The 72089-nt window shown below is 40.9% G+C and overlaps 2 protein-coding genes, 1 long non-coding RNA gene and 1 pseudogene across 4 annotated transcripts; 2 read left to right on the forward strand and 2 right to left on the reverse strand.

The window, feature by feature from the left end:
* Positions 1-8445: 8445 nt before the first annotated feature.
* Positions 8446-11001, reverse strand: LOC147629884 (uncharacterized; annotated as a pseudogene). The gene is made up of 2 exons (XR_015267717.1): positions 10922-11001; positions 8446-10795 (listed from the first exon to the last, which is right to left on the reverse strand). The product of XR_015267717.1 is annotated as an uncharacterized LOC147629884 (transcript).
* Positions 11002-17864: 6863 nt separating this feature from the next.
* Positions 17865-28765, forward strand: LOC147629885 (uncharacterized). Its single transcript, XR_015267718.1, has 3 exons — positions 17865-17909; positions 27061-28421; positions 28505-28765. It is a non-coding gene; the product is annotated as an uncharacterized LOC147629885 (long non-coding RNA).
* Positions 28766-29704: 939 nt separating this feature from the next.
* Positions 29705-32153, forward strand: LOC147629886 (putative L-type lectin-domain containing receptor kinase S.7). Its single transcript, XM_086811399.1, has one exon. The coding sequence runs from the start codon at positions 29823-29825 to the stop codon at positions 32076-32078; it is 2256 nt and encodes a 751-aa protein (XP_086667525.1). The 5' UTR covers positions 29705-29822; the 3' UTR covers positions 32079-32153.
* Positions 32154-61478: 29325 nt separating this feature from the next.
* On the reverse strand, positions 61479-64090 carry LOC147629887 (putative L-type lectin-domain containing receptor kinase S.7). The gene has a single exon (XM_086811400.1). It carries the CDS (start codon positions 63808-63810, stop codon positions 61555-61557), a length of 2256 nt encoding a protein of 751 aa, XP_086667526.1. The 5' UTR covers positions 63811-64090; the 3' UTR covers positions 61479-61554.
* Between the last annotated feature and the right edge of the window lie 7999 nt (positions 64091-72089).

A 72089-nucleotide genomic window follows, 5' to 3' on the forward strand; every position in this document is an offset into this window, starting at 1 on the left:
TCTCTCTTCTCAACCCCTCTCAAGCTTGAGAAGCTTAATTGGTATGGTTTTTTTGAATGCTATTGAAGTGAATTGATGAATGTTAGTGAAGAGTTACATAATTTAATAAATGCTATTGAAATTAATTTCCATTTATATTTAAATTCTAATGGTTTTTATGTAATTTCTCTCTCTCACTCAAGAAATGGTCATGCTCATGACCCATTCTCAATCCAAATCAAGCTTTTCATAAAGCTTTTCCTTAACCCAAGATTAAGCTATGCTTGAGGCCAAATTAATGGTTTTTTTATGCTTTTAGTTTATGTATATTGATGATTCAATCCATTATGGATTAATGATCCAATTAGAGATCATTTTAATTATTTCCTTAATGATAAGCTTTATCCCTTAGAAAAATTGAGATTTATCAGTCATAGCAGCGGAGCTATGGCAAAATTTTTATAAAAATTATGCATAAAATAATTTCATTCAAAGCATAAAAAGAGGACTTCCTACCATATTCTAGGAATTATCATCCTAGATTAATTGAAAGAATTTCATTATAATCATGGAGAAATTGAATTTTAATATCGTGCATAAAGGATAAGTTTTTATATCAAAAGTGTTATTTTTACCATTTTTATTTCATGCATAGAAGTATGCATACTGGATAAATTTTTATATCAAAAGTGTTATTTTTACCATTTTTATTTTCATGCATAGAAGTATGCATAATGAATAAATTTTTATATCAAAAGTGTTACTTTTATCATTTTTATTTTCATGCATAGAAGTATGCATAATGAATAAATTTTTATATCAAAAGTGTTACTTTTATTATTTTTATTTTCATGCATAGAAGTATGCATAATGGATAAATTTTTATATCAAAAGTGTTACTTTTATCATTTTTATTTTCATGCATAGAAGTATGCATAATGAATAAATTTTTATATCAAAAGTGTTACTTTTATTATTTTTATTTTCATGCATAGAAGTATGCATAATGGATAAATTTTTATATCAAAAGTGTTACTTTTATTATTTTATTTTTATGCATAGAAGTATGCATAATGGATAAATTTTTATATCAAAAGTGTTATTTTTATCAATTTTTATTTTCATGCATAGAAGTATGCATAATGGATAAATTTTTATATAAAAAGTGTTACTTTTATCATTTTTATTTTCATGCATAGAGGTATACATAAAAGATTATTATTTTAACATAAAAGTATTACTTTTATCACAATTGAATTTCATGCATAGAGGTATGCATAAAAGTTGATCATGTTATTATAAAAGTGTTACTTATATCACAATTAAATTTCATGCATAGAAGTATGCATAAGAGTTGATTATTTTATTATAAAAGTGTTAGTTTTATCATATTTGGATTTCATGCATAGAAGTATGCATAAAAGATATTCTTTTTATACTAAAAGTGTGATTTTCATCATAAAGGGATTTTATGCATAACTTAGATGCATAAGAGAAATTCTTTTATTCTAAAAGTGTAATTCCTACCAAATTGAATTTATGCATAGGAAGATGCATAAAAGATTGATTCAAAATTGTCATTTTCATCTAAATTGAATTCATGCATAGGAAGATGCATAAAAGATTGAATTTTAATTCAAAAGTGTCATTTTCATTTAAAATGCATTTATGCATAGGAAGATGCATAAAAGATTGATTTTTACTTCAAAAGTATTAATCTCCTTAAATGGAATTTATGCATAAATAAATGTGTAAAGAAATCTTATATCAAATATAAGAATTCTCTTGTATTCTATAAATAGAAATGAGATGTGATAGGATGTGATAAGATGTGATAGGATGTGATAAGAGGTGTATAAGATGTGATAAGAGGTGATAAGATGCTTATGAAATAAGTTAGGAGGTGATAAGATGAATTAAGATGTGCATGGGATGAGGTAAGAAGTGTATGTGATAGGATAAGATGTATATGGGTTGTGATAGGGCGAGAATATTGTGATAGGGCGAGAATGGATGTGATGTAAAAGATTAGAAGTGAAGGCATATGGGGTTATATGAATGGGAATGTGGAAATGGATGTATGTATGTGGATGTGTGGATGTGGAGATGGGAGTGTGGATTTATGAATGTGAAAATGGATGTATGCATGAAGATGTATATGCATAGATGTGAATGTGGATGTGGATGTATGCATGAAGATGTATATGCATAGATGTGAATGTGGATGTAGATGTGGATGTAGATGTGGATGTATAGATGTGAATGTGAATGTAGATATATGCATGAAGATGTATATGCATAGATGTGAATGTGGATGTAGATGTGGATGTATAGATGTGAATGTGAATGTAGATGTATGCATGAGGATGTATATGCATAGATGTGAATGTGGATGTAGATGTGGATGTATAGATGTGAATGGGAATGTGGATGTAGATGTATGTGAATGTGGATGTAGATGTGGATGTATAGATGTGAATGTGGAATGTGGATGTGGATGTGGATGTATGTATGTATGTGGATGTAGATGTGGATGTATAGATGTGAATGGAAATGTGGATGTGGATGTATGTGAATGTGGATGTAGATGTGGATGTATAGATGTGAATGTGGAATGTGGATGTGGATGTATGTATGTATGTGGATGTATAGATGTGAATGGGAATGTGGATGTGGATGTATGTATGAATGAGGACGTGATAGTGGATGTATGCATGTGGGTGTGGATGTATGGATGTGGTTATGGATGTGTATGTATGAATGTGGATACGAGATGTGGATGTATAAATGAGGATGTGAAAATGGAGGTAAGCATGTAGATGTGGATGTATGGATGTGAATGTGGATGTGGATGTGGATGTATGGATGTGAATATATGATATGTGATGTGAAGGAATCTGAAGTGAAGAGATGGAAAATGATGTGATTGGATGAGTACATATATAAATGGAATGTGGAATAAGTAATGTGGATTAATGAGGGATAATGTGGAAAAATGAGAGTTAATATAGAAACTGTGTTTGTAAACTGTTGTAAATGCTGTTTGTAAATGGCTGTTTTATGTCAAGAATGCTGGGAAAGCATTTTGACCGTCTTGTGATTAAGGTCGTGGAGACCTAACTATTAAAGTTGCAACTGCTGACGAAGAGTCAATGGAGGACGTCTCGCGTAGCAAGGTCGGCCGAGGTCTTGACCATCGATTAAAATGGTGAGCTTCCGGTACGGTGGATGAGGGACCAAGGAAGCGGCATATGAGTGAAGCGCTAGGTCACCTGCAAAGGATCCTAGAGGGTGCTGACCATACAGTGCTCGGGCTCTGGGTCGCCTAGGATACCCACGCGTGCGTCGAGGAAGATATTGGAACAAGGAGTAAGAGTTGTTTTGTGAAACCGGGCATGGATCTGGTTGATTGACCTTGCTGGTCTTCAATGGATGAGTCCATGGCTCTTTATATGGATCTGTTGGTTGATCTTGCTGATCTTCAACGAGAGTCCATCTTGATTTTTATAAGTGATTATATTGCCGAGTATTATGGGCTAGGAACTATTGAAAAGGCCCCTGTGTGGACAGGTGGTGAGCGTTCTAGTTGCCAATGATGCCATAGATACTCTGATGAAGGAATGATGGGAAATTATGAATCAACCGGATAAATTGGAAGATTGTGATCAGTGGTACTATGGTTTCATTAAAGGATTGTTTTAAAGTTAGCTGATGCTAAGAAAAACGCAATTTCATATTGGGTGTGTAAGTGGTGTGGCTAGTTTTATGTTTGCATGAACTTCCGGCTAGGGGGCCTTGGAACTCTTTTCCTTGGTACCCGGGACAAAACCTAACCAAATTCCAAATTGGATCCCATCACTACAGTGGTTGGGCGGTTGGCTAACCCATGGGATCGGATGGGGTTAGGCTGGACTGATGGATCCGTAAATCGAGACTCAATTTCTGTTATTACGATAGATAAAGTAAATCCCGGATAGTAATTGTTCTATGGATAGGAATCAACGGCTGTGCCTCTTGATGGGAAAAAAAGCGTTGATCCCAATGATCCAAGTGCAAGTTTCTTCCTTGATCCGACTGAGTATCTTTATAGGTGCAGTCGGATCAGCGTGATCAGTAATGATCTTGACTACGTTAGAGTAAAAAGTTATCTTGGTGGAATCGCCCGTGCTTTCCGGGTAAGGGAAGTTTTTTCGGGTTCGGTTTTGGAAAAACCGACGGATTAGTCTCTTGTCTGGATATCCGTGGACGAGGCCCCGAGTGTGAGTCTCTGTCCCGCACATGAAGTGCTACTTCCATTGCTAGTACTCGAATCCGTCGCTCGGTGGGGACAGGGATCTCACAGTTGGTATCAGAGCATTTGGCTAATAAAGATCAACTGAGAAACCAAATATGTCAAAAATTTATCAAGAAGCACAAAAAGGTTATAATTGTGTGATATAATTCATACAATTTGATATTCAAACTGCAATTCGTAATTTGGTAATTGGGTCTTCAGATTGAAATACCGTAATTATATAGAATCCCTGACTTGCTTGAGGCCTAGATATGATGGTATTTACCTTAAAATTCCAAGGGCCGTGACTACCCGTATATACCGAGAGTATACTGCAGCTCTTTACTGACAGTATATACGAGTAAATCTAAGACTTGAAATTACAAGCGTTAATGCTATCCAGATGATGAATTCGAATGTGGTTGATATGATTTTTAATTCTGTTTGGGAACTGATGAAATTGATTTGGATTCTGATTGAAAAATGATGATTTCTGAAATTTAGTTAAAATGTAATAAACTGAGCGAAACCACAATGAGGTTGAATGGGACGAGTCCCAGTGATAATATTCATAACTGGAATGATAATAATGATTTCAGCAAATCACTATGAGATTAGTGGATTGTGCTGTCAGATTGCTATTGTTAACACTTGACCCGTAGATCAAGTTAAGGGATGACAAATTGAGAACTTGCTTAACTAAATTTTCCCGGGGAGGAATGTTCAGAAGGTATTCTGTTGGGTTGACCAGAATATAAGGAACCCCAGAATAAAATTGATCTTAAAAAAAAGAGTTGTTCTCTTCCTACGAGATGAGGACATCTCGCGCTTTTTTTTAAAGTGGGGTAGAATGTAAGAATTCTCCCCAGTTTTTGAGGTATTCAAAAATAAGAATCTCCTCTCTAATCTTATAACTATTCTCCTCTCTAATCTTATAACTATTCTCTCTCTAATATATAAATTTTTGACAGAATCATGAGACGAGGAAACCGTAGCCGTCAGCAGCCAGACCCTGTCACACTGAAGATAACGAACTTGATCCTCATGTTCGCAAGGCTCTTCATAGGACTCAGCCAGGACCCTTCAAAGGAAAAAGGGAGAACCTGGGTGAGACTGTGGAGAAATGGGTGGAAGCCATGGAAGAGTATTTTGACGTCACAGGTTATAATGAGCTGAGCAAAATAGCTCTTGGCCGGTTGAAAATAGTGGAAACAGCCAGGGTAGCATGGAGGAACCACTGTGACACCAACCGTCTAAATAGAAATACTCAATCTTGGAATGACCTAAAAACCTATTTGAGAAAGAGATTTTGTCCCCCTGGATTTTTGGAAACCAAAATGAACGAATTTTTAGAACTAAAGCAGGAGAACAAAACCATTGAAGAATATCACTAGGTCTTTGCTCTTCTACTCAAATACTCACCGCCGCCGCCTTGTTGCCGCCTTTCCATGGCTTCAATACCTAGCTTATGATGCCCAAAAATATTTGCTAAGCCTTGGCTAGATGATTGGTAACATGTATCTAAAGTGTAAGCAATTTGATGAAACCCATGATAATAAAATATATAAAATTTTAAAGCATATTCAATTTACCTAAATAAAAAGATTCAAAATAATAAACTTATAAATGATAAATTTCTCTAATATAATATCACTTACTTGTAAAGGTTCACATGATGCCTCTATATTTGATTTTCCAATGTGTTCTAAATCCTATTTGAAATAACAATATCAAACCCATCATGTTAAAAATAGAAAAATCAAATCCATTACGTTAAAAATAGGAGAATCATAACATTATACATCTATCTATAACAATACCTTTAAAATGGTTGTTGGTATAATATTTTCACCCTTTTGGTGACTTATTTCTTACAAGTGAGTTTTCATCTTCTCACTTACCTTTGGAACAAGGCAAAAACTAGCATTGATAATCACAAAAGTAAAAAGAGAGAGAAAAAAATTAGGAGTATAAAGAGATAATAGAAAACTTTTGTAAGTTTTGCATTACCTTTCTCTTTCTTTGAATTTTTCTTGAAACCTCATTCGTATACTTAGCCAAATTCAACATTGGATCCTACAAGTACAACAAAATATTCGAATAAATATTGACAACTTATCACATATACAAAGAAAAACTCAACCAAACCTTGTCTTCACTTATCATATATACTCTCGGTTCTTGATTTCTTATGGCTCTCACTCTTTTTGATGTGTCATGATGTAGTAGCTCAATAAAGGAATAATTATTCTCCTCCATTGTTGTATTATAAGAATCCTAGTTTATAAGATGTTATCAAAATCACATAGAATTCAAAAAATAGTAGTCTTAAAATTAAATCAATATGTGGACTAAGAGAAATACACCTCATCGGATATATAATCCTGCAACCCTTCAAACCTCTTTGTCCCGAATATAAAGTTATCCATCTATATAGAAGAGCATACGTTTAATACAAAACCAAAAGAAATCCTACTTAGAATAAAATCAATTATATAATACACTTACATTCTCTATAGGTTGATCATTTTTTATCGCATCAATGTAAGGAGAGCTAGCTTGAAGCTCAAAGTTTGTCTATAAAGTTCACATTAGTAACAAAATCTTTTAAACAAAACGTTCAAAACATGTAACATTGCATAAGTTACTATGCATGATTCAAAGAAAAAACCATTATACATTCTCATTACGATACATCTTTCTAGCTCGTACCTCTTCATAAGAATGATTATATGCTTGAAGATTGAGTGTTGGCTTTAAGACCATGACATGTAAAATAACATAAAGTTAAAACTAGAACCACATAAATATATAATATAAACATACCCATGTAAAAAAGATGCTTACGTAGGAAAAGAAAATATCAAGTTTAGTTCTTATACCATCTCTTGTGCTTTTAATGTATCCTTCTATCAAACACAAAATGTCAAATGCATTAGATTAGTTTTAAAATTATCAATCCAATTATTAGTTTCTAAAAGAACATTCATAAGCATAAACATTAACACTTACATTGTCCTTGATACTCTTTTTCTTATTGTACTTTCTATTTGCTTGTCTACCTGAGACCCACCATCTATAGATATCTTCCTCTAACCAAACATATTCAGCTCCAATGAACTTTAGAGTTACAATCTCATGATGATGCTCACAAATAAATTCTCTTGATCTTTTCTTGTGCCTCTTTGTTATGGCGAAGATCTTTAGGAGTCTCAACTCCATTAAACCACCTTCGTACAAGGCAGTAGTTGCCAAGCAAAATGGCATGTTGATCCTTGAAGCATTTCTCTAATAATTCTTTCCCATAGAGCTTGCTTTGGTCTTTACTCACCTCTAGTGATTACGCCTTCGGGAACCTAGACGGGCTTCGAGTCACTTTCGATTACGTACACAATTCTCGATTCTAAATTTGAGCTATCAGAAAAACAATATGTAAAGAGAACTACTCGGTAGATTTGTTTATGAGCCCACCAAAATGAGAAGAAGCATCGAATTTGTTTATGAGCAGAAGCATCGAATTTGAAAGTTTTGTGCCTTTAAACCCATGATGAACTTAGCCACCATTTTCCAGTAATACAAATTTCATCTCGCACCTGTTCAGAGATGAAACAAGGAATTTAGCACGAGCCTGTAACAACCTCGAGCAAGGAGAGATGCATCCAGGAAGACGATAAGGTAGTCGGGCAGCTGAGCTGCACCAGCCAGCAGAGAAGCAGTTGTAAGGCCATTAGTTGAGAAGGTCAATTACCACCAAACAAGACAGCCATTTTCACACACCTTTCTAATAGCAGCTGCTGTGTTTCCTGCAGCATCTAGGGCATCAGTTCGCTCACGATTTCCGTGGCTCATTCCTGCCATATCCGCGATGCCATCGACATTATCACTAATAGGTCCATAGGGCCAAAAAACACCAGCACAACAGCTCTCAAACCTGCAAAAACAAACCAGTACAACAGCTCGCAAAACAATTAATAATCTTGCCAAGAGGCAAAAGCATAAACATGCTGACAATAAAAGAAACAACAACAAATGTGTCGAAATCCAGCAAATTAGTGAAAATCTTGCCAAGCTTTTCATTATGAAAATATTGAGTCTGAGCCAAGAAGTATAGAACAACAGATTGGTTGAAGCAATTACTTTTTCCAAGATGTTTTCAATGCTGTCCAACAAATCATCAAACCATCAACAACTAAAATATGAATTGCAAAGACCAGCATACTTATGCAAAATGATCATAATCCATCACATACTCTCCTTGCTTTCATATCTTTCCACATGTCATGAACACATGCCCAATCCACATCATTGACATCTGGTCCAAGAAGTGAAATTCTCATCAATGCCTCAAGAGTCTTTACATCTAAACATTGGCGTTGATATGTCTTAATGACATTTTGCTTAGAGAATCCTCGCTCACATGAAACTGATGAGGCTGGTATCACCAACATGATTTGCCAGAGCTTCATCATGTTTGGATACGTGTTTTGCCATTCCATATTGGTAGAAAAGACACGCCAAGCATCCATCATATTCATACCCTCACAACCATAATACAACACATCTGTAAATGACAATAACTCATTCTTGCAAGCCTGCTTATCCACAAGAAACCCTCCAAATCTGTTCAACAATTCATCAAGCCATTTGGTTACCTTCTCCTCCCTTTCTGAAGTATCACGCGGCCTTTTTGCATCACGAGGATAATATTGTGGGCTAAACAACTTCACAGCATTGAACAAAAATACATCTGGAAATCTTTCATTTATGCAATCAATGACCTTTTGCACAAAACTCTTCGCAAGATCAACACAAGTCATTACATCACCTGCAAAGGGATCTAAGGGAATCCCTTTTTTATCCTTGCCTGGAATTCTCGCATAAGAAAGCGCATGTGCATATATTTTTCCCTCCTCATTTACATGTTGCAAAATTCCACTTTCGGTGTCAGACATGAACTTCTTGAGGTACAGACTACCTTTTCCAAACTCTTGCAGCAAAAACTTTCTCCTCAACGAAGCTATACATACATCAATGCATGCACTAATGGAAGACATGTCAACAATATCTGCCTGGAATTGCTGGCTCAACATGTTCATGTCATGCAAAACATCGGCAAGCATGTGAATGCAAAAAAGAACCTTATATGTTTTCAGCTTTGCATACCAATCAGGTGCACCTTCTTGCCAAACGCTAAGAATTGCAGGCATCAGCTGTGTCAATCTAATCATGACATTACCTCTTGCTAACCATCTTACATCATGTATTTGAAGCACCTCAAGAGCTTGCAGATTCATCTCCTTAAGCAGATCTTGAAACTCTGAATGTCGTATGCTAGAAGCAGCTATCCAAGAATAAACCTTGTTAGCAACCTTATCAATATATGAAAGATAACGAAAATGTTTTGCTGCATCTGCGACAGCAAGAGCTTCCCTATGTGCAATACAATGAATGCTTGTAAGATGGGAAATATCACGCTTCAACTTTGCTACCAAACCTTCATTACAACCAAGCATGGAGCTATCGCCATCAGTAGCAATGCCCACCATGCGATGCTTCTCAAGTCCAAATTCAGCCAACACTTTACTCAATTCATCATACTTGGTTTGTGCACAACCATCAGATACATGAAGCAGACGTGCAAACTCTATTTTGATCAATCCCTTTCCATTCAATGGTATAAAGCAAAAATATACAATCAAATGTTTCTCCATACCTCTGTCTGTTGATTCATCTAGTGTAACACCATAAAAAGGACTCTGTAGCAGTTCAGCAAGATGACGATTTTTTATGTATTCAGAAATGCAAAACATGAAGTCTTTTCCGGCTACTCTATTTGTGTAAGAAGAGTAATCGTTTCGTTTAGGCATGCTTTCCAAACCCAAGGCATAAGCAAGGTCGCATAGTTTCTCATACTTCCTCAAGGCCAAGTCTTCTCTCGCATTGAAGTATGCAAGTTTCATAACTTGTTATTACTCTAGAGGTATTTCTACATGTCATCACTTCCATGTGTGCAGGCAATTGTACGCCACTCTCACTATGAAATCGTGATGCAGCCCATGCATGTTCTTTAGACTTTCTATGCTTTCTAATTGCACTCAACATAATCGTCTTGCAGCCATTACCTCTACCCCAAGGACCTTTTAGTTTGTACTGCTCACACCAAAGGCATTTCATAAACTCCTGTCTACCACGGACTATGTGCTTAAGAAAAGCATACTTAGGTGTCCACTCTTGCCGAAACTTACGTATTGAACCTTTCTTCTCTGTTTGTGTTGCTTTGCTCTCTTCCGTGCCTATCAAAGTCGCATTGAGAGCTTCCTCTTGAGTGCTTTCTCCCAAAATCTCCAAATCTATACCAAGCTCAACCTCAAACTCCTCTACTTCTGGATCATCATACTCGTCATCATCCTCAGAGTCTCCACTGGAACCAAATAGCTCCTCCATGACTTCTTCGGTTACCGTTTTCTTTTTCGGTCTCTCTACATTCATAATGTTATTCACTCTCTTGTTGCCAAAGAATTGCACAAGAGTAGGTTGAAACACCTGCAATTATTTTAACATTGTACATTAATGACCAACCTAAAACCCAAATACTAATGATTAGCACAAAAGCATATCAAAATCAATCAACACAACTTGTCAACTAAAACTAATAGCATGTCAACTTACCTTTTCACATTTGCTGCTATTAGCCATGCCCTTGGATGTTGAGGGTGCACCAAAAGTAGTAGACACAAACATATTGGGAACTGCAAACAAGTAAGATAAGCCATCAATTTGCTTCCAATGTCTTTATCTCTCTATCTCTCCACGCATACACATACACAGTGTAAAATATAAACAGCAAATGTAAATTTTCACACCTCAAATGCCAAATAGGCCAATGTGAAAATCTGCAGGCTGCAATCTCTGGAGCCTGGAGGGGAGCCTGAAACGGATAAGAGGAGGATAGCTAACCTGCAATAATACCGGCAGATCTTGGCATCCATATACAGACCATGGTATTTTTAAAAAGGACCCCCATTTAAGCTTTTCATGCATTCACATTTGGCTACCAACAATCAGCAGCAGCAGCTTGTAACAGTGCCAGTCATAAATTATATCTTATACAGCTAGACTTTGTGTACGTGTGGTGGTTAGTAGTTTTCGCTCTATTATATCAGTCACCACATGCAACAACAACGAAGACAAGCCCAAATGGCTTGTAAAAACACTCAAGAAACGCAAATGAGCATCCAAATCAAGGCTAGCATGGGCAACCACTAAGCACTCCATTCATGCTGTGGATTAGGCATTATTGAGTACTTTGGAACATTAGATACAATAAAACCATGTTTATAATGAGAGAGAAGAAAATATTATGAGGTTGTGGAGTACCTTACACACAAAATATGCTGTGCATATCTCATACACGAGCCTGCAAGCATTGAATTTATTTCAATAACATGTCCATTGTCATCTGTAAAGGAAATAAAGTTTCATGCAACTGCCAACCACACAGCTATATTATGGTTTACCTGCAGGCTGCTGTACAAATTCGGGCTGGCGGCACTGGGCGTCGGGGCGGTCGGAAGCGCGAGGAGGGCGGCAGCGTCGTGACTCGTACCGTAGACCTACACAATGTGATCAGTTCAATGACAAAAACACTGTGCTTCGCAAAAAATGAGGTAAACTGTACTGGTTTTCCCCCACCGTTTCCCGCCACGTCTACCTGTGAAGGTTACTACGTCTACCTGCGTAGTAGCAGTACTCTAGTAGTAATAGTAGTAGTACACGGTACACACCCTGCAGGCTGCCATGCCACCAAAGAGATGGCGCCCTTCACAGTAAGTACACCACCCCGCAACCCCCGATTTCTTCCAACCACTAAAAATTGCACACCGCCATACCTTCTCTGTTGCCCGCATGAAGGAGGAGAGGGGGGGAGAGTCGTGAGTCGTATGAGAGCGACGAAGCGCCCGCTGGGAATCTGGATGTATGCTTTACACGAGGTCGGAGGCAATGTCGAGCGGATAAGCAGGCTGCAGTGGGCTTTAGCCTGTGGGCAGCGTCGAGAGTCGAGAGTATATATTTTGGGATTCTAGAATCAGAGGACTCCAGCCGCGAGCGTCGAGCGTTCGAGCGGATAAGCAACGACCGTCTCTGATACGCGCTCGCAAAGAGGGAAAAAATAAGACTGGAGGAAAATATAAAGAATATCCGATCGGCGATTACAGTAGCTAAACTTTTTATATATTATTTAAGGAAAATCGAAAAAAAACTAATAAATTCGTTATCCGATCGGCGATTACAGTAGCTAAACTTTTTATATATTATTTAAGGAAAATCGAAAAAAAACTAATAAATTCGTTATACATATAGGTTTTAAAAAAATTACATCGCGGAAGACTTTTACATTATATTTTTCTGTATGCAGCCGAAAAAATAACAGTAGCGAAGAGTTTTACAGGAAAATCGAAGACATAGGGTAAAACTTAAAAAAAAACTGTTTGGGCTGTGCGGCCGCCGTCCAATGGGCATGAAGTTTGAAAATCTTAGGATGTATTATAAACATATTTATGTGATTATTATATATATGTATATGTTATATACGCTTGACCCCTAAGGGTCAAAAATAAGGTGTCATTTGACACCTTAGCTTCTATTTAAAGATTTCACTTTGACACCTTTTCATTAATCTAAAGGCGTATTTTGACACCCAAATTGGCTCTTGAAGCCCAAATTGGGAGTCAAATTTTCGGCCTGGCTGAAATGGAGATGCGCCTAGCTAACGTGCAGGTGGGGCTGTAGGTGAGCGGGCCTGCAGGATAATTAGGGCAGAGGAAGCTACAGCAGATGAAATGCGTCAAAACTGGGCGCCAAGGACACGCTCGATGTATTAAAGAGCGAGCGGCAAATGTAACGGGTACGTGTAACGGGCGGGAACAACTGGCGTTTCCAAAATCACAAAATATATATATATATATATATATATATATATATAATACATATATCTATTATATATATATTTATAATATATATATATATAATATTATAAATATATATACATATATATACATATATATTATAATATATATGTAAACGTATATATATACTAACATATGTATAATATATATATATATATATATATATATATATATATGTATATGTATACATATGTTTATATATACATATGTATACATATATATATCTATATGTATACATATGTAAACATATAGATATATATATATATACATATGTATACATATATATATCTATATGTATATGTATACATATGTATATATATACACATACATATATATACATATGTATACATATGTATATATATATGTACATATGTATACATATATATACATTGTGTACATATGTATACATATATATATATATATATATATACATATACATATGTATATAATATATATATATATATATATATATATATATACATATGTATACATATGTATATATATATATATATATATATATATTATATTATATACATATGTATATAATACATATATGTGTGTGTGTGTGTGTGTGTGTGTGTGTGTGTGTGTATAATATGTGTATATATATATTGATTATGAGATCTTACGAAAGATTGTGAGCTCATGTATGGTCTTATGAGTTCTTGAGAGCTTCCACCATACACTATGTGGTCATAAAAGGTAATCTTTTGAAAAGATGCAGGGGAGAAGAGAGCTTGAGCTCTTGCAAGCACACACACACACTCACAAAACCCGAAAAGAGAACACCAATATGAAAAGGTACTCAACCAAATACATACTAGGGTTCTCTATAGTGTGAACCCAACTAAATGAGCTGGCGCTATAACTATGCCAGTCTCTAGAATGGCTGTCACACAGCCTGTCATCCCACTTGCCGCATATCACCCATGATCTCACCAACCATGCCTGTGGTGTAAGTGTGGGGCCTATCCCCCAGGCAGGTCATCGGTATCCACCGCCTCACTAGATGAGCTCGATATCTCAATACTCCCCCTCGAGCTCAACTCCATCTCATGTACACCAAGCGAAGCACTGAATCTACGGAGCTTCTCTGTACCCAATGGTTTGGTGAAGATGCCAGCTACCTGATCCTGTGTGCTGACATAAACAAGGTCAACGTCTCCTTTCAAAACCTTCTCTCTGACAAAATGGTAGTGGACCTCTATATGCTGCGTGCGAGCATAAAAAACTAGGTTCCTGCTGCCCAACTGTATACTGCTAATGCTATCACAAAAATTGACAACTTGTCTATCCAGTAATAGACCAAAATCTGCAAGTAGCTTTCTCAACTAAGCTACCTCACATGCTGCCATAGTAGCACCTCTGTACTCGGCCTCTGTATAGAGCAACTGTAGGCTGTTTCTTGCTGCTCCAAGTCACAGCAGCACTTCCCAAAGAAAACATGAAGCCACTAGTAGATCTCCTATCTGAGATACTACCAGCCCAATCAGCATCTGTGTACCCATGTACACATATCTCTGTCCCAGTTTCATAAAATAGTCCACAATGCAAAGTAGACCTCACATACCTCAGTATGCATCTCAATGCATCCAAATGCGGCTTCCGAGGAACCCGCATAAACTGACTCACCAACCCAACAGCATAGCTCAAATCTGGCTTGGTGATTGTCATGTACATCAAGCTTCCTACTATGCGCCTATACATAGTAGGATCCTCCAAAATCTCTCCTGAATCTGCACTCAACTTGCCATTCTGATCCAATGGCACTGAGATAGGCATACAGCCTGTCATACCATACTTGGACAGCATGTCCAAGCCATACTGTCTCTGCAGTAATCTAATACCATGTGGTGACCTAATCACCTCAATGCCCAAGAAATATCTAAACTCCTCCAGATCCTTCATCTCAAACTTCTGTCTAAGCAAGATCTTTATATCAAAGATCTCTGCATCATGGTCCCCCGTAATGATCAAGTCATCTACATAGATGACAACAAGCACAACCCCTCTATCACTGTGTCTCACATACAGCGAGAAATCTGCATTGGCTACATGAAAGCCAATAGTGACAAGATATTCAAAAATCTTGTCAGACCATGCTCTTGGTCCTTGTTTTAAGCCATACAAGGCTTTCTTTAACCTGCAAACATGCTCGAGATGACTCACATCCTCATAACTAGGTGGCTACAACATATACACCTCTTCTTGCAAATCCCCATGCAAGAATGCATTCTTTACATCCATCTGATGTAATGACCATTGCTTTGACGCAGCCACTGCTATCACAACTCTCACTGTTGACATCTTGGCAACTGGGCTGAAAGTTTCCTCATAATTAATGCCATATGTCTGTGCATATCCTTTGGCTACCAATCTAGCCTTGTACCTGCTTATGCTTCCATCACTGTTATGTTTTACTTTGTACACCCACTTGCATCCAATGGCTTTCTTGCCTTGAGACAATTGCACTAAATTCCAAGTCTGTCTCATTTCCATATAGTGCATCCATCTCCTCATCCATAGCTTTCTCCCAACAGCCTCATCAATGCATGTGGGCTTTACAACCTGCACAACCTTTGCCATGTATGCATAACCATCATAGGTAAACCTCTGCACAGGATTCTTCACTCTCCTCGTGGGCTTCTGCACGGACTGCTTCCTTTTCATGTGGTGGTACACACCTCCTGAGTATTCCATCCCCTCAGAATTTGTATAATTGTTCCGCAATCACTTTGAAGTGTTGGCTTTGCAGTGCAAGCCGCTTCATTCTATCCCTTGACAAACCTTGTGGAAACATTCCCGTCTGGAAGAAGTTCAGTATCTCTTCGTACCACGAATTCATCCCTTGCTGCTGTAAAGCAATGGTGAAGAGTTCTGGTACTCCTCCTTCTGCTCCATCATTCTCCAGCCTAGAGAGGGAGTTAGCTACAGCATGCGACTTCTCGAGCGTGTGCACTACTGTGAACTCAAACTCTATGAGTATCAACATCCAACGTGTAAGTTTGCTGTGCTCCTTGCTCATGGATGGTGCTCCCGCACCCATGTCATCACTCCATGCTTCGAGTGGTCATAGCTAGCTCATTTCACCGGCACCGGTAAGAAGTCATCATAGAAGGAAAGGCCAAGAAGTTCTATCTTTGGCCATTACCGTTATTCGGTTGTAACAGAATGTGGGTGATCCATTGGTATATATACTGTAGTAGGCGATGCTGAACAGGTTGTTGTAACTTTAGTGTCATTGAGCTATTGTAACCTTGATGTAAGGCATCAAGCAATCTTTTTTCGGTTTATATTCAGTGTATGTGCATTTGGGTATAGCGTGCATGTTTGAGTTAGTATGAAAAGGTTAAGTAAAAGAAAGTCATAAAGAGAATAGAGTAGTTTAGGTAGGATAGTTTTTGAGTGTTAGACGAGTAACAATATAGCTTGGCCTTAAGACCAAGGTATACACCCATTGTTGAGTACAACTTAGCCCTAGGGCCAAGCTATGAGCACAAGAGGCCATGCTAGATACTTTGTTTACAAAGCATGGCCGTAAGGCCAAGCTATATTCTTTAGTCTACTTAGCTTGGCCCTAGGAGCAAGCTATGTGCACAAGAAGATACAACTTGGCCCTAGGACCAAACTCTGCACACAAGAGCATGGAGCTTGGCCCTAAGCTATACACTTGTGTACAAAAATTTGTTTATTAATGTGAATCCTAAGACAAACAATTATAACAAGAGTGTAAAACTTGGCCTTAGGGAAAAGCCTAAGGCCAAAGCTATGTGAGCAAGTGGATTTAGCTTGGCCCTATGGACAAGGTATGTGCACAAGTGGGATCCTTGGCTAGTTTATAAACCCTAGGGCCAAGCTGTTTATTAATTTGGGTCCTAATACAACTTTAACAAGATGCAACGATGATAAAAACTTCTGAGATCCTAGGGGAAAGTGGGGGCAAGCTATTTATTAATGCATGTCCTAAGAGAAAGGAGGGTGCTAAAGGATCAAGCTAAGCAGACTGACCAATAGGGAAAGGACTCTGCAACGGAGTTCAGTGGAGAAGGGAAAACTCCAAACAGAGAGTGGACAAGTAATCAAACTAAAGATAAAGAGAAGATGGGAAAGGAAACTGAGTGGGAAGAGATCTCGTATAAGAAAGGAGACAAAGCAAAAGCTGGCAATTTTTCCCAAAGACAACCTCTACAGGAGATCACTAATAGGCAAGGAAGCAGGTCAAATATCAAAAAAGATGCTAGAAATAAGGAAAAAGAGTTTGCAGTTCTGCTGGAGTATGACTCTGCTGTTAATAATGGGTGAGTTTTTTACAAATGCTTTGAAGCTAGCCTCTTGGAATATTAGAGGCATGTGTTATGGGGAAAAGAAATCCTATGTAAGAAGGATGATAAGAGAACAGAATATAGATGTGATGCTTTTGCAAGAAACAAAGCTAGGTAATGAATGTATCCACATGAAAGGGTATGACTCCTTTAATAGTGCTGCTGATACAGGCTCAAGAGGCTGTTTCATCTTGGCCAGAAATGCTCTGAATGTTCAGGAGATATGTAGAATGGAAGAATCTTAACCTGAAAAATCAATTTGGGATGGTGCAGATGTGAGATTGGTGTGTGTTTATGGTGCTAATTCTGAGACTGAAAGGCAATATGCACTAGCCAAGCTGGAGTGGGAGGATCCAACATTGTTTGCAGGTGATTGGAACTGTTACGTTGAAGAAAATCCTTCTGATATAACTGTAGAGGCAGGGAAATGGAGGACCTGGAAGAAAAGGAAGCGGGATGTTACAGATTTGGCATCCTTTGAAGGGTGTAGAAATCTTAGAGGCCCCACTTGGCCAAATAGGCATTTTGACGCCACTTTCATAGCTAGAAGATTAGACAGGATCTACTTATCTGATGAGGGATTATGGATTGCTTAGGATGTAAGTGGTCAGATTATGTATGGACATGCTATGTCCCACCATCTCTCTTTATTTGTTGTGATGAAATGCAGAAAACAGAGAAGAATGCTCCTGCCCCCCCCTCCTCCTCTTTTAAGTTCAACTTGTCCTTTTTGGAAGATAAACACTTCTGTCAGCAATTGGAGAATGTATGGTCTGTGACCAAGGAGCAATATAACAATTCCTATGAGCTATGGGAGATGGGCATGAAAGCCGTTACTGATTTAGCTAACCAAGAGGGTAGGAGCAGAGCAAGGAGAAGAAAGCCTCAGGAGAAAAATGTAGCCCATATGCATAGTTGTTTGATGAGAATTTGTGCAGAATCTGCTGATGATGTCTATATGCTACAACTACTAAGGGAGGTGGAACAAGGTCTGAAGGAGCAAGAAATGCAAAGGGCAGAAGCTACAAGAATTCAAGCACACATTTACTGGTTAAGTTTGGGAGATGCCCCAACATCTATCTTTTTCAGGGCCCTTAGAGTAAATAAGGACCTAATCTGATACAGGTATTTAAAAATAAGGAGGAAATGGTGGTTCAGGCTGAGGCTGAGATTAAGTCTCTCCAAGATTGTTGGGTCTGCTCCTGAGATGGAAGAAGATTATAAAACTAAAGTGCAACAATTCCTGGCTCCAGTGCAGGATGATATTTTTGAGGAGAAAAGATTGCTGCTGGGCAGGCCTTTTTCCAAAAATGAGGTGGAGTTTGTAGTGAACTCTTTGAGAAAAGAAAAATCACGTGGCCCTGATGGAATATAGGCAGAAGTATTACAATCAATTGGGGAAAGACTTATGTAGTCTATTGAATGCCATCAGGAGGGATGGAGAAATGCCTGCTTATTTGAACACAGGAGTGATCAAGCTCATCCCTAAAGGGGGTGACGGAATGGATGCAAAAAATTACAGGCCAATCACTAGGCTCAACTCTGCTTACAAGGTAATGGCTGAGGCTCAACTCTGCTTACAAGGTAATGGCTAAGACTCTGGCCTTGAGGATAAAATCCCTATTAGGAGATAAAAGTCATAAAAGACAGTATGGATTTGTCCATGGTAGGAGTATCCATGAAGCCATACTGAATATGATCACTGTGGTTGACTGATCTGCTTTGCAGCAGGGAGAGGAGTATGTAATGATCAATATGGACTTTGACAAAGCCTATGACATTATCCTGGAAGTGATGAGAAGCATGGGTTTTGGTGCAATGTACTACAAAATGGGTGAGACATTGTTCACTAACGCACAGGGCTCAGTACGTGTGAATGGGTACTACCCAGATCCCTTCTATCTTAGGAGGTCAGTGAGACAGGGATGCCCATTGGCTCCATTGCTTTTTGCCATAACTACAGATCCTCTGTTAAGGACCATAGACTGGCTGGTACAGAGAGGGACTCTAAAGCCTCTTGAATTACCAGAGGGGGAAGTGTCTGCTAGTCAGTTCTTTGCTGATGATAACAGCAATGTAATTCAGAGTGACAAAGAAAATGTTGATCAATTGATGAAGATCTATAAAAGCTTCTGTGAAGTTTCTGGTTCAAGGATCTCCCCTAGCAAAACTGAGTGTCTTTTCCTGATTCATAATCAAAAGCAGACTGACCTGAGTGAATTGGGACTGCAAGACATAGGACTAGGCAAAATAATCAGGTATCTGGGGTGTCCCTTAGGGTTGGGGATCACCAACCACCAAGCCTTTGAGTGGTTCTACTCTAGGTTCAAGCAGAAGGAGAATTCAAGAGCAGGTCATAAATTTAGCCTGGCAGGAAGGCTATTTGTACTTAAACATATTCTCATGTCACTGCCAGTATATATTGCCACTATAGTTAGATTTGCCAAGAGAAATTGGGAATATATCAGGCTATTTATGGAACATTGCAGATGCTAAAACATGGTGCTTTATTGCTTGGGACCAAGTTTGTGAAGAAAAAGGAGATGGTGGCTTGGGCTTGCCAGATGTGGTAAATCAGGCTAAGATGCTCCTAGGGAGATGGATTGCTAAGCTCCATTCAGATCAACCTTGGGCCATATTAATTAGAAATCTTATTTCAGAGGCCAGGGTGTTAAACCATAACTGGAATGGTGCACACTGGCTCGACAAACTGCTATCCACAGAGAAAATCAAAGTCAAGAATTCAGATTCCATCGACTTGAAAGAGATCTTAACTCAAGCTGAGTGGGTGGGTGACCCAAGAGGTGATTCTAGATTAAACCAATGCATAGGGTTAGGGGAACAACCGATGAGTGATGGAACTTTCCGTGCCAGTAGAAACTCTAAAGCTTCTGCCAAGTTGCACAGTTTGAGAATACAGAAATGGGGGGACATATGGAGTAGGGAAGAGTAGCAATGGAGAATCCCTGCAAAAGGATGGGCAGTAGGGAACAGCTGTTCATGTTGGACACTCTGAGTAGGATCTCTGAAGATAGGCCAACAGCCAAGTTTATCACCTCTGAGCAATCCATTAAGGAATGGGCTATTCAGGGTAGAAGGTTGCAGCACAAGAGAGTTAAAACCAGACCCAGAACGGACAAGTGGATAGAACACACTGTTAAAAAGTGGGCAAAGATGGGTGTGAATATGACTTTGCATTATTGCAGGAAAAGAACGGAGAAGATTTGGAGTCAGACGGAGGCAGAGTTAAGGAGGTCTTGGTAAGAACATGTAAGGTTTTAGCCTTGGAGATAAAGAAAGAACACCAACTGGCTCTGCACAACAGACTTTGCAGTTCGAGTTCCAATTTCATCGTAGGAAGACCAGGGTCACGCGACCTGGATCAATCCCAGATCTGTAGCGGAGGGTTTATCTGGTCCTGCCCCACGCAATGACGGCTGGCCCGTTGGGAGATGAGCAAGACAGGGTTGAGCAGTCTCTGTCTGATACAGAAAATGGCGTGCCCAAAGAAATGGAGATAGTCAAGTAATTGAAAAGAATGCATGCTCAAGTGGGTTCCACCACACCTCAAGCTGCATCAAAAGTGGGACCTAAAAAGGTCAACTCCCAGAAAAAGAGCAAATGAGATGCACCACTTTGAATGTCAAGGGGTTAACTGACCTTTCAAAAGTCCAACTAGTGAAACAATGGCTAAGGAAACAAGGAAGATTTGACTTTATAGCTCTAATGGAAGTCAAAGCTAGCGGGGATGAGCTTGAAAAAAGGTTGCTCAACATCTCTAAAGAGCACATCTGGATCTACACAGCCCACTGTCAGGGATCTGGAGGAGTGGTTGTGGGGATGCATGTGGACCATCAGAATGATCTGAAAGACGTGAGGATTGATACGTTTGATCAATGGGCTGCATTTGAAATGACAACCTTCTCCTTCATTGGGATTTATGCTGGAGGTCCTCAGGCGAGCAGAATCAGAACTTGGGGTACTCTGAGAAGCATCCCTGATCCTATCATTCTAATGGGAGACTTCAATATGGTAGAATAAAAAAATGATAGATTAAGAGGGCTGGGACAAGTCATTAAACGGGCAGAGCTCCTAGCTTGGCAGCGCACTGCGGATCACTTTGAGCTATGTGACGTGGGGAATAGGGGAGACCTCACGTGGCAGAACTATGCCCATGGGGAATTGACCAGGAAAGCAAGATTAGATAGAGGATACATTAGCAAAACCCTCGGTAACTCCTACATCAAATGTGAATGTAGAACTGACATCTCTACTCGCCTCTCTGATCATTACCCCGTGATATTAGTGTTGGACAACCATGACAAAAAGGTCTCTAATCAATGGTTCCACACAGATCCTGCCCTGTTCAAAATGCCTATTATCCAGGAGGAAGTCAAAAGAATTTGGACTGAATTCTTCAGCTATGGCATTACCCCGGCGAGGGCTTGGAGTCTGGCCATCAAATCTACCCAAGCTCTTTTGATCTGCATTAGGAAAGAGGTAACCAGAATCAGGAAAAACAGAAGAGATCTGCTATATCTGAAACTTAAAGAGCTGGAAACTGCAGCCAATAAGGAAGATGCGGCTATTCAAGAAGCCATTCTTGGTACTAGGGCTGAAATTAGAAGAGAAGAGGAGGTAACCCAGAAGCAGGCCCTTCTTTTCTTTAGAAATTGGTGGGCTGGGAAAGCCGACCTTCCCATTCTTGAGATGTTCAAAATGCTAAAAGTCAAACAATGTAAGGATGCAATCCTTACACTGCATGATCCTAACTATCGGGATAACGCCTCTGAGGAAGGGAAAAGATCAAGAGTCTTCCAGTACTTTAACAATATATTTAGTAAAGGGGGAGGGGTGACCAATGACCAACTCAAATGCATAGCTCTCATAGGGCAGGCCAGGAAGCCAACCATACCTGACACACTTGCTAAAGAGCTAGAAAACAATATCTCCAAGGAAGAGATTGGCAAGGCCATAGACTGCTTAAAGGTGAGGAAAAGCCCGGGGATTGATGGCATGCCCGCTGAGTTCTACAAGACGTTCAAGGATCTCCTGCTGTCTCCCTTACTGGCGGTGTGGCAAGAGGCTGTCTCTTTTAGGGCGTTGCCTCGTCAGATCAATGAAGGGTGGATAAAACTTATCCATAAGAAAGGAGAGAAGAATGACTCGAGCAATTGGAGACCGATTACCATGTTAAAACTGTGCCTACAAAATATTTGCCAAGGTCCTTGCGCTGAGACTGTCCAGTCATCTAAAGAATTGGATCAGACAGGAGCAGAAGGGATTCATCAAAGGAAGGTACATTCTGGATGCCATTATCACCTTGTGGGAGGGTATGGAGTATGCAGAAGAATCTGAGCAGGACTACATCTTCTTCAAAATTGACTTTGACAAAGCCTATGATAGGCTCGGTGGGCATTATGTTCTAGAATCCCTTAAACACATGGGTGCAGGTCAGCACTTCATCGGTGAGTACTCTTTTTGGGAATGCCACGGCTAGGGTGAATGTCAATGGTGTGCTCTCTGATGCATTCTCCCTTACCAAATCTATCAGACAAGGCTGCCCTCTAGCACCCCTCCTCTATGCTATTGCTACAGATGGTCTGAACTGGCTGATTAAAGATAGGATGGACAAAGGAGAAATGAATGGTATTTCTCTGTCCAACAATAAACAGCTATGCATCCAAATGTTTGCTGATGATACTAATGCCATGGTTGCCAATACAGAGATAAGCATTAAGTGCTTTTGGGAGTGCTTGGACATTTACTGCAAGGCTTCTGGCTCAGTCATTAACCATAAAAAAACAGGTATCAGGTCCCTTATTGACAAGCCTCCTGATTGGCTGATTCAAGCTGGCTACAAAGTCCTAGAAGAGGGAGTAATTTTGAGATTATTGGGCATTCCCATGGGATTCAAGGTCACCCTTAAGCAAATATGGATGTGGGTGCTGAACAAGGTGGAAGAGAAACTTACCAGATGGCAGAAAATGCATCTAAACTTGGGAGGTAGAAAGATGGTAATTAACCACTTCATTATCCCTTCTATCATCTACTGTCTTAGCTGCTGGAGACCGCCAGATTCTGATCTACTGCAATTCATAAGGCTATGCAGGAACTATCTATGGGGAGGGGATCCCTGGATTAGGAAAATCCCTAAAGTCAGGTGGGAATGGTGCTGTTTGGAAACAGGTAAAGGGGGCCTTAGAATCAAAGACGTGTCCAATCTGGCTAATAGAATGGCTGCCAAGTGGGTGCTGAGAAGCTTTCTCTACCCCTCTGAAGACTGGGCCTGGTTGATCACTAGAAAGCTGGAACAATTCCAGCTTAAACAATTCCCCAAGTGGAAGAAGCTCCCCCCGCTCACAATTATGGCGAGCAAATACTTGGTGAAACCGGTTGGCAGCCAATTGGTCCATTCACTTTGGTCCGCTTGGAATGCTATCAAGGTTGACCTTATCCTGTCTGAGAAGCCTAGCTACACATGGGGGCTACACGGGAGAGACTCTATCTAGTGGCCAAGCATTCCCCTCCCCCCAATTGATAATGCCCAAGCTGAAGCGGCTTTGAGAATGCACAGGAAAGGAATATGCTGTTGGTGGGATATTTGGGACGAAGACATCAATGCTTGGATGTCCAGAGCTGATCTGATCAGAGATTATAATGTCTCATATGCAAAATTAGACCTTATTGGGATAATTATCAGATTATGGCACCAATCGGACACTTGGCTGCTTTCGATTAAAGATATGCCAGTGCACAAAGCTTTCCAATGGAAGAATAAAAAAGGACTTCTCCCCAGGACGGATCCTATCCATTGCACACTAAACAAGAGATGGGAAATCCTTCTGGACGGAGTGCAATGGTATTTTCTGTTTGACAAGCTATGGAATAAGTATGTGGAACCAAAAAAAGCGTGCCTAGCTTGGTTGGTCATGTGCAAAGCTATTTGGACCTTAAAGCCTCCAGACTTAACAAAGGGGATGGGAAATGCCATAGATGCAAGGAGGTGGAGGATGACTTACACATTTTCATGCATTGCCCTATTGCAAAGAAATGCCTCGAGTCATTGGCCAAGTGCATTCAGCTATGGAATGGATACACCCTTGGCTGGAAAAACTTGTTACTTGGAGAAGGCATCGGGTGCACCTTGGAACTATGGGCTGTCCTGAGAACCGAAATGTTATGGTACTTATGGTTAAATAGACTTGATTCCATTTTTAATAGTATGCATACTAACAATTTCAGGCCGGAGAACTTGATTCATGTAGGTGAAAGATGCATACAAAGAAAGTTGAAAGACATGGACTCCAAGCTTCATCGACTGCAGGAAAAAGCTAAAGGAAAGCAAGTGGATCGGATAACACAGCAAATTCAGGAATTGTGGAAGATAAGAGAGGCCGTCATCTCCAAGGATGTGTTGCTCATCAAAGCACTCTATGCCTTTTGAAAGTCACACTCATGAAAAGAGGGAAAAGCTGGTCTCACAGCTAGAGTAACTTCTCAATTAAGTCAAAGGCAAGCTCAGGGCGTGCGGAACTGTATGTCACGTGCATAGACATTGGTCTTGTTAGAGTTCTCAACATGTTGTAACCTGTCTCTTTCTAACTTCATAATATAAGCAGCCAGTTTTTTGAAAAAAAAAAGGTTTTAGCCTTGTCTAGGAAGGGAACTAGGGCTACCATAGCTAAGCTAGTGTTGAAAAAGCTAAGGAACTCAAAGAAACAAAGAAAACCACACACCAGCACACACCATGATCCATCCCCGACCTACCAACCAAGGGTCCCACTCGATTGGAAGTCACAACCTTGGATTCCCAACGCTGGAGGCTTACCAGTGCTCGAAAAAAACCGGGGTATGGTGTAATCCCACCTGTGGTTTTTTTTATTTTACCTTTTTCTTAAAAAAATCAAAGGTTTTAATAACTCGCAAGCTGCAGGGCTTCAAAGGTTTTTTAACTTTTTAATACATAATTAGAAGGTTTTATCATTTGGGTGAAGTAAGAGAAAAAAGCATTTAATGGAAAGATTTGAAAACAAAGGGTATTAAAATAGTGTATATATATATATATAATATTTATATAAAGGCAGCTGCCAAGTTGCCACTGATATAGACTTTGGAACTTGGAACTTTAGACTCTAGATGTTAACGTTCATTTACAATTTATTATATTACCGTTTTTTAAATAAAACTTTTTGTGCGACAAATATGTGAAGCTTGGCGCTCAAATTTCAAGTAATCCGTTCAACTTTGAGCCTCCTGCCTCGGCCACGTGTGGCCCGTGGGTCGTCTTCTTTGTTCTCATTTAACTTCTGTTCCATGGCCGTAGGTGAAGTTTGTTTGTCGTACAGTAGCTACCTCCATCTTGCATTTTGGCTCGTACATTACCTCCTACACTCTACATGAGTTCTGCGGAGTGTAGGGTTTTTCTTTAGCATTGGGAGTCGGGCCTCAAGTCCTCCTCTATCCACACTATCGCCGCCCTTGCACTTTCTCATGTGCCAATGTGCCATGCGTGCACCTCGGCATCCATGCGTTGCTCCACTCGGCCGCCCGACGACGACGTTGCCCAGCTGCGTACGCTTACTGGCTACTAGCTTTGGTGCCACCACGGCCGGTGCCACTGTTCAACGGCGTTGCGGTGCTACCCGTCGGGGCCGCCCATTTGTTGCGCCTCCTTGCCAAGTTGCCACCTTCCACAGCCCAAGCCTCGTTGACGCTGCCTACTATAGTTGCAACTTGCTATCCGAAGCTGCCAGTTGCCCAATATGTGTCTGCCTTGCTCGAAGCGACGCCGTGCTCTGCGAGCTGCCCTCCTTACGCTCTAGCCAGCCACTTTTTGCGATGCTTGCTATGGGTACCAGTCTACCGTTATGTTCCCGTTGAGTGTACTCAAGCCTCTCCTCCTCCAGGCTCTATCTCGATTGTTTTTATCAAGACGAGGCAAGCCAACAGTGCGAGACAAGTCAACAAGCATTGTTGGTGACAAAATTCAGAATCAACGTTCGCATTTTTTTATCTGTGGAGGGAAACAATCTATGCTTCCCCTTGTTTGCTCAGTGCCATTCCCCTGCCCAGTGGCCCACTCGTTCAGAGGAAGTTCTGCACGTTCAGCCTTGGTCTTTGCCATGCTAGGCCTTACCCCAGCGTGGTTCAGCCCCATCTGCACAGTTAGCCTTGCAGTTTGCCATGCTGGGCCTTACCCCCAGTGCGATTCCTTGCCCTTGGGGCCGGAGCATGCACAACATGATTAATAAGCCGGTGGTGGAAGTACTACCACCCTGTCAGTCGCGAGGCTCTACTCGGCACTTGAGTCTTGACTCAGCAATGCTTGCAGCTCCATCTGAAAATACTCTCTCAGTTTTACCAATTTGCCTGCAAGCTGACAATTTTGTGGTCTAATAATTAATTCAAGTGCTTGTTTGGCAATATTTCTTTGTGGCTTGTTTTTTTGACAATGTTTTTTTTTAATGATTTGTTTGACAATATTTTTTTTATGTTTGGGTTGCTTGATTTCTAGCAGGTCTGATTCAAGTGCCAAGGTTTCAATAACCATTGGCATCCAATCTTTACACATCATCGAAATTCGCACTCCCTACATGCTACAAGTAAGTGCTCACGGCTTACTAATTGCTTAAAGTTGTCGTGGCGAGAGAGAGAGAGAGAGAGAGAGAGAGAGAGAGAGAGAAACACTTAGTTTCACACAAGGCTGTGTTTCTTTTCCAAGTAAGAAAGCTTTCAAATGGCCTCTAAACAAACAACCTTACTTGGTTTCCATGGTTTTAGTAAACAATTTGTTATTGATAAAAGAAAGGGAAAGAAAATGCGAAAATCTTTAGTAAGAAATGACATTGACATTAAAGAAACCAAATTTAGTAGGCACAAAATTATCAACAAATTTTGTGAGTTGCTTGAACCTCTACTTGAATATTTTGGATTGGAAAATGTATCATTGTTTGGAAAAGTATCATCTTTTGAGTTTGTGTATGCTATTCATTTCTTGGGAGACTTGCTTTCACACTTGACTATTCTTAGCAAAGTATTTCAAAAAACATATGTTGATGTTACTGCTATCCCATGAATAAGAGATGCACAAATATATGCTATGGAAATGGAATTTATCATGGAACCGACATTCGATATAAATGCAAGTAGGTTAGATAGTTTAGGCTATCCTATTATTCCGGACTATGGACCATCTAAAGGGTTGATTTATGCATTGAGAGCCTCTATTAGGGTTCAAAACTTTAGAAGCATTGAGCTTAGACGTAGTCAAGATGGATCAAATCTTGATCGTGTGATAACTTTTCAAAAGTCAGTCACATCTCATGTTATAGAAAACATGAAGAAAAGATTTAGTGATAACTCGATATTGAGTTGTTTGAAAATATTATCCCCTAATGTTATCCTCTTATCAAACAATTGAAAAATTTTGGAGGTGATGAACTAGAACAACTTGTAAAATTTTATGGAGAAAGTAAAATCACAAAAGGAGAACATACCATTATAAATCCTATCTCTTTGATAAGAGAGTATCAAACCTTCAAAATTCAAGCTATTACTGATTGAAAAGGATGGAACCTCAAGGACACATGGGCTTATATTAGTAATAATGAGACTTTGAGAAAGAAGTATGGAACTTCGCTCTTAAACTAACACATATAGCTTTATTACAATGTTGTAGTACTGTTGTTTGTGAACGTGGGTTTAGTATCAAAAATATCATAAAGTCCAAATTAAGAAATTCTCTCACCACTAAAAGTGTCTCTACTTTGATGAGAGTTTCAATCGAAGGTCCCCCATTGGCGGAGTTCGACTTTGATGAGGCGTGATGATGTGAAGACTACAAGGCATATCTACGGCTTTGAGGAGAACTAATGAAAGGTAAAGTATATGAAGTTTTCTACTCTTTGTAAATTTATAAGTGCAATTTCGACATTGAACTTCATGATTTTTATGAATGTTAGGTCAGTGTGTAATGAGAATCAAGGATCACGAGGATGATGCAAGAAGTTCAATTTCATGAAACTATTGAAGATGGTGGTGGCTATAATGAAAAAAGCAAATTCTTCTTTTGATATCATGCAAGGAGTTTCATTTTCATGGAAAATTTGATGATGGTTTCTATTATGAACAAAACGAATTCCTCTTCCATTGTAAAATTGATGCAAGGAGTTTCGATTATGGTTTCTATTATGCAAAGAGTTTCATTTTCATGGAAAAATTGATGATGGTTTCTATTATGAACAAAGAAAATTCCTCTTCCATTGTAAAACCTTCAAGTTGCTCTTAATGAGAAATTATTATCTTTTTTCCTCCAATCTGTCCTTTCATTGTGGCTCTAAAAATCTTCATTTTTAAAGATATTTTGTTAAATTTTTGAGAAGCTTTTTGAAGGTTTTTCAAATGTTAAATGGTTGCAAAGCCCGTTGCATACCTTTCACATTGGTAGGGAAAAAATAATTTACCACTATGTTAGTGTCAAAACCTTCTCACTTGGAAATCAAAGGTTTCTCAAATGTTCAAAAAAACATTTATTTCGAGCACTGAGTCTTACCTGTTGGGATATGTGCCTTGGTGGAATAAATTATGCACTCTTGGCGTAGTAGTCAATCAATAGCTAAATATTGTGGCACTATGACATCAACATTTTGGCTAGAAAACAACCCAATCTTTGAATTCCTTGGGTGATCTGATGTATTTTTTGGCTTTCTAATTAATTCACTGCGTATTTGGTTTTTTTTTATTTAAAAAATTGGCTAGAAAACAACCCAATCTTTGAATTCTTAGAGTTTATCACGTGAAGTCCCTATCTTTATGTGAATGGCCGGCACGATATTGCAAATCGTCCGGGGTCCGGGGTCCGGCACGATATATAAGATTCCTGTATTATGATGACATTAATTTTAAAAAAACCATGTCTTGACTCTTGAAAGGAGAAAAGTAATAGCAGTCGAGCAGTTAACACCGCGCCAAATACGAGTTGATGTGAACTCACAAGATTAGTGAGCAATTAACTAGCATAATCGCTCACATTAATTTTGAAAACCGCGTCTTAACAGGAAAAAACTAATATAGCAAGCCGCGTAGCAATTAACTGTATTACGCCAATGCATCATAATCAATATGCTAATATAAGCTGCAGGCCTCCATTAACATTACTAATATACTAGCCTATTGGGCAGGGCGCTTTTGGGCCAAGATAGTAGTAGTAGTAGTAGTTCAGCCGCGCCCACTGATCAATCCGCGCGCGCCAATTAATGAAGCAGCAGCAGAAAGTGCGCCATGAGCTTGTTGCCAACAGTATTAATGGTGCTAAATATTTGCAGCAGCAGCAGGGGTATAATCTTGATAAAGGCCCTCCAATTTGAGCACCCCGCATTCGACCGCCCGGAAGACGTTGCCAACATCACCTTCGTCACTCAAGGCTGGTACACTGATGGTCCCAACGCCTCTTACAACGATTCCGCCCTCTGGCTCACCCCTGCGTCTGGAAATGCCTCCCAAGATTACACAAATCTGGGCAGAATCGTGTACAAGGATCCCATCCTCTTCTTCTCCGACAATACCAACACTGCCTTGTCTTTCATTACATCCTTCACCTTCCAAATCACCACCACCGCTCCTGACGGAGCGTGTGGCAGCGGTATGGCTTTCTTCATCTCTGAGACCCAGCAGGCTCCCAATAACAGCAATTATGAAGGAACCTTTGGTCTGAAAAATCCATATAATCCCACTCCGGCAGAAGACGCAAACCGTTTCTTTGCGGTGGAGTTCGATTCTCGTCTACATACCATTAATCTGGATCCAAGCTACAGTCACATCGGAATCGACATCAACTCTGTCACATCTTCTAACACCACTGATACAACCAAGGGAAACCCTTTCTACCCAGATCTCTACCTCTACAGTAACTACACCTTCATAGCGTGGATAGAGTACAGCGCTTCCAGCAACCTTATCCAGGTTTGGATGACCAATATCAACACCAGTACCTCTCGCGAGCGTCCTGCCTATCCTTGCTTGCAGCTCCATTACGATCTATCAACCCTTTTCCTGCAAAGGTATGTATATGTTGGGTTCTCAGCTACAAGCGCCCCTCTATCGCGAGGCCTGGAAGGGCATGCAATTTACTCTTGGAACTTCAGTAATGAGGAGCCATTCACTAATAAAGGTCCAAACATAAACAGTAATTTCAAGCCTGGCGTTGCTCTAGCTGCCGCACTGGGCAGTGGTCTGTTTGCGTTAATGGTGCTGGGTGCAGGTGTATACATGTGGATTGTAATAAGGAGGCGGAGGCGCAACGCAACATATCGGCCAAGCAATGCCAATAACGACATACAAGATGCGTTGAGGGCCGTGCCACGCTACAGCTACAGAGATCTACACAGGGCTACCCAGGGCTTCGGTGAGAAGAACAAGGCCGGTGAAGGTGGATTCAGTAGCGTGTACAGAGGGACCCTGGCAGATGGATGTGTAGTGGCTGTGAAGAAGCTGAAGGAGAGTGTGAGAATGGAAGCTGAGTTCTGTGCAGAGATAGGCATCCTCAGCCGGATTCGGCACCGCTACTTGATGGAGCTGCAGGGATGGTGCTACGAGAACGGTGAAGCCCTGCTGGTGTACAAGTTCATGCCAAACGGCAGTTTGAATGGGTTTCTGTTTGGCAAAAAGAAAGGCACGCTGGGGAGAGAGACAAGGCTCAGGATTCTGGAAGGGGTGGCTGCTGCTCTCGAGTACCTGCATGGGGGATTGGGGGAATGCGTGCTCCACAGGGACGTGAAGGCGGCCAATGTTCTGTTGACGGAGGAACTTGAGCCGAAATTGAGCGATTTTGGGCTAGCCCGCCTGATACGACACGATGAGATGGTGAGCATGACGGCGGCGGGGACACCGGGCTTCGTGGCGCCGGAGCTGGTGTACAGGGGCAGGGCCACGGAGAAAGCGGATGTATACAGCTTTGGGGTGCTTGCACTGGAGGTGGCATGTGGGCGGCGAGCCTGCATGGACAGGTCACTGCAAGAGCAATATCTGGTCGATTGGGTTTGGCGGCTTCATGATGCAGAGCACAGCAACATCACAGACGCCCTTGACCCAAGTATCTTGGACGATGTGGTCCTTAACGCAGCTGATGATGAGCAGAAGCTGATGCAGGTGAAGCTGCAATGGAGGTGCGTTCTGCAGGTTGCTCTCTTGTGCTGCCATCCTTCCCCAGAGTCGCGCCCCAGCATGAGGCAGGTTACCCAAGCTCTTCACGATGGGGTGCTGCTGCCCCTTCCCACCACCAGTCCAGCTTACCCTTACACCCCCACCACAAATAGATCACCGAGTATACAACCGCAAGACCATCATTATCATCGGCAACACCACCGTCAGTCTGTGCGTGCAGTCGATCCCGTAATTAAAATAGCCGGCTCAACTAGCTCTGCTTCGACGTCGTCGACCACATCATCTGGCCTTCGTACTAGTACATCACTCGGCCTGTCCACCGAAAGTAGCATGACACAGCCTCCTCCCGATTCTGAACCTGTGTCTCCTCGTTAATTCTGTATACAGTCATTAACGCCATTGTACATTTGTTCATTTTCCACATCATAATTATGACTACATTACCGTTGCATTTTACGGTCCATTTAAGGTAATTTCAATTTGGTCCACAAGTTGTTATAACCACTTAGGGCCTGTTCACACGTCTACATCTGAGCGACCTATAAGAGGGTAGTTCAAGCCACTCGGAGTTAGAGCCCAGCCAGTCAAATGTTTGGTGCCATTTCCTTAACAAACAATTAATTCTAACTTCACACGTAATGTAATTAAGACCTTTCAAATTTCAAGAGAACTCTCTCCTCCCCACTCGGTTTCTCCACCCGTGGACCTGATTCCTTGCCCACAAGCGATTCTTTGCCCACTGTACTGCTCCCCGCAAGCCAACGCTAGCCACCATCATGCCTTCCTCTTCTCCAATTCGCCCCTTTCCCTTCTCATTGTTGGGACTACTAGTTGCTCTTTACTCATATATTCAACATAAAAGAGCCTACAATTTGCCAAGCTGGATTTCCACACACCGAGCCAAGCGACATCGGTCAGCCCTCATGGTGTCCTCGTGTTGATGTCACAAGCATCTACTTCTCTTATGTTGCCATAGCTTCTTGTTTTCTCAAATGCTCAAAGCGTTCAACATCATACCACATTATGTATCACAGTTCTATGTGAAGCCGCGAGCCCTCGATTGGTGGAACCACTATGTCACAGCAACTCGGGGAGACAACATGCGGTTCAAGGAGGTGTTCCGTCTACCTTTACACTTGCTTCAACACTCGGGGGGGTGGGAGGGTTACTCATAAATATGTAAGCGTAGCACGTGGGTTCAATAGAAGGAGTTTTTAAATTATCGTTTTTACACATTTTTTACATACAAAAGGGTACCACTTAAAAGGGTATTTACAGATTGAATAGACAAAGGGTGTGTTTTATTTATGAAAAATTTAGAGATAAGAGGTTTTTAAATCATTAGGGGAAGGTTGAGGTCTATGGGGGCCCTTTAAGCTGCCATATTATGTTTTTAAGTACTTTTGCTTAACGACTCTAAGCAAACTTTGACTAGGCTTGACAAGGGGATCTTTATGCAATCATTATTTGAATTTCTATTTTTTCAAATATATATTTGCTTGAGCTAATATGGGGGTAACCTTTTGGTTTTCCCAAATTCAAAATGACTGAAAAGCCTTCCCTCCTCTCTTCCCTCCACTCTTAGGACCCCCCACTTTCTCTCTCTACATTCTCTCTAAGACGCCCTCGTCTCACTACCACTCTCTTTCTCTTCCTCTTTCTCACATTTGGGTGTGCCATGGCTCTGCATCTCTGATTAGTAAGCTTCCATAACCTCTGCACTTCCAAATGCAGATATCTCACACTCTCTCATCCTCCATGCCTCATCTTTTTATCATTTTCTGCTCTCTCTCTCTCTTTCTCTCTCTCTCTCTCTCTCATGTCTTTCCTACATTGAGGTGCAAAAAATCCCTCTGTCAACCTCCATAGCTTCAGAGCTTACCACTTTCCATTCTTGCATTGTTTACCATACATATCCCCTAGTTCCGTCTATAATCTACATCTCTCTCTCTCTCTCTCTACTGTATTATGCTGCAAAACCTCAATCTACCATCTTCTATGCCTCTTGCCATCTTCCTTGTCCTTTCTCCTATTACCTAATCAGAAGATCTATGATCTTCTAATATTTTTTACAGCAAAACTTCATTGCACTCTCCTCAGAATACGCTATCCTCACTCTTGCATTGTGTTCTACAAGAAGCTCTTTTCAGCATTGCCTAACCCTAAAGAAAATGCCACTTGAAGATATATCTAACAGAGCACCAAAGTTCAGGTTACATGTAGATTTGGCTCTGCTGAGTATGCTACCATCCGCAGCACAAAAACAAGTGGTGTGACCAATGTGCCATTGGGTACTCTTCGATCACAAGGCCGAAAATGTATTGACCTCTGGACGAATGGATTCATATATCCTATTGACCCGCTCACCAATGCTCCACCTCATTTTGTTAATAGCACTACATTTCTTAGTTATGTAGGTGATGGAGCTAATGGTCTATTTGACAATTGTAGGAGGCTTTCTTTTGTTGCAGCTCAGGAATCGCATTCAAGAGTGCATTTTGGAGGTTTATGGCATGAGTTGCAGCAGCAACACAAGAAGGACATTGATAGGCTTGAAGAAGTGGTGAACAACTTGAAAACTCGGAATCAGGAGCTCCAGAAGAACAACTTGGTGCTTAAGCAGGCCTTTGATATTGAACGGGACAAGATGAATGCAGCCAAACAGGATGCACGAAACAAGCAACGACACCTTGCAAGCCTGAAGAAGCTTCCAGTAGGCTTTCGACAACGGAAAAAAAAGCGTCAGTTCCTAGAAACCTTGGCAACCCTAAGTGGAGCAAGAAAACGATGTGTACGAGCAACAAGGTAACTTCTATTCTTGCCATTGTTTTGCAGGCCATTCTATTTTGTAAAACATATTGATGTTATTTTGTATTTATGTTCCATGTAGAGATATTGCTGGGGATATGATGGGATATGAAGGTGGTGCTGAGAAATGTAGAGCAGGCATATTGAAACATGTTGTTAAGTTATCAGACATATCAAAGCTGCTAGAAGATCCCACATGCAAAATATCTAAGCAAATCTGAAACAAAATTTTTGGAGAGCTGCAAAATATGGTAAGTCCCATATTGATTATGGATGCATGTGATAGTGCTGGTGTCAGTAGGAAGGGATATGAAGCCATTTACAGGGTGTTTACACTAGTAGGTCATCGTGCTAAAGGACTTCTTTAACCCATGCTACACTACAAGACACTGCTGCCATACACGCGTTCCATACACGCGATAAGTTACGGGCGCGTGTATGGTCGTGCATGTATTTGAATAGTATCGGGTGCATGTATATTGGCATCTAAATTCGCGTGTATTGAACTTTAAGTAACACATCTACCAACGTGTGTATAAGCGCGTGTATATACACGCATCAATACACGCATGAATACACGTATCAATACACGCTTTATTTAGAAAAACTAAATTCTTTTACAAAATTAAAAACTATTTTCTTTAAACCATCTCATAGTACATTACAGTATATATCATTACACAATCCCACTACATGCATTTACAACAATGGAATATATTCAAAAATAAATCATGAGATAATTAAAAGACAACCTATACAATAGAAATGTCATCAATTTAGAACGATACAGTGATGGATTGGTTAGGGTTCGATCTCATCTTCAATAAGATCCATCCTTGCCAAACGATCAACATCAATACCCATTTGATCAATTTGTAAGGCTACGATTAAATTTATTCCACTATCGATATTCTGTCCATTGATAATGGTATCGATGTCCTGATCATCCTCATCAACATCACCATCATCCTCAATGGTAGGGTCATTCTCATGATCATGAGAAATGGCACGCTCATCCTCATTATCATGATTATCTCTTATTTCTTGATTATCGATCACAACATCTTCATTGGCATGTTCGACATCATCTTCATTGCGGCTTGTTACATCCTCCATATGCTCCATATCAGTGAATGTATTATACATCACTTTGGAACGTGGTGCAATAGTGATGACATACCACCATTTAATTTCATGCACCATTGGTAGATAGATAACCTACTCAAATACACATACTGCAGTAATTAATTAGCATATCAAAAGTCAAGGGGTACACGAGCTTAGATATATATGTATATGAAACACATTAGTATAAAAATACATACCTGCTCACATTGTTGTGGCAATACGAGCCTATCTTTCTTTGTTTGCCAAAACTTTGTAGAGTCAATAGTTACATAGCTATTTGCATGGCATTTTATCGTTGCATTAGGCCCTTTTTCCACCACGTTCATTTGCCATTTGACATCCAAAACATACACAAAGAAGCGACGAAAGTCAAGCCTAAATATGTCTTGGATTGTGCCACAATAATCATCCATTTTTCCATTAGCTCCCTCAAAGCTACTAATGACACGGCAATCTTGTGTATTCCTCTTTTCATCAATTCTTTGTGTTTGAAAATGCTTGCCTTCACACCATATAGCATTGAACATAGTGCACTGGACCAAAATAGAAGCAATATTTGTGTAAGCAATGTGAATAAATATTAAAAGCAAATCACTTACAACTAATGCAAAACATTAGTTCTATGTACCTTTAACATGCATCCTTGTGCATACTCCCATTCTTCCGCTGTGATATGCAACCCCTCGTCGCTCTCTGCTCTCTCCATTTCTTCATGCAACCAATCAACATGGATATCATTCGGAAGTGTTGCTCGATGCTTAGGGTACGCCTTACGAGAGCCATGTTGCCTCCGAAAGAGAGCTCTTTCTGCTTGCCTTTTTGTCTTTGCATCCTCATATCTTGTAACCCATTTGCTCACCACATCACTATTAAGGATGCAAGTGAAATTGAGATCATCAATCAATGTTCTGTCAATTACTTTACTCTGTCCTTTTCCTTGAGGCACAATAGAGGTCATCCTCAAGTCCTCTTCATTGCTCCATAGTCGTGGCAAAGAGCTGTCCACCTGACCAAGAAATTCTGAAATATATACAAGAGACTCTTGTATCAACCAACCCTCGGTAATGCTTCCTTCGGGCCTTGCACTTTGCCTCACAAAGTCTTTTAAGGTCTTCATGAAGCGCTCTAGGAAGAACATCCAACGTGCATGCACAGTGCCACATAAAGCAATTTCGTCCACTAAATGCACAATGAGATGTAGTTGACTTGTGAGAATGGTTCGCCTCTACCACACACAAACCACCTCCACTGCCATAACATGCGCATCATCCAACGTGGCTGGATCAATTGCTTTGGAACTAACATATCTGAAAAATAAATGAATAAAATAAATGTATGCGATCATAATCCAATCCTCCAAGAGATGTCACATAGCGCCTCGCTATGTCTCTTGAGGTTGGTAGTCTATTTCCCTTTGGAAGCATGTTTGATAATAGCCTGCATCCAATATCATCAATTAGTCCTAAACCCTAAATCCTAAACCACTAATTCAAATTTGCAAGTTAGAATGCTTACTTCAATAATGCGTCAAGACTTGCATTGCTCCATCCATAAACTGTTTGTATATTGAGTAGTTCAAGTGAAGCACGTAAAATAGAGAATGTGCACCCTTCAAAAACCGGTGTCGATGAAGCCTTGTAAAGATGCTCTTGTTCCATATCATCGTCATCCATACTTTTGGGATCATCCCTAAAAAGATGCCGCACTATATTATCAAACACTTCCTCTTCCACAACTTCGTGGGGTGCAGGGCTATTGTCATCCCTTTCCCACTCATCTCTGACAATAGATCCCGAAGCTCCAGTATCATCTCGTCGACGCTTTGCGTGCTCTCGCCGCGCGTAGGGCACCATGTTAGGGTGTGGTACTGCATCCTGCGTCAAATAGAGTATATATATTATAACTCTATTAATTTAATTTGGATACCATGAGTCATTTGAATACTATCAATTTACATCTACTCACCTCTAAACCTGTTTGATTCCATTCTCCATACATGGAGATGTGATTCAAGGTAGTTCGACGCGCTCGTACAATGCATCCTTGACATCGATTACACATACACTTGATCCTTTATCCCAACCACACATCGCGATTACGATGACGCATTGTCTCATTCTCACCAGAACTGCTTGAGGAGGTTGATGACATCCTATGTACAAAAGAGTAAACACAAAATCATAATCAGTTTTCAATTAAACTATAAAAAACGGTTATATCCTAAAAATCGCGTGTATCAACGCGGCTACATCCTAAAAATTGCGTGTATCAACACGGCTATATCCTCTTCTTCGCGTGTATAAACGTGACAAAATTATAAAAATCGTGTGTATAAACACGGCTATATAAACGTGGCTAATTTTTTCTAAACGCGAAAATACACGCGCTTTTACACGTGACGACCTGTCCATATATAAAAATAACCCGTCTTCTCCAAATAAACATTTTCAAACTCAAGATTTGCTCTCCTTCGTTGCCGCCTCTTCCAATAGAGCACTAAACCTAAGTGCAAGGAGTAGACAAGGAGCACACACGGGTGAAGGAAACCAGCCAAAAAGAAGACTCACTTTTTCAGAGGTGAGTCAGTTTGTCCTTTGTCCTGTCTCTTTCCTTCCATTTGTTTATGCTATTGTCTCTTTCCTTTATGCGTTTGTTTTCGTCCTTCTCCTTCTCTGGTTGCCATCTGGTGAACGATTGTGACAGTGGGCGACAGTGAGCTTTTTATAAGTACGATTTGTCGGAGGTCGGTTGCTTTCAAATTTTTTTTCGCAGGCCGCGCATAGGAATGCGTGTATGTCTGCGTGTATGTTGTCTGCACAGACTTTCACGGGTATATACACGTGTTTTTTGACGGATGTATACACGCATTTTTTAACGGGTTTATACACGCGACTGCATTTCACCCATGCTTGCTATCCAGGTTCTTCAGGGAGATGATCCCATCTGCATATGGCTTGCCTTCACAAAATCATATGTGCTAGCTTGCATTTGTGCTTTGATGCAATCATGTATATACTTTTATTTTTGCAGATTCTTTATCGATCCAGGTTCTTTATCCGATCCATTTGCGTACAGCAATTGGCTGATGGAGATGCTAAATCATTTTGGGCGCCATCTTGGTCCATTTGAGTTATTGAAGAGTACATGTATGTCCATCCCCCTCCTTCCATGCCTGGTATCTATACCCCGCCCATGAGTATCCAAGTCACTCCACTGCCGTTTATGCCTACGAGTCCGACGAGACGGCATGCAGCTTCTCCTCTTCCACGTCCACCGAGGGGACATACCCTGCCAGACACACTCATGCACACCCTCCCAGGCACCGTCACATCAGGGCTCACAGCCACCATCATGTTCTCCCTCCTCAGAGCCACGTCAGGGCTCACAGCCACCGTCACGTAGACAATCCCCCAGTCGTGACTCCACCCGCAGCAGTAGGAAGAGTGGGAGTGGAGGATGCGGTGGGTGCTTTGGTGGGGGAGGTAGTAGGGCACGCGGTGAGAGAGGAGATAGAGAGAGGAGTTAGAGGAGACAGTGAGGATGAGGAGGAGATGAGAGAGGTGGAGGGAGTGATCTGCTATGATGTGACGGATAGGGACGGGATAGTGATGGATGCGAGGGGGAAAGAGGTAATGAAGTACATGCATGGGGTAGTATCAAACTTGTATAGAAATTGTTTTATTAGATTTAAAGATCAAAATAGCCGATTAGTTGGGGAGGTGATAGAAGCTGTTTATAGTCGGTACCCCAACCCCCCACATGCGACATTCTCGGATGTATGGGAAAGGACGCGAATAAGGGAGATCTTAAGTAATAAAAGATCTCACCTTAAGAAACTCGCGTACGATGATGGGCTAAATGTAGCAGCGGGTGGCTATCCTGTTGAGAAACCTGCCACTGCGCACAAACGCGAGTGGAAGGAGGCAAAGAAACGAGTAGAGGAGGGTGGCGTGAAGAGCAGGCAGCATGTGGAGGCACGACGGATCCAGATGGAGACCATTGGATCTTCGCATTTCGGATCTGGCAGCGTCGAGTCATGGGAGGCAGAGTTCGTAAGTATCTTGCCACTTTCTTTGATTGTTTACTTAATTCATTGATTCTATGATTGTTTTAATCTTACAAATTGTGTTGATTATGATACAGTGTGATGGGTTACGGGGAGGAAGCCCACAGTCGATACTGGGTATGCTCGTCGCATAGTAGACGTGACACATGGGCCATCTTCAGAGCTGGGGGACGTATTATGGACGCGCAGTTTGAGATGGCCATGAGACCATACGGTCGACAGGTACTTGAAAACTCTAAACGAATGATTTTGGTTTATTGAATTACATATATATATATACTTATATACTATATATTACTTGAACAGGCACAAGCTGTTGATGATCCACCCGCCGCCACTGCAGAGGGTGGACGTGAGCACTACTCATCGGACATTCCGTCCGATGTGAGCTCATCTGATCATGGAGGGAGCACCTAGTCATCATCTGGGTCTGAGTAGTATTCAGACTTATAGTATCACATTCCATATTGAGGATGTGGTTGTATATATATTTTTGTAACTGAAGCCATGGGCTACTTCGACATTGTATATATGTGTACACATAAAATTTTGATAGTAATATTGAATCGTGAATCGATAGTATTGCATTCATGTCTGTCTTGAATCCTGTATTGACAATGTATGCATTCATGTCGTTCTTGTCTTAAATCTTCCTCGTGGATGGTCCAATGCACCTATAAAAAAAATTCCAGAGAGTGTTATTGGGTGCTGGAATGCTGGAACAGCATTCAGGTACCAAATAACACTCTCTGGATTTTTTTTAACTCTCTGCTCGCGTGTATAGACGCGTCAACTCTGCAAAAAATCGCGTGTATATACGCGGATAATCTGTGAAATACGCGTGTATAGATGCATCAAATCTTTAAAAGTCGTGTGTATATACACGGATAATCTATGAAATACGCGTGTATAAGCGCAGCTAAACTAACAAAACGCGTGTATACACCCTTCTATCAGCGCGTCTAAGTGCAGCTAAACTGACAGAACGCGTGTATACGCCCGTGTATCAGCGCGTCTGACTATTCCTATACACGCGCTTTTACACGCATGTCTCTGGCCGTGATGATACACGCGCTAATACACGGGCCCGTTATTTTTTTTCCACAAGTCATTTTTAGCGGCTAGGAGCGCGGGTATGAGCCCGATCCCTTGTAGTGCTACCAACTCCATACAGTGTAACCATGGCAAGAAAAAGTGCAAACTCAGAAATTGCGAACATGTTAGGTGGCTACCGCCGTCATGTGGAGGATGCTATGCTTGTATGTACTACAAAGGTATTTGAATACAACAAGTACAACAATGTCTTTATTGATTTAAGGACCCTTCAAAGAGCTATGATTTCTTATTATGGTCTAAGCATTGAGGAGTGCCAAGGTCAGGCTATGTTTGTGTTAAAGCTTGATGAGTGTCAAATTGTAAAAGGACGAAAATTAGAAAAAGTCAGCCTAACACTTATGAACAGGGCTATCAAAGGAAATCTGGAACAAGATAATAATCTTCTTGACTGTAGTGCACAAGCCTCAAATTCCAACACGCGAAGTCAATCTCAGGGAAAAGATTCCTATGGAGTGCAATCAGAAAAGAATATATGGTGGTTGTCAGCATTTGAGCTTCCACAGGAGACGAATGATACATTGCGATAGTACCTTACCCAAACAGGCATCCCAAATGTCATATCATTGCAATCAAAAGGAGAAACTTTGCATGTGGAAGATGTAGGAACATTTACAGTTGATTGGCACATGGCAGGTGATTTAAAGACATTGAAGTGTATGCTAGGATGCAAGCTAGGAGCAAATACTTTTTTTCCATGTATTTATTGCTGCCATTCAAAATCAGAGTATATTGAACGCGGCAAAGCTTCAGGCAAGGTTGCAGCCACCAAGACGACCAAATCTCATGCAAAGGGCAAGAAAAATGTACAACCATCTTCAATGAGTACAACGCAAAACAAAGATCCAAAGAAACCTATGCAGTGGGTTAATGGCATTATGAATTGTAATACCAATTGTCCGCCTAATCGTGATCAAGAAGATATCTCATGGAGCCCTATATTAGAGATCTCACTTTCCCGTGTTCATATTTGCACGCTTCATGCTAGGTTACGCATAATGGACAAATTACTGAAGTTACATATCAATTATGCATGGAATATGGAGCCTGAACATCTTCGCAACACGAATGCATCAGTAAGCTGGAAGATGTCCTTTCAAGTGTGGGGCTTCATGGTGGTGCTGTAAAGTTAACTAAGGATACTAAAAAGTCAGGACCGGGTCAGGATAATCCAAACAAAATATGCATGGGTGGGTCCAAAGAAAGACACCTTCTCTCAAATTATGAGGGGTACAACAGTCACACAAAATATGAGATATGGAAGGCCATTTGTGAATGCACCACTTATCGTGGGAATAATGCAGAGCTTGGTCTCAAGCGGGCAAGGCTGTGGGAGTCACTTGACAAAATGATTCAATTGCTAGAAAAGGCTCCACTTGTTGCTGAGGAGATTGCAAACTTAAAGACTGCAATACATACATTTACTCAGCAAATGGTTGATGCATGGGGAGAAACACATATCACCCACTATATGGTATTTACCTTTCTATCTATTTACTGATATTAATCGCCAAATAGTAAAATTCTGATATGATCTTTGTTGCAGCACATTATATTTGTCCACGCATAGTTTTTTCTCGACCAATATGGTCCAATGGCAATTTGGAGCACCCAAGGAATGGAGCGCTCTCATTATCAAGCTAAGGCAGCATACTTTAAGAACACGCGACATGGTGGAGGTGGTAAGGAAAAAAGTAATGCCTTGCATGAGATGTTTAATTGGTTTTATTGCAGTTTGGGAGGTCGACGCCGACAAAAACCAAAAGGGCAGGTGTCATTACTACGAAGGATTGTAAAAAATGTCAATCTGCAAAACGAGCAATTGCATGGCGAGCATCAAGTGCCATGCATGGGATGCGTGAGTGGTTCGGTGCGCATAGGTGTATGGGTCGAAAATGGGTTCCATATTAAAAAATTGTAGCCTTTTTTAAGTTAAAGCTTTTTTTAAAAAATTTCTAGAGATTTTTTTTATTAATAAGTTTTAAAAACTATATAAACCTGTAAAGGTGAGTTTTAAAAGTACATTTTCACGTTCATTCACTCGTGTAAGTCAATGGATGGCTAGAACTAAGCACACTGCACGCAAAACTGAGAACCCAAACGTACCGTCTGGTGCACACAAAGTGATACAGGCAGTTGCCGCGGCACAGGCATTTGTCTGTCCTCAACTTTGAAAAGCATAAATTCGCGCCATAGTGCACAGGCTTGTTTTTTTTCATTTTTGTACTCTTTCACGCATTATGTGCCCTTTTTTGATGATAAATATGCTTACAAACATCAAAAAACATAAAAAATTTAATTTTTTTAAATTGTTCAGATTTTGTACTGCCAGATTTCAGCTGGATGTTAATTGACAATATTTGAACAAATATTTGATCATTATCAATGAAATTTCCTACACATTCACATGCCTGCCAATAGTTTATAGGGCACAGTGCTGACACAACAAATAAACAAGAGAAATGGTTGAGAATTCTTAAAAACATTACAATTAAAAAAGTATACATTTTGTATTAATTTCGTAGAAAGAAAATTACAAGTTCCTGAGAAGATTTCTGAGAGCTTCTTTAGCTTCGTCACTCTGCGTGGCTTTCTCACCTAGGCTATTAGCTATAATAATAGGATTGGTTGCAATCACTTTGGGAGGGGATCATCTACTTACACAGGGTTAGAGTGTGCATGACTCTTTTGCAAGGCATGAAGAGGGGGGCTATCAATCCTCACCATGCAAGTATTTGGTGGACTCCGAGAAGGCATCTTTAAACTTAATTACATTTACCAATGTGCTTCTTCCTTTCCATATTGAGGTGGTATTCATAAACATGTTTTTTCTTGCATGTATACAAAGATTAATGTGATCATCTCATAATGTCATTAGATTTTATCACCACATGGTGTACGATAGAAGCTCTTAAGATCTCATATGACCATACATGAGCTCATGATATTTCTTAAGATCTCATAATTGATGTAATATCTCATATAATTCTTGTAAGATCTCATATAATTATAAAAAGCCTTGTTAAATATCTAATGAGATCATAAGATCCATAAGACTTCTGAGCACATAGGATCACATAAGGCTTGAGAAGAGCTCATAGAACTTAGCTTTTTCCTATTCCTTATAAAATCTTGAGATGATCAAAGCAAAGGTCACTACAAATCACTAGAGATCTAGTCAATGTGAGATGACTAGAAATGATTGTGATCTATTCTCGCTTAATATCTTAGCTGTTTGGTTGATTTTGTGCACTATTCTCTTCTCAATAGAATTTACTGTTGAAATCTTGAGTACAAGATGCCTATAAAGTCCATTCCCATGTGTTTTGACAACATGTAGGCACCTTCTTCAACCAACTCTTCTTTGCACCACACATGCCTGTATCCTTGCTATTGTGGAGTCTCCTAAATTGACACGATGACAAGGCATTGGGACCCTTTTTTTAATTTGAAATGTTTTGGGGGGTTGTTTTTCTTGAAGGACTATTAAAAAATATTACAAAGCTCACTATCATGGTATTTTTTAGATCATAAATTTACAAAATATGTAGGAAAAAATAGCCGCCCAAGAACCAAACATCATTGTGTTTTTTAGGGTTTCCATGATTCCCACATAGCAAGCGAAGCATAAAAAGCATGAGTCAAGAACCAATTTAATGCTAAACACTAAACAATTGGTATCAATGTCCAACATAGAATATCACATAGGAATACAAACCCTTAATTCTCAACAAAGACTCGTCTTTGATGACATTATGCTAAGGAAATGCTTGGCCCCTCAAGAAACGATCCACTTGTTTTTAATAGGAGGTGCAAGAATAGGGAAGACATGTACCTTACTTCTGCTTGTTCAAGGTCTTATTAGAGTGCACAACCAACGCTCTAATTTCACCCATGACTCACCCTCTATACTTATGTTGGCGTATACGAGCAAGGCTGCATTTAACATTGGGGACACCACTGTACACTCAGCACTACATTTGCCTTTGGTAACTACTTCACGTACAACCCTTGCTCCTAAAAGCCGGGTGCGCTCTCCAAATTGTACGAAAACTTGCAATGTGTCATCTTTGACGAGGTTTCTCTCATAGGCAGTAACACCTTTTTCCTAGTTGACCAAAGGTTGCGAGCAATTAAACGAGTTCATGACAAGCCGTTCGGAGGTCTTGGCGTGATCTTGTGTGGTGACCTTCGCCAGGCTAGCCCAGTTCGTGTGACCATTGGATCTTCACAAAGAAAAATGAAATTTTAGAAGCGCTGACACCTTCTTACTAGCACACCTATCCTCATTGTTATGAGCTAAAAGAAATAATGAGACAAGAGAATCAAAGATTCATAAGCATTCTTAATAACATTAGAATTGGCTCACAAACAATTTTGGACCTTCAATACTTGAATTCCATGTACTGTCGCTTGCCAGCAACACAACAAAAACTTGCCTACCTATATTACCCTAATAAAGATAAAGATATGCATAACCAAGAGTTATAAAACCGTAGTTATGGTCCATCGTTTTAGCTAGACGCTATAGACAGCTATAGACAAGCGACATAAGAGTTGTGCTAAAAACACCGCAATCCCCAGTGACTCAAAGCTAACATTGGGCTTGCACAAAACTATATATTTAAAACCAGATATGATAGTGGAGCTGTGTGCCGGAAACCTGGATATAGGCGATGGCCTCATTAATGGTTCAGATGCTATGTTTAAGAATGCAAATCCAGATCACCCACTTTCTTACATTTGGCTCGATTTTCCTAATCCAAAAATAGGCCAAAAAACACGATACAACAATGCTCACTTATACTCCACCATCACTAAGCATAATTGTACACCAATACACAAGATTATAAGAGAGTTTCAAATAGGCAAGAACATATTCAACACAATAACCAGAACACAATTTTCAATACAACCGACTGCCCCGCAAGAACAATCCATAGATCCCAGGGATTAACGATGCAAAGTTTGGTATTTAGTCCCAAAAACATAAAAACACATGGCCTCGTCTACCCAGCACTCACGTATAAGGGATCCACAAAACCTTTACTTATTAGAGCCATTAGAACAAAAACATATTAAAGTAGATAATGGTAAGATCCAAGAAAATGAACGACTTCGCATACAAGTCAAGTGGGCCCAAACAATAAATAGATGTTTCGCAAATTGTGATCCAAAATATATTATACTACAGTCTCTAAATATCGTATCATTACAAGCACACTTTGAAGATATAATTATAGACCCAAACCTCTTGGCCTCAGATATACTTTGCCTCCAAGAAACAAAACATAAAGAACACAAATAATACAACTTACCAAATATTTCTCAAATAAACTATTTTGGCCCAAATGGCATTTCCATTTGCTACAAATCATCACTTTCACTCGTATGAAAATACATATATTTAACACCAATCAATTGAAATCATTGCCACTGAATTCAAAACAACACACAATTTCATAATTTGTGTAGTTAACATTTACAAACCACCATTGGCTCCATTATCAACATTAATCAATACACTACATAACACACTTAAATCAACTCATGCCAATAATCCAACATTACTAGTGGGTGACTTCAACATTGATGCAACATTACAAACGTCTACTTACCAAAAGCTAACCAATTTTCTAACAACTACAAAATATGCAGTTCTACATTTGATCATATTTGGGCCAATGCTCGTATTGTCGAATCGATAACTACAACAAATTATTGCTATTCGTTTGACCATTCAATTGCCTACATTCTTGTTCCTGCACAGGGGTGAGCCAGAGGGCAGAATCGTTGTAAGAGGCGTTCAGACCATCAGTGTACTAGTCTTGAGTGACCAAGGTCATAAAATACAACTTTTTAAAGTAAAAAGTAATGATAAACAACACTTAATTTTCTTTCACCCAAACCAACCGGACTGGTTCGATTTTATATGCTTTTCTCTCTACGCTTTTGTTTCTCTCCGGGGTCTGCTGTGTGCTCCTACACACCGGTCCGCCGACCGACTTCACTGCAAAGCATTGTACAGGCGATGTGCACCTCCTTTGTTTTCTCGACCACCACTATCTTGTGTCTCTAATGCTCCACCCCTTTTGGTGCGGCCGAAGCTACCGACAGTGAGAGGTCGTGTACCCTACAACCCAATGGGTCCGGCTCAGCCCTCTACAAAGGCAAATATGGGTGATGAAAATTCAGGTCTGCCAACAATGGGAAACGGGGGTGCCCCAAAGGGAGATGAAGTGCTCATAGGATTGGGAGGTGCGTCAAAGCAACCTGAATATGCTGGCAATATCCCTAATAATGAGGACTACCTAGCTAACAAGAATGGTGGCAGCCAAATTCAAGATATAGATGCAGAAACAGTGGTGTAAACAAAACGTTCCACAAGTGATGCAACAAATTGGACTAACTTTGAAACCGAGATACTCGTCTCAATAAAATTGGAGTTGGACGAGTTGGAAGAGAACAACCAACTTCCGGGGCATATGAGCTCCAAGAAGGCTAAGTGGGAATTTGTCTCCTAGAAATGCAATAGCCTGTCAGTGGCAGTCAAGAGGATTGCATCTTCATGTTTGTACCGTCAAGAGGATTGAATCTTCATGTTTGTACCGCTGGAACTTGGTTTTCAAACAATGGAAGCTCATATTTGACTATGAGCAAAGGATTCCCTCCAGCCACAACTCTTACTGGCAAATGAACATAAATGAGAGAGTAGATAGGAAGTTGCCTAGGTGGTTCGAGAAGAAAATGTGGGATGCCATGGAGCACCAACATGGCAAATCCAAAGCAACCAACATGAGGAAATCGTTGGAGAGCAGCCTACCATGTTGAAAGAGAAAACTAGTGGACACAAAAGGCTCAAGATTATATGCATGGAGAAAGGTACCAAGGACTTTGAAGAATGCACAAAGAAGATGATGGACTTCCTCGGAGAGGTTGAGGACAAGCAATCTACTTGGCAACATGAACTAGTGGAGATCTCTAAACAAGAATTCAAATCCAATGTCCAAATTGCAAGAGAGCGTCTCCAAACTGAGCGTGCTCGACTAGAGAAGGGGAGGGAGAGTAATCAAGCCTTGTTCCATATTGCTAATGCAATCAAGGCTGTCTACGATGTTTTAGGGATGCAAGGCCCACTTTTGTGATTGCATCAAGTGATATTGTAATGGCAGTTCTTCTTTGGCATACATTGTCAACCTTTATGGACATGTAATGTTGGCATTCATGTGGAATGGAAGTGACCATGTGTCCTCGAAAACCTTGAACTGTTTTGGTCCTTTTTCTTTTGTAGAGTGTGTTGCAATTTTGTTCCATGAAATGGAATGGAAGTGTGTCCTCGAAAACCCTGGCATGTTTTGGTCCTTTTCTGTAGAGTGTGTTGCAAATTTGTTCAATGTACCACTCGTGCAGGCTGAATTTTCTGTAGATGTTCCAGCTGCTTCAATCTTGAGGTAGAAAATGGGATTTCTCTAGTTATAGTGTTGCGTGAGAGATCCCTGCAGGGTATGTATTGTCTTCACTGGTATGGCCGCTGTCCAACCACAAGAAACCCAAAGCATTTTTCTTCTCCGCAACTCTCACTTCAAAAAACATACCAACTGGGCCAGGAAGAGAACTTCCACTTTAGTGGTCTTTCTCTATTTAGCTCGGGTTAATACATCTTCTCTGGAATCACCATTGCTCCTGAACTGATCGGGAGCATGAACAGGTCCAATGTCCGACCTCTAATGTTGAGCATAGCCTGCAGAATAGCTGATTGTCACTGTGGGGATACGCCTCTAGGTGACTCTGACTACGCGTGCAGTCTGCATCCATCACTGCACACATCTCTACGTATTATACGCACATGATACCTTGCACAGATATGATCCCGACATCATCATTATATATACTCGCAAACATGCAAACGCGGACATGAGGCCGCCCACTGGACTACCTCAGCCTAAAGACAGCTCGATGGCGCATTTATGATAATAGGTAACTGAGCATGCATATTTCTCTTAACATGTATGCTCAAGCCAACTAGAAAACTGCAGCCAACTAGAAAACAGTCAGATCCGGCTATCCAACTGTGACAGATCCGGCTATCCAACTGTGACAAACACAAAATAAGTGCAACCACTTGTCTTAAAAAAGATTGAAAAAAAAAGGTGTACAAGAAAAAGAGTCTGGTATTACATCAATGTTAAGAAGCTATGCAATACAATACAAAACATTATCAATGGAAGGTAACATAGCGAGCCAAAGAGTCCCTTAATGCTTTGGGGTCTCGTTGAAGGGATTGATGTTGCGGGGCAAGCTGTGCTTCATCGTCCACATCATCTCTAGCTTCAGCGTCCAACATGATGTTGTGCAAGATGCAACATGGCACAATGGTCTTCGACAAGTACTCCGGCTTCAAACAAGCGATCTTGCCATTCAAGCATCTCCATCATTGTTTAAGACGACCAAATGCTCACTCAGCCACAATGCGAGTTGAAGATAGCTTGAAGTTAAATTGTCGTTTCCTACTTGTTTGTGGCAAGACATATGGTGTCATGCACCAATCCTTGAGAGTGTACCCACTATCGCTCACGATGTACTCTCGAATAGAGAGCCGCCCATCTACGAATGCCCCACTTACAAGTCGTAGAATCGTCTCACAGCAACTTGCTTCTCCACGGAGATTAGACGTCCACTCACCATTGGAAGCGGAGTTGGAATTGGCCCTTGTTGTAGATCATCATGAAGGAGGACACTCACATGTTGAAGCTCGAGGGGTTCAGTATATGTAAATCCTCTATATCACGTGTGTTAAAGGCCTAATTTAAAAACCTCTTATCTCTAAATTTTTCATAAATAAAACACACCCTTTGTCTATTCAATCTGTAGCAAAGCGGTTAGGGTTCTTACCTCTTGCTTTGTTATTCTTAGATGTCTCACCCTTCTTGTCTGTGGTGCCCGTAGATTGTCCAGTGGAAGGAGGAGTAGGTTGGCGATTCTCAATAGACTTGGTCTGGGAATCAATAGGGGCTTGAGCCTGCTGTTGTTTCGGCTGAGCTGGGGGGAATTTTACAGGACACTCTCTGATAAAATGGCCAGCCATCCCACAATGGAAGCAGGCGTTGGGAAGGTATTTGTAAACTAAAGGTTGTTCATAGGTCTCACCATCATCTGTAGCAATGATGATCGAATCTGGCGCAGAGGTTTAGAAAGGTTCAACTCTATCAGCATTTGAGGATGCCAAGAAGGATTGAAGTCTCTCTGGGGCTTGCCACCTAGGACTTTACCCAGCTGCTCTCTAATAGGCCTGAGGTGATGATGTATGGGAGGTGTGTAATAAAATGGTCGATCTTCTAGAGCGACCTCACCTGGATGACCATGGTATTGAGGCACTTAAACAAGCCACTTGTAGATTTACAGAAGAAATGGTCGAGGCATGGGGAGAAACACACATTACTCACTACATGGTAATGTTATATTTCTTGTGTCCTTGTAGTATGTTCTTCATACTGTTTGTTGACTTTTTGTAATTTTCTATGCAGCATATATTGTATGCACATGGGCCATACTTTCTCGATAGATATGGCTCTTTAGCACTTTGGAGCAATCAAGACATGGAGAAATCACATTACCAAGCAAAGGCCGTGTACATGGTGGTGGCAAAGTCAAGAGTAATGCGCTCCATGAAATGTTCAACTGGTTCTATCGCGTTCTGGTTGGCAAAAAAAGGCAGAAAAGTCGCGGTAATTTGTCTCTTAGGCGTCAAATAATGAAAACTGTTAATGCAAGAAGAACTGAAGGATACAACAGATCAAATGCTAGGGAGAGACTACGGCAGTGGGTAGCAAGCAAGCGTCGGTGTGGTTCCTCATGGGCTTAAACTCTCTGATTATAATCTTTTTGTGTTTTTAAATTTTCTAAAAGTTTTAAAAAATTATATTTATAGACATATTTAAGTCATTTTTCATTTATAGCCACCACATTTCAATTTCTTCTTTGTGCTCTACTCTCTCTTGCCCTCCCACTATCTCTTGCACTCGTACATACCTAGGCCATGCCAGAAGAACAGGAGCAAGACTTGCGGTTTTTCGATCAACTCGGCCCACTACCTGTTATAGCAAAAAGGACAAATCTACCTATAGTAACAGAGCAAGAGGCAAAGGAGATGAGAGAAGAAGAGCGCAGGAAGGAGGCCGAAGAAGCGCAACGCAAGAAGGAAACTGAAGAAGCCGAGCCTAGTAGAGAAGCAGAAGAAGAGCAGCGTCGAAAAGAAGCCGAGGAAGGTCAAGGGCAACCACCGGAGATTGTTATTGAGGCCGACACCCTAGAACAGCTAGAGGTTATCTTACAAAACAGGGAGGTCGAGCTCTTGTCCTATGGCATCACGAAAGATACCATTGACAAAGAGTTTGCTCTTGTGAGGGCGGCTTGGGAGACAGAAATGCAAAAGAGACAGCAGCCCAAAGAGGATGCAAGGAGGGCAAGCCAAGCACAGCCACAAGCAGCCACAACATCCAGACGTCCAGTCAAGAAGTGTGGCAAAAGAATGGAGGGCAAGTTTCGGGACCAGCAAGAAGAGGAAGAGCGTACACAAAAGAAAAAGAAGTTCAGGTCTGAACGACCACCGTGGGAGAATCAAAGACCACCACCGCCTCCACCAGTTACAAAGAAGAAGAGAAAATGGAGGCCACGGACAGTCGCGCCACGAGAGATTAGGAAATATCAGAAAAGCACAGATCTTCTCATCCCCAAGGCACCATTCTCTCGGCTGGTGAGAGAAACAATGGAAAAATTTACTGACAGGGTTGATCGCATACAGAGTACAGCTCTTGAAGCTCTTCAAGAAGCTGCTGAAGATATTGTAGTTTCTGTTTTTGAAGACTCAGTACTGGCTATGGTACATGCCAAGAGAGTTACTTTAAAGCCTGTAGATATGTCCCTAGCCCTACGTCTACGTTTAGAGCGTAGCCTTCTACCTCAATAGGCTAACCCACTTTGTAATTCTCCCTACAAAATTTTGTAACGTTCCCAAATTCCTTTGTAGCATTTTCACACATTAATGAAAGCTTTTTGAGTTGTGTTACATTCTTTGTTGAGTCCAATTTTTTTTGTATGCTCAGTGTAAATGAACATTTCATTAAAAAAATATAAAAGCACTATACACACAGGAAAAAACACACACAAACACACACACACACACACTGAAAATGAGTAAAGTATCGTTTATAAATGGGCGACCTTGTTATAAAAATTTTAAAAACTTTTAAAATTTTTAAGTACCAAATTTTTTTAAAAAAATGGTATGCGAAAGCAAGAACGTATCCTTCTATTGCAAGGTCATTTCTAATTTACTAGTGGCTCAAGCCACAGATGCTTGTGTGACCAACCTTCCACTATCATAAAAAAATAAAACTTGCACAAGACAATTGAAAAACCTTAATAAGACAGTGAGGCAAAAAAAATTAAAATTGTATTTACTTCAATTAAAGATTACATATCCAGTGGTTATTTGATAGCTACACAGCCAGGGAAAGTAATTTCTCTACAAAGAAAAGATCGTTCTTGCCTTTTGCGCACTACTCTACCATTGATTATAAAAGCAAAATCACCACTCAGTGAGAATCGAAGAACTAAGTAGTCGCGTAAGGACCAGTCATCATTCACAGCAACATCTTCTACATCCCCACCTTGCATGGATATATGTAGCACACCCTGTTCTGTAGAGGTTGTGTCGGAGTCTAACACCTCCCATTCTCCATTTGTAAGCTTCCATCGCCTATAAGGAAACGCAATGGACAACTGTTGCTTGGCAATATGGTAGCGCATCACAACCTTCTCAACTATTACTCCGCATCTGATGGTGTCTCCATTGTGTTGAACAACTTTTTTATCCCATGCAGGTGATAAGAAACAAGTTAGAGCTCTCTCCCCCTTTGCAATCCATAAAGTTGGGGTACGATGTGTGTCACTTGTACAGAATAGGTACACAAAGAGGTGTAGAGGTATGAAGCAGGAAATGGTTGCTTTGTGAGATCCATATGTGCACTTCATATGCACCTTGCTTTCGATCTGCAAACAAGCCATGGCCACTGAAGCATTGTCTGGAATTGGCCATTCAATAGATGTGAGAGTTGGCGTAGGTTTTGAAACTAATTTTCCAGTACCATTTGCTGTCGTGGGAACCACTTATGTATCCTCATAGAAGAAGATGTTTCGTGCAAGAAGTTGTGCAGCTGGACACCCTCCAAAGATTAAACTACCAAGCTCCACATGGTATGCTTCAAAGGTTCCTGAAATTGCCTCCATAGGCTCCCACTCACTATAGTTTGAGGGAAAAATATCTACGTAGAGGAACCCAAGAACAATCAAAGCAGTGCTCAGTACCCCATTATTAGCACACAATTGATTTAAAAACAAGAATATAAAGTGGTGAAATAACTTACAATTTGCAGAAAATCGTTGACGTTGGTCATGGTCTGCTAGTTTCAGCTCTGTTGCCTTGTAAACATGTTGGACCTTGGCTAGCTTTTTTCCATCACGATCTTGTTTGAGCTCCAATATCCGCCCTTTCCAATGGTGACTTTGTATATCAACGTATCGCTTTGACACCTTGTGGGTTCCTCTTGTACTAGGCTGCATCGTAATCCAATTCCACTTCTCGTACTGTTTGATGTTCCAGTGTCCATCCTCATCTTGACCACTGCTACAAGAGAGAGATTGAATCCTGATCGGAGGCCTTCGAGCTCTAGAAGAAGACATCAGATGTAAATATTAGGGAGATTATAAACCTTGATGGCAAAGAAAAATTGAATGGTGAGAAAAAAACTTAGACTAGGGAGATGTACAAAAGAGAAGGAGTTGTAGAGCAAGTTCCAAGGGCTTGGCTGTGCTATTACTGCACTTTGAAAGAGGATATTAGAGGGGGTGAGAGGAGACAATGAGTAAGATTATGAGAGCCAAAGCATTTGCAACTCAAGCTTCCATAGCTTGGCTCCACTGTTACACTCTGTAAAAGGAGGTTGGACAAGGTAGAAGGATGAAGTAAGGAAATGTAAGTGAGGATCAAACTTCCATAGCTTTCTGAGAGGAGGTTGCAGATCAAGCTTCCATAGCTAAGATCTGCTGTTACACTCTGTAAAAGGAGGTTGGACAAGGAAGAAGGATGAAGTAAGGAAATGTAAGTGAGGATCAAACTTCCATAGCTTCTGAGAGGAGGTTGCAGATCAAGCTTCCATAGCTAAGCTCTGCTGTTACACTCTGTAAAAGGAGGTTGGACAAGGAAGAAGGATGAAGGAAGGAAATGTAAGTGAGGATCAAACTTCCATAGCTTCTGAGAGGAGGTTGCAGATCAAGCTTCCATAGCTTTAGATCTAGGTTTTTGAGTGAAGAGAGAGGTAGATCAAGAGGTAGATAGCTAAAAGAAGTAGTCTAGAGAGTGAAAAACGCCCTGCTATAAGAAAGGGAGAAGAGAGAGCGTTTTGGAGGGAACGTGGGAGAGAGGGATATTGGAAAGTGAAGGGGAATGTGCATTGAATGCATGGGAACTCGTTTTTGGGCCTCTATCACTTTAGAGACCTTACTTAATGATGGCTGCAGGCTGCAGCTATCCTTTTCTATAAAAAATAGGGAAAAAATTCATATACGTATAAAATTTTTGAGTTTTAGTTGATTTTAAAAATTAAAAAAGAGCCTATTTAGCCTATTATTCTAAGTTTGACCACTACCTTCTAGGCTCTTACAAACCATTGGTTTCAGTCCACATGTAATCTCCCTATTTGTCTATTTCTTAATCACCTCCATTAGGCAATGGCAAATTAAAGGGCCCAAAAAGACTCCATTGAGTTCCTAATGAGGACTAATTGATGATATTGGATGCAGGCTATTATCAAACATGCTTCCAAAGGGAAATAGACTACCCACCTCAAGAGACATAGCGAGGCGCTATGTGACATCTCTTGGAGGATTGGATTATGATCGCATACATTTATTTTATTCATTTATTTTTCAGATATATTAGTTCGAAAGCAATTGATCCAGCCACGTTGGATGATGCGCATATTATGGTAGTGGAGGTGGTTTGTTTGGTAGAGGCGAACCATTCTCACAAGTCAACTACATCTCATTGTGCATTTGGTGGACGAAATTGCTTTATGTGGCACTGTGCATGCACGTTGGATGTTCTTTCTAGAGCGCTTCATGAAGACCTTAAAAGACTTTGTGAGGCAAAGTGCAAGGCCCGAAGGAAGCATGGCCGAGAGTTGGTTGATACAAGAGTCTCTTGTATATATTTCAGAATTTCTTGGTCAGGTGGACAGCTCTTTGCCACGATTATGGAGCAATGAAGAGGACTTGAGAATGACCTCTATTGTGCCTCAAGGAAAAGGACAGAGTAAAGTAATTGACAGAACATTGATTGATGATCTCAATTTCACTTGCATCCTTAATAGTGATGTGATGAGCAAATGGGTTACAAGATATGAGGATGCAAAGACAAAAAGGCAAGCAGAAAGAGCTCTCTTTCGGAGGCAACATGGCTCTCGTAAGGCGTACCCTAAGCATCTAACAACACTTCCGAATGATATTCATGTTGATTGGTTGCATGAAGAAATGGAGAGACGAGGGACTGCATATCACGGGCGGAAGAATGGGAGTATGCACGAGGATGCATATTAATGGTACATAGAACTAATGTTTTGCATTAGTTATAATAAGTGATTTGCTTTTAATATTTATTCACATTGCTTACACAAATATTGCTTCTATTTTGGTCCAGTGCACTATGTTCAATGCTATATGGTGTGAAGGCAAGCATTTTCGAACACAAAGAATTGATGAAAAGAGGAATACACAAGATTGCGGTGTCATTAGTAGCTTTGAGGGAGCTAATGGAAAAATGGATGATTATTGTGGCACAATCCAAGACATATTTAGGCTTGACTTTCGTCGCTTCTTTGTGTATGTTTTGGATGTCAAATGGCAAATGAACGTGGTGGAAAAAGGGCCTATTGCAACGATAAAATGCCATGCAAGTAGCTATGTAACTATTGACTCTACAAAGTTTTGGCAAACAAAGAAAGATAGACTCGTATTGCCACAACAATGTGAGCAGGTATGCATTTTTTTACTAATGTGTTTCATGTACATATATATCTAAGCTCGCGTACCCCTTGACTTTTGATATGCTAATTAATTACTGCAATATGTGTATTTGAGTAGGTTATCTATCTACCAATGGTGCATTGGTAGATAGATAACCTAAGCTCGCGTATCCCTTGACTTTTGATATGCTAATTAATTACTGCAGTATGTGTATTTGAGTAGGTTATCTATCTACCAATGGTGCTAATTAATTACTGCAGTATGTGTATTTGAGTAGGTTATCTATCTACCAATGGTGCATGACATTAAATGGTCACGGTACATCATCCCTATTGCACCACGTTCCAAAGTGATGTATAATACATTCACTGATATGGAGCATATGGAGGATGTAACAAGCCGCAATGAAGATGATGTCAAACATGCCAATGAAGATATTGTGATCGATAATCAAGAAATAAGAGATGATCATGATAATGAGGATGAGCGTGCCATTTCTCATGATCATGAGAATGACCCTACCATTGAGGATGATGGTGATGTTGATGAGGATGATCAGGACATCGATACCATTATCAATGGACAGAATATCGATAGTGGAATAAATTTAATCGTAGCCTTACAAATTGATCAAATGGATATTGATGTTGATCGTTTGGCAAGGATGGATCTTATTGAAGATGAGATCAAACCCTAACCAATCCATCACTGTATCGTTCTAAATTGATGACATTTCTATTGTATATGGTCTTTTAATTATCTCATAATTTATTTTTGAATATATTTCATTGTTGTAAATGCATGTAGTGGGATTGTGTAATGATATATACTGTAATGTACTATGAGATGGTTTAAAGAAAATAGTTTTTAATTTTGTAAAAGAATTTAGTTTTTCTAAATAAAGCGTGTATGCGTGTATTCATGCGTGTATTGATGCGTGTATATACACGTGCTTATACACACGCTGGTAGATGCGTTACTTAAAGTTCAATACACAAATTTAGATGCCAATATACACGCGTCCGATACTATTCAAATGCATGACCATACATGCGCCCGTAACTTATCGCGTGTATGGAACGCGTGTATGGCAGCAGTGTCTTGTAGTGTAGCATGGGTCGAAGAAGTCCTTTAGCACGACGACCTACTAGTGTAAACACCCTGTAAATGGCTTCATATCCCTTCCTACTGACACCAGCACTCACATGCATCCATAATCTGTATGGGGCTTACCATATTTTGCAGCTCTCCAAAAATTTTGTTTCGGATTTGCTTAGATATTTTGCATGTGGGATCTTCTAGCAGCTTTGATATGTCTGATAACTTAACAACATGTTTCAATATGCCTGCTCTACATTCCTCAGCACCACCTTCATATCCCATCATATCCCCAGCGATATCTCTACATGGAACATAAATACAAAATAACATCAATATGTTTCACAAAACAGAATGGCCTGCAAAACAACGGCAAGAATAGAAGTTACCTTGTTGCTCGTACACATCGTTTTCTTGCTCCACTTAGGGTTGCCAAGGTTTCTAGGAACTGACGCTTTCTTTTCCGTTGTCGAGCCTACTGGAAGCTTCTTCAGGCTTGCAAGGTGTCATTGCTTATTTCGTGCATCCTGTTTGGCTGCATTCATCTTGTCCCGTTCAATATCAAAGGCTTGCTTAAGCAACAAGTTGTTCTTCTGGAGCTCCTGATTCTGAGTTTTCAAGTTGTTCACCACTTCTTCAAGCCTATCAATGTCCTTCTTGTGTTGCTGCTGCAACTCATGCCATAAGCCTCCAAAATACCCTCTTGAATGCGATTCCTAAGTTGCAACAAAAGAAAGCCTCCTACAATAGCCAAATAGACCATTAGCTCCATCACCTACATAACTAAGAAATGTAGTGATATTAACAAAATAAGGTGGAGCATTGGTGAGTGGGTCAATAGGATATATGAATCCATTCGTCCAGAGGTCAATACATTTTCGACCTTGTGATCGAAGAGTACCCAATGGCACATTGGTCACACCACTTGTTTTTGTGCTGCGGATGGTAGCATACTCAGCAGCCAAATCTACATGTAACCTGAACTTTGGTGCTCTGTTAGATATATCTTCAAGTGGCATTTTCTTTAGGGTTAGGCAATGCTGAAAAGAGCTTCTTGTAGAACACAATGCAAGAGTGAGGATAGCGTATTCTGAGGAGAGTGCAATGAAGTTTTGCTGTAAAAAATATTAGAAGATCATAGATCTTCTGATTAGGTAATAGGAGAAAGACAAGGAAGATGGCAAGAGGCATAGAAGATGGTAGATTGAGGTTTTGCAGCATAATACAGTAGAGAGAGAGAGAGAGAGAGATGTAGATTATAGACGAAAGTAGGGGATATGTATGGTAAACAATGCAAGAATGGAAAGTGGTAAGCTGTGAAGCTATGGAGGTTGACAGAGGGATTTTCTGCACTTCAATGTGGGAAAGACATAAGAGAGAGAGAGAGAGAGAGAGAGCAGACAATGATAAAAAGATGAGGCATGGAGGATGAGAGAGTGTGAGATATCTGCATTTGGAAGTGCAGAGGTTATGGAAGCTTACTAATCAGAGATGCAGAGCCATGGCACACCCAAATGTGAAAGAGGAAGAGAAAGAGAGTGGTAGTGAGACGAGGGCGTCTTAGAGAGAGAATGTAGAGAGAGAAAATGGGGGGATCCTAAAAGTGGAGGGAAGAGAGGAGGGAAGGCTTTTCAGCTATTTTGAATTTGGGAAAACCAAAAAGTTACCCCCATATTAGCACAAGCAAATATATATTTGAAAAAATAGAAATTCAAATAATGATTGCATAAAGATCCCCTTGTCAAGCCTAGTCAAAGTTTGCTTAGAGTCCTTAAGCAAAAGTACTTAAAAACATAATATGACAGCTTAAAGGACCCCCATAGACCTCAACCTTCCCCTAATGATTAAAAAACCCCTTATCTCTAAATTTTTCATAAATAAAACACACCCTTTGTCTATTCAATCTGTAAATACCCTTTTAAGTGGTACCCTTTTGTATGTAAAAAATGTGTAAAAACGATAATTTAAAAACTCCTTCTATTGAACCCACGTGCTACGCTTACATATTTATGAGTAACCCCCCCACCCCCCCGAGTAGTGTTGAAGCAAGTGTAAAGGTAGACGGAATACCTCCTTGAACCGCATGTTGTCTCCCCGAGTTGCTGTGACATAGTGGTTCCACCAGTCGAGGGCTCGCGGCTTCACATAGAACTGTGATACATAATGTGGTATGATGTTGAACGCTTTGAGCATTTGAGAAAACAAGAAGCTATGGCAACATAAGAGAAGTAGATGCTTGTGACATCAACACGAGGACACCATGAGGGCTGACCGATGTCGCTTGGCTCGGTGTGTGGAAATCCAGCTTGGCAGATTGTAGGCTCTTTTATGTTGAATATATGAGTCAACAATGAGAAGGGAAAGGGGCGAATTGGAGAAGAGGAAGGCATGATGGTGGCTAGCGTTGGCTTGTGGGGAGCAGTACAGTGGGCAAAGAATCAGCTTGTGGGCAAGGAATCAGGTCCACGGGTGGAGAAACCGAGTCGAGAGGAGCGAGCTCTCTTGAAATTTGAAAAGTCTTAATTACATTACGTGTGAAGTTAGAATTAATTGTTTGTTAAGGAAATGGCACCAAACATTTGACTGGCTGGCCCTTCGCTGGTCAAAGAATAAACCCCTTCTACCCATTCCTTTTCTTGAAAAGTCCCCCCCTATTCAGGTTACTCTGAACCGCAGATGGAACATAGCCTGGGACAGGAAAAGATGGTACAGCTGCCTCAAGGAGTTGTGGAGTCCTCACATAGATCCTAAGAAATCTTGTCTCGCATGGTTGATTGCATACAGAGCCATCTGGACTCAGAGCAAAGCAGCCAATTTCAACATTGCCACAGACCAATGTTCTAGATGTGGCCTTCCTGAGGATGATCTACACATTTTTATACACTTCAATCACATCTTAGATTCCTACAAAGAGTTACATGCAGTTATTCTTAGATGGGGAAAAGATGTAAACTGGAAAAATACAATTCTAGGAGAAAACATAGGTTGCTCTACATCTCTGTGGAATGCAATAAGGTGCGAGTACCTATGGCATGCATGGCTTCAGAGGTTAGCTGTCACTTTTGATAACCCTGAAATCAAGGGCCCTCCTCTAGCTGTGTGTTTAATCACAACATGCATCAGATACTGGAACAACCAGACACAAGCCCTATTCAAGCTAGAGAAGAGGCTGTTGATTAAACTACAAAAGAGAAATTCAGATTACACATTGGAACTACTTGAAAAAACCAGAGGCAAGATCCTTCTAATCCTCTCAAAAGACAGAGCATTAATAGAAGCTATCAGAAGGATGCAGTAAACAAACCTATCTCTCCCCCCCACAGGAGAAGAGGAGATACATCAGACATGCAGGCATTAAGAATCAACCAAGAGAAGCTAAATAAGCAGCTAGGGCAAAGTGACCTGGCGGGTACAGAGAGGCACCGCTGGCCTGCCCTCCAGGAAATCTGGTGAGACACACGCAAACCGGCAGATCTTCTCATGTCAGACCAAGACCGCAGGGCAGCAGATATGCCATAGCCATTGAATGCAGAGCCCCAAATCAAGAAGAGTCATGTACCAACCTCAGCTACCTCTTCTGTTGCACCTGCAAGGAAGCGAAAAGAATCAGAGCAGAGGATTCCTGAAATATCTCAACCGTTACCCGTGAGTGGAAGGCGTCCTGGTGATCCAAGACAAAAGATCAAGGGCCCCATGAGGGCTCCTTCAAATGGATCGTAGTCAACCAGCCAAAGGGGAGAGGAAACTTCATACCCCCCAGAGCTAGCCCCCTTCTTCTGCCAGAGGGCTCCGCCATCTGGATTCATCATTAAGAAAGGAAAAGGAACATCACAGAAGGACTGTCGCCCAGCGGCCCGTTGAGGGAGCCTGCAAAAAAAAAAAACCAGCACCATCCTCCCCCCGATTGGAGAAGCAGGGGCAGAGTCAGAACTTTCCGTGCTGGAAGAGACAAGGAGGAAGTGACGCCAACAGAAAGATGATGCTACACTGCAAACCCCACCCGTCGACCAGAGTTGAGAGGAGGAGCCGGCGGCAAGGCAAACCAGAGAAAGAAGGGAGAGGAGATCGATCCACAAGTGGAAGGAGGAGGAGAGGTGAGAGGCTTCTCTAAACTCATCACCAGCAAGGCCGTAGAACGTACAGACTCCAGGTTGGAGGGCTCGCCATGCAAAAACGCTATCGCAAGGATTCAGATCATGCAGCCACTAGTTTTCTCCTCTCACACGCGTCAGCACATGCTTTCACATGCGTGCCACTTGGCCGACTGAATCACCAGCCTACACGTGGCCAATGTAACCTTGGATCCCTTTTCTATAATTCATCTGCCTTTTTTTTGAAAAACATTTGACTGGCTGGGCTCTAACTCCGAGTGGCTTGAACTACCCTCTTATAGGTCGCTCAGATGTAGACGTGTGAACAGGCCCTGAGTGGTTATAACAACTTGTGGACCAAATTGAAATTGCCTTAAATGGACCGTAAAATGCAACGGTAATGTAGTCATAATTATGATGTGGAAAATGAACAAATGTACAATGGCGTTAATGACTGTATACAGAATTAACGAGGAGACACAGGTTCAGAATCGGGAGGAGGCTGTGTCATGCTACTTTCGGTAGACGGGCCTAGTGATGTACTAGTACGAAGGCCAGAAGATGTGGTCGACGACGTCGAAGCAGAGCTAGTTGAGCCGGCTATTTTAATTACGGGATCGACTGCACGTACAGACTGACGGTGGTGTTGCCGATGATAATGATGGTCTTGCGGTTGTATACTCGGTGATCTATTTGTGGTGGGGGTGTAAGGGTAAGCTGGACTGGTGGTGGGAAGGGGCAGCAGCACCCCATCGTGAAGAGCTTGGGTAACCTGCCTCATGCTGGGGCGCGACTCTGGGGAAGGATGGCAGCACAAGAGAGCAACCTGCAGAACGCACCTCCATTGCAGCTTCACCTGCATCAGCTTCTGCTCATCATCAGCTGCGTTAAGGACCACATCGTCCAAGATACTTGGGTCAAGGGCGTCTGTGATGTTGCTGTGCTCTGCATCATGAAGCCGCCAAACCCAATCGACCAGATATTGCTCTTGCAGTGACCTGTCCATGCAGGCTCGCCGCCCACATGCCACCTCCAGTGCAAGCACCCCAAAGCTGTATACATCCGCTTTCTCGGTGGCCCTGCCCCTGTACACCAGCTCCGGCGCCACGAAGCCCGGTGTCCCCGCCGCCGTCATGCTCACCATCTCATCGTGTCGTATCAGGCGGGCTAGCCCAAAATCGCTCAATTTCGGCTCAAGTTCCTCCGTCAACAGAACATTGGCCGCCTTCACGTCCCTGTGGAGCACGCATTCCCCCAATCCCCCATGCAGGTACTCGAGAGCAGCAGCCACCCCTTCCAGAATCCTGAGCCTTGTCTCTCTCCCCAGCGTGCCTTTCTTTTTGCCAAACAGAAACCCATTCAAACTGCCGTTTGGCATGAACTTGTACACCAGCAGGGCTTCACCGTTCTCGTAGCACCATCCCTGCAGCTCCATCAAGTAGCGGTGCCGAATCCGGCTGAGGATGCCTATCTCTGCACAGAACTCAGCTTCCATTCTCACACTCTCCTTCAGCTTCTTCACAGCCACTACACATCCATCTGCCAGGGTCCCTCTGTACACGCTACTGAATCCACCTTCACCGGCCTTGTTCTTCTCACCGAAGCCCTGGGTAGCCCTGTGTAGATCTCTGTAGCTGTAGCGTGGCACGGCCCTCAACGCATCTTGTATGTCGTTATTGGCATTGCTTGGCCGATATGTTGCGTTGCGCCTCCGCCTCCTTATTACAATCCACATGTATACACCTGCACCCAGCACCATTAACGCAAACAGACCACTGCCCAGTGCGGCAGCTAGAGCAACGCCAGGCTTGAAATTACTGTTTATGTTTGGACCTTTATTAGTGAATGGCTCCTCATTACTGAAGTTCCAAGAGTAAATTGCATGCCCTTCCAGGCCTCGCGATAGAGGGGCGCTTGTAGCTGAGAACCCAACATGTACATACCTTTGCAGGAAAAGGGTTGATAGATCGTAATGGAGCTGCAAGCAAGGATAGGCAGGACGCTCGCGAGAGGTACTGGTGTTGATATTGGTCATCCAAACCTGGATAAGGTTGCTGGAAGCGCTGTACTCTATCCACGCTATGAAGGTGTAGTTACTGTAGAGGTAGAGATCTGGGTAGAAAGGGTTTCCCTTGGTTGTATCAGTGGTGTTAGAAGATGTGACAGAGTTGATGTCGATTCCGATGTGACTGTAGCTTGGATCCAGATTAATGGTATGTAGACGAGAATCGAACTCCACCGCAAAGAAACGGTTTGCGTCTTCTGCCGGAGTGGGATTATATGGATTTTTCAGACCAAAGGTTCCTTCATAATTGCTGTTATTGGGAGCCTGCTGGGTCTCAGAGATGAAGAAAGCCATACCGCTGCCACACGCTCCGTCAGGAGCGGTGGTGGTGATTTGGAAGGTGAAGGATGTAATGAAAGACAAGGCAGTGTTGGTATTGTCGGAGAAGAAGAGGATGGGATCCTTGTACACGATTCTGCCCAGATTTGTGTAATCTTGGGAGGCATTTCCAGACGCAGGGGTGAGCCAGAGGGCGGAATCGTTGTAAGAGGCGTTGGGACCATCAGTGTACCAGCCTTGAGTGACGAAGGTGATGTTGGCAACGTCCTCCGGGCGGTCGAATGTGGGGTGCTCAAATTGGAGGGCCTTTATCAATACTATACCCCTGCTGCTGCTGCAAATATTTAGCACCATTAATACTGTTGGCAACAAGCTCATGGCGCACTTGCTGCTGCTGCTGCTTCATTAATTGGCGCGCGCGGATTGATCAGTGGTTGCGGCTGAACTACTACTACTACTATCTTGGCCCAAAAGCGCCCTGCGCAATAGGCTAGCATATTAGTTATGTTAATGGAGGCCTGCAGCTTATATTAGCATATTGATTATGATGCATTGGCGCGGTGTAATACAGTTAATTGCTACGCGGCTTGCTATTAGTTTTTTCCTGTTAAGACGCGGTTTTCAAAATTAATGTGAGCGATTATGCTAGTTAATTGCTCACCAATCTTGTGAGTTCACATCCAGCGGTCAACTGTTCAAGATCGTATTTGGCGCGGTGTTAACTGCTCGACTGCTATTAGTTTTCTCCTTTCAAGAGTCAAGACATGGTTTTTTTAAAATTAATGTCATCATAATACAGGAATCTTATATGTCGTGCCGGACCCCGGACCCCGGACGATTTGCAATATCGTGCCGGCCATTCACATAAAGATAAGGACTTCACGTGATAAACTCTAAGAATTCAAAGATTGGGTTGTTTTGTAGCCAAAATTCTGATGTCATAGTGCCACAATATTTAGCTATTGATTGACTACTACGCCAAGAGTGCATAATTCATTCCACCAAGGCACATATCCCAACAGATAAGACTCAGTGCTCGAAATAAATGTTTTTTTTGAACATTTGAGAAACCTTTGATTTCTAAGTGAGAAGGTTTTGGCACTAACATAGTGGTAAATTATTTTTTCCCTACCAATGTGAAAGGTATGCAACGGGCTTTGCAACCATTTAACATTTGAAAAACCTTCAAAAAGCTTCTCAAAAATTTAACAAAATAAAAATGAAGATTTTTAGAGACACAATGAAAGGACAGATTGGAGGAAAAAAGATAATAATTTCTCATTAAGAGCAACTTGAAGGTTTTACAATGGAAGAGGAATTTTCTTTGTTCATAATAGAAACCATCATCAAATTTTCCATGAAAATGAAACTCTTTGCATAATAGAAACCATAATCGAAACTCCTTGCATCAATTTTACAATGGAAGAGGAATTCGCTTTGTTCATAATAGAAACCATCATCAAATTTTCCATGAAAATGAAACTCCTTGCATGATATCGAAAGAAGAATTTGCTCTTTTCATTATAGCCACCACCATCTTCAATAGTTTCATGAAATTGAACTTCTTGCATCATCCTCGTGATCCTTGATTCTCATTACACACTGACCTAACATTCATAAAAATCATGAAGTTCAATGTCGAAATTGCACTTATAAATTTACAAAGAGTAGAAAACTTCATATACTTTACCTTTCATTAGTTCTCCTCAAAGCCGTAGATATGCCTTGTAGTCTTCACATCATCACGCCTCATCAAAGTCGAACTCCGCCAATGGGGGACCTTCGATTGAAACTCTCATCAAAGTAGAGACACTTTTAGTGGTGAGAGAATTTCTTAATTTGGACTTTATGATATTTTCGATACTAAACCCACGTTCACAAACAGCAGTACTACAACATTGTAATAAAGCTATATGTGTTAGTTTAAGAGCGAAGTTCCAAACTTCTTTCTCAAAGTCTCATTGTTACTAATATAAGCCCATGTGTCCTTGAGGTTCCATCCTTTTCAATCAGTAATAGCTTGAATTTTGAATGTGTGATACTCTCTTATCAAAGACCCCTTCATGTTATCCTCTTATCAAACAATTGAAAAATTTTGGAGGTGATGAACTAGAACAACTTGTAAAATTTTATGGAGAAAGTAAAATCACAGAAGGAGAACATACCATTATAAATCCTATCATAATATTTTCAAACAACTCAATATTGAGTTATCACTAAATCTTTTCTTCATGTTTTCTATAACATGAGATGTGACTGACTTTTGAAAAGTTATGACACGATCACGATCTGATCCATCTTGACTACGTCTAAGCTCAATGCTTCTAAAGTTTTGAACCCTAATAGAGGCTCTCAATGCATAAATCAACCCTTTAGATGGTCCATAGTCCGGAATAATAGGATAGCCTAAACTATCTAACCTACTTGCATTTATATCGAATGTCGGTTCCATGATAAATTCCATTTCCATAGCATATATTTGTGCATCTATTATTCATGGGATAGCATTAACATCAACATATGTTTTTTGAAATACTTTGCTAAGAATAGTCAAGTGTGAAAGCAAGTCTCCCAAGAAATGAATAGCATACACAAACTCAAAAGATGATACTTTTCCAAACAATGATACATTTTCCAATCCAAAATATTCAAGTAGAGGTTCAAGCAACTCACAAAATTTGTTGATAATTTTGTGCCTACTAAATTTGGTTTCTTTAATGTCAATGTCATTTCTTACTAAAGATTTTCGCTTTTTCTTTCCCTTTCTTTTATCAATAACAAATTGTAAAACCATGGAAACCAAGTAAGGTTGTTTGTTTATAGGCCATTTGAATACTTTCTTACTTGGAAAAGAAACACAGCCTTGTGTGAAATTAAGTGTTTCTCTCTCTCTCTCTCTCTCTCTCTCTCAAGCCACGACAACTTCAAGCAATTTGTAAGCCGTGAGCGCTTACTTGTAGCATGTAGGGAGTGCTAATTTCGATTATGTGTAAAGATTGGATGGTTATTGAAACCTTGGCACTTGAATCAGACCTGCTAGAAATCAAGCAACCCAAACATTAAAAAAAATATTGTCAAACAAATCATTTAAAAAAATATTGCAAAAAAACAAGCCACAAAGAAATATTGTCAAACAAGCACTTGAATTAATTATTAGACCACAAAATTGTCAGCTTGCAGGCAAATTGGTAAAACTGAGAGAGTATTTTCAGATGGAGCTGCTGAGTCAAGACTCAAGTGCCGAGTAAGCCTCGCGACTGACAGGGTGGTAGTACTTCCACCACCGGCTTAAAAATCATGTTGTGCATGCTCTCGCGGTTCGGCACCAAGGGCAAGGAATCGCACTGGGGGTAAGGCCTAGCATGGCAAACTGCAAGGCTAAATGTGCAGATGGGGCTGAACCACGCTGGGGTAAGGCCTAGCATGGCAAAGACCAAGGCTGAACGTGCAGAACTTCCTCTGAACGAGTGGGCCACTGGGCAGGGGAATGGCACTGAGCAAACAAGCGGAAGCATAGATTGTTTCCCTCCACAGATAAAAAAATGCGAACGTTGATTTTGAATTTTGTCACCAACAATGCTTCTTGACTTGTCTCGCACTGTTGGCTTGCCTCGTCTTGATAAAAACAATCGAGATAGAGCCTGGAGGAGGAGAGGCTTGAGGACACTCAACGGGAACATAACGGTAGACTGGTACCCATAGCAAGCATCGCAAAAAGTGGCTGGCTAGAGCGTAAGGAGGGCAGCTCTCAGAGCACGGCGTCGCTTCGAGCAAGGCAGACACATATTGGGCAACTGGCAGCTTCGGATAGCAAGTTGCAACTATAGTAGGCAGCGTCAACGAGGCTTGGGCTGTGGAAGGTGGCAACTTGGCAAGGAGGCGCAACAAATGGGCGGCCCCGACGGGTAGCACAGCAACGCCGTTGAACAGTGGCACCGGCCGTGGTGGCACCAAAGCTAGTAGCCAGTAAGCGTACGCAGCTGGGCAACGTCGTCGTCGGGCGGCCGAGTGGAGCAACGCATGGATGCAGAGGTGTACGCATGGCACATTGACATGAGAAAGTGCAAGGGCAGCGATAGTGGATAGAGGAGGACTTGAGGCCCGACTCCCAATGCTAAAGAAAAACCGTACACTCTGCAGAACTAATGTAGTGTGTAGGAGGTAATGTACGAGCCAAAATGCAAGATGGAGGTAGCTATTGTACGACAAACAAACTTCACCTAACATTGAACGGAAGTTAAATGAGAACAAAGAAGACGACCCACGGGCCACACCTGGCTGAGGCAGGAGGCTCAAAGTTGAACGAACTTGAAAGGGATTACTTGAAATTTGAGCGCCAAGCTTACATTCCCACAAACAGTGAAACAGTGGTTCCCTTTTTTATCTACACAGTGGGCACCATGGAATTCCATCATTCCATTTGGCTGCTCGGTGAGATCTGTAACATGCATTTTTAGATGCAGTACTCTCCATAGCAGTAAGTCCAGCCTTGCTGCTCCAGTTGCTGTCCAAATCTTCTCCGTTCTTTTCCTGCAATAATGCAAAGTCATATTCACACCCATCTTTGCCCACTTTTTAACAGTGTGTTCTATCCACTTGTCTGTTCTGGGTCTGGTTTTAACTCTCTTGTGCTGCAACCTTCTACCCTGAATAGCCCATTCCTTAATGGATTGCTCAGAGGTGATAAACTTGGCTGTTGGCCTATCTTCAGAGATCCTACTCAGAGTGTCCAACATGAACAGCTGTTCCCTACTGCCCATCCTTTGCAGCAGGTAGTCTCCATTGCTACTCTTCCCTACTCCATATGTCCCCCCATTTTTGTATTCTCAAACTGTGCAACTTGGCAGAAGCTTTAGAGTTTCTACTGGCAGGGAAAGTTCCATCACTCATTGGTTGTTCCCCTAACCATATGCATTGGTTTAATCTAGAATCACCTCTTGGGTCACCCACCCACTCAGCTTGAGTTAAGATCTCTTTCAAGTTGATGGAATCTGAATTCTTGACTTTGATTTTGTGGATAGCAGTTTGTCGAGCCAGTGTGCACCATTCCAGTTATGGTTTAACACCCTGGCCTCTAAAATAAGACTTCTAATTAATATGGCCCAAGGTTGATCTGAATGGAGCTTAGCAATCCATTTCACTAGGAGCATCTTAGCCTGATTTACCACATCTGGCAAGCCCAAGCCACCATCTCCTTTTTCTTCACAAACTTGGTCCCAAGCAATAAAGCACCATGTTTTAGCATCTGCAATGTTCCATAAATAACCTGATATATTCCCAATTTCTCTTGGCAAATCTAACTATAGTGGCAATATATACTGGCAGTGACATGAGAATATGTTTAAGTACAAATAGCCTTCCTGCCAGGCTAAATTTATGACCTGCTCTTGAATTCGCCTTCTGCTTGAACCTAGAGTAGAACCACTCAAAGGCTTGGTGGTTGGTGATCCCCAACCCTAAGGGACACCCCAGATACCTGATTATTTTGCCTAGTCCTATGTCTTGCAGTCCCAATTCACTCAGGTCAGTCTGCTTTTGATTATGAATCAGGAAAAGACACTCAGTTTTGCTAGGGGAGATCCTTGAACCAGAAACTTCACAGAAGCTTTTATAGATCTTCATCAATTGATCAACATTTTCTTTGTCACTCTGAATTACATTGCTGTTATCATCAGCAAAGAACTGACTAGCAGACACTTCCCCCTCTGGTAATTCAAGAGGCTTTAGAGTCCCTCTCTGTACCAGCCAGTCTATGGTCCTTAACAGAGGATCTGTAGTTATGGCAAAAAGCAATGGAGCCAATGGGCATCCCTGTCTCACTGACCTCCTAAGATAGAAGGGATCTGGGTAGTACCCATTCACACGTACTGAGCCCTGTGCATTAGTGAACAATGTCTCAACCATTTTGTAGTACATTGCACCAAAACCCATGCTTCTCATCACTTCCAGGATAATGTCATAGGCTTTGTCAAAGTCCATATTGATCATTACATACTCCTCTCCCTGCTGCAAAGCAGATCAGTCAACCACAGTGATCATATTCAGTATGGCTTCATGGATACTCCTACCATGGACAAATCCATACTGTCTTTTATGACTTTTATCTCCTAATAGGGATTTTATCCTCAAGGCCAGACTCTTAGCCATTAGAGTTGAGCCTTAGCCATTACCTTGTAAGCAGAGTTGAGCCTAGTGATTGGCCTGTAATTTTTTGCATCCATTCCGTCACCCCCTTTAGGGATGAGCTTGATCACTCCTGTGTTCAAATAAGCAGGCATTTCTCCATCCCTCCTGATGGCATTCAATAGACTACATAAGTCTTTCCCCAATTGATTGTAATACTTCTGCCTATATTCCATCAGGGCCACGTGATTTTTCTTTTCTCAAAGAGTTCACTACAAACTCCACCTCATTTTTGGAAAAAGGCCTGCCCAGCAGCAATCTTTTCTCCTCAAAAATATCATCCTGCACTGGAGCCAGGAATTGTTGCACTTTAGTTTTATAATCTTCTTCCATCTCAGGAGCAGACCCAACAATCTTGGAGAGACTTAATCTCAGCCTCAGCCTGAACCACCATTTCCTCCTCATTTTTAAATACCTGTATCAGATTAGGTCCTTATTTACTCTAAGGGCCCTGAAAAAGATAGATGTTGGGGCATCTCCCAAACTTCACCAGTAAATGTGTGCTTGAATTCTTGTAGCTTCTGCCCTTTGCATTTCTTGCTCCTTCAGACCTTGTTCCACCTCCCTTAGTAGTTGTAGCATATAGACATCATCAGCAGATTCTGCACAAATTCTCATCAAACAACTATGCATATGGGCTACATTTTTCTCCTGAGGCTTTCTTCTCCTTGCTCTGCTCCTACCCTCTTGGTTGGCTGAATCAGTAACGGTTTTCATGCCCATCTCCCATAGCTCATAGGAATTGTTATATTGCTCCTTGGTCATAGATGTATATGTATACATATGTATACATATATATATATATATATATACATATACGCTAGTGTCTATCTCTTGCTCTCCTATCTTGGCATCTCCTATGTCAGTGCCAAAGATTCCTAGTTTTGAGAGTGGGTTGGTGATTGGTTTAGATGACACAAGAAACATTGTATCTTCACAAAGTAGCAATCTATTAATGAGTGGGACACTGGCATCACTCCCTCAATGTTGCTCTCACAGCTAGTATACCTAAGACTAGGAGACAATCTGTTGTCTGTGTACATTCCTAGGGAACTTAGCTTTGATCATCTTAAAATTTTATAAGCACTAGGACCAGGCTAAGTTTGATGAGCCCTTCTCAACTATGGGCTCATAGAGGAAGTCTTAGGGATCTTATGATCTCATTAGATCTCTAACAAGATTTTATGAAATTATATGAGATCTTACATAAATTATGAGATCTTAAGAAAGATCATGAACTCATGGATATTGTATTATGAGATCTTAAGAGGTTCTACAACTACCCTTTGAAAGCTATGTACGTAGCTTCTATCAAAACACTCACTCTTTCTCACCATTCCCATGCAAAATGTTCTTTCCCATTGTTTCGCAATATCAACACAAATCTTTTGTCCTATTTGTATATATTTTAACTTAGTGCAAGCTTAATATGGTTTCCCAATTTTTTTTTTCGATTAATCAATTTGAAGTGATGAGAGGTAACCTTAGAGCTCCTTAGAGATGAAATCTTGACGTGTGGATGACTAGTGGTTCGAAGCTCTAGAGGTATCCGAATTCTAGAGAGTTTGGAGGGAGGCTTTAAATACGTTGTGTGTAGTATTTTCTTGTTGGGCAATGACCTAGCGAAAGAGAGATAAAGGCTATTATTGTATACGTTGTTTTTTAAAAAAATTTACATTCTAAGAGACGTTTGACACAAAGTGAGAAAAAGAGATGGACATGAACACACTAAGAGGGGGAGACGTTTTCACTAAGGTGTAAAACCTTACTATAATCATTAATTACTGTTGCGACACATTAGAGAGAGATAATGATCTAAGCTTTTAGAATATCTATCTGTTTGATGAGGAGAGAGAAAACCTTAGTTTCTAAGGTAGGTGGCCATTTAGCTTGAATATAGGCATGCTAGTATTGGTAAAATAATTCTCTTACTTTTTGATATAAGATGACAAGACATACCTACATTTTAACATATGTTACATTGAGTTTTTTTTTTTGTGTATTTGTGTGTAAGAGAGAGAGAGAGAGAGAGAGAGAGAGAGAGAGAGAGAAGAATTTAAGTATTTCAATTTGTAATAATGTTGATGATCGAATAATTAAGTATAAAAGTTCTGAAGTAACCAATTTTTTAAAAATAAGTAATTTTTTAAAATAACCATTTACTCATTTGTGGCTCAATCCTCCACATATGCAATCAATTCTCTATATAAAAAATTGTATTATCGAGATAATAGCCTATATTTCTTATTCATTCTGTATAAATATAGAAAATTGAATTACCTAGATATTGGCCCATATTGTGTATACATTAAATTGAATTATCTAGATATTGGCTCATACTCTCTATATAGGAAATTTAATTACCTAGATACTTCTTATACATGAAATTGAATTACCTAGATATAAGCCCATATTTCCTCCATATAGAGGATTGAGTAAATGGGAAATAGCATTGTCTAAATATATATAGAAAA

Source organism: Cibotium barometz, chromosome 17 (assembly GCF_041138505.1).
Source record: "Cibotium barometz isolate CiBa-2024 chromosome 17, ASM4113850v1, whole genome shotgun sequence".
Taxonomy (NCBI): Eukaryota; Viridiplantae; Streptophyta; class Polypodiopsida; order Cyatheales; family Cibotiaceae; genus Cibotium; species Cibotium barometz.

Coding starts and splice junctions, on each gene's coding strand:
- LOC147629886 (XM_086811399.1), top strand. CDS start 29,823: ATGAGCTTGTTGCCAACAGTATTAATGGTGCTAAATATTTGCAGCAGC.
- LOC147629887 (XM_086811400.1), bottom strand. CDS start 63,810: ATGAGCTTGTTGCCAACAGTATTAATGGTGCTAAATATTTGCAGCAGC.